General features: G+C 54.3%; 2 protein-coding genes and 1 long non-coding RNA gene across 24 annotated transcripts in view; 2 read left to right on the top strand and 1 right to left on the bottom strand.

Annotated features, from left to right (window-relative positions):
- The window catches only part of LOC101975013 (zinc finger and SCAN domain-containing protein 5A), a 3937-nt gene extending 877 nt beyond the window's left edge, over positions 1 to 3060 (top strand). The window contains exons 2-3 of the mRNA XM_078033286.1: positions 2036 to 2162; positions 2298 to 3060. Coding sequence (XP_077889412.1) covers positions 2036 to 2162; positions 2298 to 2890 — 720 coding nt within the window. The 3' untranslated portion in view covers positions 2891 to 3060. The remainder of the gene's footprint in view (positions 1 to 2035; positions 2163 to 2297) is intronic.
- A 31092-nt stretch (positions 3061 to 34152) lies between these two features.
- LOC120888145 (uncharacterized) lies at positions 34153 to 38568 on the top strand. Its single transcript, XR_005731631.2, has 2 exons — positions 34153 to 37611; positions 38300 to 38568. It is a non-coding gene; the product is annotated as an uncharacterized LOC120888145 (long non-coding RNA).
- A 6815-nt stretch (positions 38569 to 45383) lies between these two features.
- Positions 45384 to 58470, bottom strand: Znf444 (zinc finger protein 444). Of its 22 annotated transcripts, none has more exons than XM_021721348.3 (6): positions 58316 to 58442; positions 57753 to 57820; positions 54457 to 54513; positions 53936 to 54282; positions 48696 to 48804; positions 45384 to 47665 (listed from the first exon to the last, which is right to left on the bottom strand). In XM_021721348.3, exons 4-6 carry the CDS (start codon positions 54251 to 54253, stop codon positions 47082 to 47084), a joined length of 1011 nt encoding a protein of 336 aa, XP_021577023.2. In that variant the 5' UTR covers positions 54254 to 54282; positions 54457 to 54513; positions 57753 to 57820; positions 58316 to 58442; the 3' UTR covers positions 45384 to 47081. The 22 variants fall into 22 exon arrangements, with proteins under 22 accessions (XP_021577023.2, XP_013221589.2, XP_021577019.2 ...); XM_013366135.4 differs by having other exon boundaries at positions 54457 to 54540; positions 58316 to 58441; XM_021721344.3 differs by having other exon boundaries at positions 54457 to 54641; positions 58316 to 58441.
- Between the last annotated feature and the right edge of the window lie 2478 nt (positions 58471 to 60948).

The raw sequence follows: 60948 nt of genomic DNA on the forward strand, positions 1-60948 counted from the left end.
AGGGCACCTTCCATCATGGTGGCTGTGCACCTGGATGCTTTGGAGAGGGAGGAAGGGGGTGTAGGAGCAAGGGTCAGAGGGTCTAATGGGTGTGCACACTCTGCCCCACCTTGGGGTAAAAGGTTCATTCTCAGGGAGTTTTTATAAGTGGACACACTGCAGTTTAACAGGGAGTCAAAGGAAGACTTACAGACCAATTAAACTTACCAGTGTTTATAGGAGCAATTATAAACAAAACTGAGCAGAGTAGGAAGTGCAGTTGTCTGTGGGTATCCTTGGGGACCTATGGTGGGTACCCCATCCTCGTTATGGATGGGAAGGGGGAGCCTGGTGTGGAGGTACTCTGGTGGTCATGGTGCACTTGGCTAATTGGTTAGAGCACCTGACATTGACCTGAACTTAGCTCAACCATCCTCAGCACAAGGCCAGTTCCAAGCCATGGCCTCCTGCCGAGTTTGCTTGACAACTCTGGCACTTCTGCCGTGTGGTGGGGTCCGTGGGACATTCTCAGGGCGACCTGAGAATGGGAATGGTAAGCTTTGATAAAATTACAGAAATTGCTCCCATGAGGTACAGGATGTCAGCCGGGGTTACAGGGGCTCCCCAGCTAGCCAAACAGTGCCGCAGTCTGGCTGGGCACAAAATCACGAGCCACTCACAGCTTTGTAGATTCAAACAGTAATTCTTTATTCTGGCCCTCTACAAACACATTCTGGGGAAAAATATGTTCTGGGTCAAAATCCACATACTCCACCAGGCTCTAATCAGCAGGATACGCCCTATTCCCGGCAGGGTACACCTTAAACCTGGAACCGCCCTAAACCCAAGGAGTGGGATACTCCCTAAAACCTGATCCACCCTACACCGGATCCACCCTGGTCCTTCAGCAAGGTCACCTTTCCCAAGCATACATGCAACGTCACTGCAAATGTCCTAAGACAAGCCCATTTCCATAATGGAGAGTCCTTCCTCTAAGCAACATGAGATAGGCTGACAAGAAAATTTTGATTCCTCCTTCCTACTTGGCAATGGCTCTCAGCAAAACAGGGCCTCCACAAGGCTCCAGTCTCAGGGCACCTCGTCTCCACCTGTAGCCAGGTAGACAGGGACTGGACTGTGCCAGGTTGAGATGGATCAGGTCAGACCAACTTGTACATTTTAAATTAGCATTTTATGTTACTTTTTAAGACAGAGACAAAAAATAGGTAAGAGACCTCAGGAGGGTGATAAAGTCATCTTGCCCCAGGGCAGGGTGGGGACTTTGCCTCTGGATCTGGAGATGCTTGTTATGATGCTCCAACTTCTAGCTTCTACCAGGAAGCACCCCACAGTACTGGGAGGACCCCCAGACCACAGCAAGGGCCGCTGGACCAGGTGGCGATGGAAGCCCTGGCCCAGGGGCGGGGCACTTCTGGAGAGAGCCAGGCTGAGGAGGGGGAGCCATTTTGGGTCCTTACTGGGTGTCTGTCTGGTCATGTCCCCTACAGGCTGGGTCTGCCTCCCGTGGAAAGTGGGCTGGATCCAAAAGACCCTTTTCAGGGTACAACTGGCCACAAGGACCCAGTTTCTGAAACTTATTAATTCCTTATTGAAGGCGTGGTTCTCAGCCGGGGTAGTTTTGCCTTCCTCGGGGCAGCCGGCCATGTCTGGGAACTTCCCTGGATTGTCCTTCTGTGTGTACACGGGGAGACTGTTAGTGGTGTCCAGCAGGTAGAGCTAGGGATGCTGCTCCACACTGCACCAGAGCCCCGCACCAGGAAGAATCACCCAGCAGTAGTGCCACGTGGAGGAAGACAGGGGTCAGGGACAGAGAGGAGCCCTGAGGAGGAGAAAGCCCCCTGGAGTGGGCCTGGTGGGAAGGGTGGCAGGTCCCATCAGCAGAGGACCTAGGAACTCCCCGAGGTCCCTTATTATGGCCATGAGGTGGTTCAGACAGCTCCACCAAATTTGGAAAGGTTGGATCAGAGCAGGAAGAGACAGATTTCCCTGCTCCACCCGATGTGACCTGTTGGCAATTCTGTGTGCCACTTGACAGGGTGAGGAAGTACTGCCAGAGCCGGTTCCTGCCCAAATAGACCTGCAGAACCAGGGAGAGGATGTGAAGGAAGGTGGAGACCTCCCTGTCCAGGGGTCTCCCGAGCCTCAGCTTCCGCAGGGTCCTGGTGAGTAGACTGGGAGCCCCAGGTGCCATCTCGGGGAGCTGGGCACTCCCGCACCATCAGCATTCAGTTCCCAGGACTCGGGCATCCTGGAGAATGCTCTGTAGTAAGTGCTGTGTGTGTTCTTTCTTCCAGCAGATTCTGTGAAGAAGCCCCAAGAAGTTTGTAGTAAAAATGCGCGCGCTTGCACCCCTGGGCCCCTGGCTGGGCAGGGAGAAGATGCTCCCATGGAACGCCATTCTAAACGGCAGAGACGTTCCCACGAAGCTTCCCCAGATCCCGGCCGGTTCTTGGGTCCAGCTGGGGTAAATTCAGTGGTTCCATCCAGCACCGCGCCACATGCGGGCCCTGTGGGGGCGGAAGCCGCGGGCGCAGCTCGGCACCGGTGCGGGGTGTGCCAGAAGGGTTTCGACTATGGATCTCAGCTGGTCGTCCATCAGTGGTCTCACACCGGGGAGAGGCCCTTCAAGTGCAGCGAGTGCAGGAAGGGGTTCATGCAGGCCTCAGACCTCCGCGTGCACAAGCGCATCCATACCGGCGAGAGGCCCTATGAGTGTTCAGATTGCAAGAAGCGGTTCAGCCACCTGGGCAACCTCTACGTGCACCGGCGCCTCCACACGCAGGCCAAGCCCTACACGTGCGACGTGTGCGGCAGTGCCTTCCGCCATCTCTGGAGCTTCAAGCGCCACGGGAAAACGCACCAGGAGATGCCGCCTGATAAAGTACTGTAACAACACACCAGCTTAACCATTTTGTCCTTGTCACCCTGTGCCACAGACCTGGAGAGCTCTGGGTCCTGCCAACGCCGGGGCCCTGCCCCACTGCACACTGCCTTCCCGGGCTGGAGGCCTGGTCAGTGGGTCATGCTGCACGTTCCCAGGTGCCCGCTCACCGTGGTCCTGGGCCCTGTTCTCCTGTGGGCAGTGCTGCCCAGACCTGCTGTCTCCTCCTGCTGCTGCTCCTGGGGGTTTGTGGCAAGGGGCCAGATGGTCCCCCAGCTGGTGGGTGGTGAGCGGTGGCCCAGGGCTGTGGCCGACCCCTGTCGACTTTGGGGGATGTCTGTTTAAACCCGCTGCCTGTTTTGGGTCTGGTTGGCGGATTGGTTGTGGGTTTCAGGGGTCTCTATAGACTGGGTACCCACCCCGGGTCCTGTGCACCATTTACAGGAGCTTCTCCCTCACCACAGCCCCGTTTCACTCTCTCGTTTGTGTGTTGAGAGCCACAACCAAAGGGGCCCCCAGCAAACTTCCCGCTGCCGCCGGCTGATGATTGGCTCACAGCGGCCCCAGCAACATCTAGCTGATTGGCTCCTCTGGGGTGAAGCTCATTGGGCTCTTTCCCTGCCCTTCAGACTGCCAGCTGATAATTGGCTCACAGCGGCCCCAGCAACATCTAGCTGATTGGCTCCTCTGCGGAGCTGCTCATTGGGGGACTTCTTTGGCCCCGCCCATGCAACCCAGCCAATTGGCCTCAAGAGCAGGAGGATGGTGGGAGTGGGAGAGGGTGTGTGGTGAGAGGCTTGTGGGAAGCCGGTGGTGGCAGTTGGGCTCTGAGGGTTTTCCCTGAGGAGCTGTTTTGTTTGGCGGGTGTGGTTCTAAAAATAAAGTTCCTTGTCAAACAAGTGGCACCTGAATTGTGCCCAGCCAGGCTGTGGCAGTTGTGTCCTTTAAGGGGAAAACTGCACCTTCTTGAAGACATTTCTTTCTAGCCAGGCATGCTGGGACGCGGCTGTAATCCTCAGACTCCAGGGCTGAGAATCGCAAGTTCAAGCCCAGCCTCAGCAACCTACAAGGCCTTAAGCAACTTAGTGAGACCCTGACTCCAAAAACAGGGGCTGGGGCTGGGCTCAGTGCTGAAGTCCCTGGTTTCATCACCAAAATGGATACCCTCCCCACAGTTCTGCCAGGGTTCACCACTCAGTGTGTTGACCTGGGCGTGTGCTGCCCACCCACAGCCCTCCTCGCCCTGGCCATCACTCCCTTCCAGCCACTGAGGATCAGCTGCCCTTCCGCGTTTCAGAGAAGTGGACGGGTAGCCAGAGAGCCTCCCTGGGCGCCGTGGCCCCAAGTCCTGTCCCCCTTGTTCCTCCCATCAGGGAGCGGGTGCTGGTGGACATCTGGGCTGGAAACGTGGCCTTGCAGGGCGCACAGGACCCTGCTGGTGTATTTGGACCTCCACCCTGGTCAGCGGCCCTCCTTAATCAAAGTGTTGTTTTTCTGTTTGTATTTGGTTTTATTTTTGATACCAGGGATTGAACTCAGGGGTGTTTGACCACTGAGTCACATCTCCAGCCATTATTATTATTATTATTATTATTATTATTATTATTATTATTGAGGCAGGGCCTCACTAAGTTGCTGAGGCTGGCCTTGAACTAAGGATCCTCCTGCCTCAGCCTCCGAGCTGTTGGGATCACAGGGGTGTGCTCCTTCACCAGGCTTAATGTTGTTTCAGTCTCTGATGTTTTACACACTTCTCTCCTCACTGTTCTTTCTTTTATTTCCAGTTTTTTGTTTAGTTTGGTGCGTGGGCATGTTTTTATTCCTTGTGAAGTTTAGAAGGTGCTTAACAAATTTCATCTGACTATCCCATTAACCCCCCCTTTTTTGTTACAATTGTATCTCTAGTAACAGAGTTATTATTCTTTTTCTTTGCAACTTTTTTTTTAATCACTGTTTTGCACAGTAGCCCTCCTGTGTTACAGGTCCCATAAATATTTGCTGAAAGAATGAATGAACAGCCATAACCGTGGGTGTGGTGGTGTCCTCCTCTGTCATCCCAGCAACTCAGAGTCACAACTTCCTTTCCCTGAAGAGGCTGGTTTTCTCCAGCAGCAGGGGAATTGCCCTTTTGTGTAGCCAAACCTGCTATCCTAAGACTACTGAGAGGTACGGGGCGGGGGTGTTCCCATGGGAGAAGGATTTCTTACATGACGTGGAGTCTTGGGGTAAAATGGAGTCTGGTCATTGCCCATAGCCTGCCCATAACACTGGTTCCAGAACCCCTCAGGGCTTTCCCCCACATTGACAGAGCTCTCTCAGCAATGTTCCCCAAAACTCGACTTTCTGGAATAAAATGGGAATCTTCCTGTCATGCTAGTGGGACTGAAGACTGGTACATGTTGCTGGAAGGCAATTTGGAAACACATGGAGAGTTTCAGAGGTTTATAACTTTTGACTGAGTTGCTTTTCTCCTGGGACGTGAACCTGAAGAATTCCTCCATTTTGTAGGATGTTCACATACTGAGAAGTTCCTGGCTTGTTCTGTGTGATTGCACGTGGCGGCTCAGGTGCCACCCACACACCAGCAGATCTGTAGTGGAACCTCACCCGGTCCCTTCTGAGCTATGTGATCTTGGGCACAGTATCTGGACCCCAGACCCAAGATTCCCCTTTGCAAAACAAGGGTCATAGAAGGTCTATTTTGAGAATAAATGAGATAAACCAGATAAGGCTATTTTCCCAGTGCCTGGAATCTAGGAAGGGCCCTCTGCTGAGCACAGATTTTTGTTGTTTTATTTGTTTGTTGTTGGTACTGGGAACTGAACTCAGGGGCACTTGACCACTGAGCCCCATCCCCACCCATCCAACTCACTGAGTTGCTTAGTGCCTCGCTATTGCTGAGGCTGGCTTTCAACTTGTGATCCTCCTGCCTCAGCCTCTTGAGCCACTGGGATTACAGGCATGTGCCATCGTGCCTGGCTCAGAGCCATGATTTTATCATCCACTAATCATCGCTCTGGAAATACTTATCCCACTCCCCTAGCTCTGAGGAGCAGCATGGATCTGTTTTAGATGCAAATATTCTCTCCAGCCATCTGTGTCTTTTATCCATGCAGATGAGTAGGAACACAGCTGCCTGGCCTCATCTTCTGTTTTGAGCACTTCCTAAGTAGCAGGTATTATTCTCAATACAGTGTGTTAACTCAATTTTCACAAAACAAAGGCAGAGATGATGAAGGTCCTGTATCATTTACCTGTGTAGTTTCTGGTTATCCACCGTCTATGGTCTGTTTAACTTCTATCTCTATCATCTGTGAGTCATCCATCTATTCCTTGATCCATTTAATACTACCTATCAATCATCTGCCATCTGTCTGCCTATCATCCATCTAACTTCCATATAAATCATCTTTCAATCATCTTTCCACCTGCCTATCACCTCCTTTTCCAGGTCTATCCACCTCATATTCTGTATTCTTTCTCAGTATTCCCAGGTGGAAGAGAGCAGATGGAAAACCTAGTGCCTCCTGCCTCTGATCTCATTTCCCTTCTTTTAATTCACATCATAATTTCATCCTCCAGGCACTGACTTAAAACGTGTTGTTATTTGGGGACAGACTGACTCCACCTCCTCCATCTTCTCCAGTACTGGGCGGATAGTGAGTGGAGGGACCCTCAGTCCTTTGGCTGTGGATGGATGGGTGTTCTCAGCCAAGTAGATCGTGGGGCAGGCAAGAGGAGGGAGTGTAGAAAAAAGATTCTTAGCCACGATTTCAGAGGGATGAAGATTTGCACCCACAGAACCAAAGCGCCCAACTGGAGGGCGCAGGAACACTTGACACACGGACCCCCAGGTTCCCGCCCACCCACCCCCACGCCCCACAATCCAAGGAGAGCTCCTGGCAGAGCCTCCTGCCTGCTGGCTAAAGCCAGCTCCCTGTGGCTTGCAGTCTTCAACTGGGCGACAGACAGCTGAGGACGGATTTCCAAGCAGGAGAGAGCAAGCCAAGCCCAAGGTAACTTTACTGCTAAGCACTGAAGGTGCAGAATTGAAAAGAAACCAGAGCGTCCCTGCCCTGTGAGCTTACCCTGGGAGACAGTCAAATCGGAAGCCCTGGAGCTGGTGCGCAGGAGACAGCCCAGCAGCGAGTGCACTGGGGACAGGGGCGCGCCCAGACCCAGGACCCGGTGCGGTGGGGCCCGGGAGGCGGGAGCAGGGCGGCGGCGCCTTGCAACTCACCCTGCTTAACTGAGGGCAGGGAGGAGTGCTGACCGCCGCCACCCTGTCGCCCAGTAGGCACAGGGTCCCTCCAGAGGCCACTTGCTCAGTCTCCACCTGTGTGTGGCTCCTCCTCCTGGTGACAGGGAGACATGGGCAACAAGGCCCAGGGCTGTGGGCTTCTGGAGACAAGCAGAGACCTAGAGAGAGGAGCGAGATGGAGAGAGACAGGGAGAAAGAAGAGATGGGGAGAGAGGGAGAGAGAGAGAGAGAGAAGAGAGAGAGAGAGAGAGAGCGCGAGCCCAGGAAAGGGGGGGGAGAGAGAGAGGGAGGAGAGGTGGAGAGAGAGCGCCCAGGGGAGATAGATGCGGAGACTCAGGAGGCCAGAGAGGAGGAGGCTGGCCAGAATCCCCAGAAGAGCCAGGAGGCACACCTCACCTCCGTCTCCCCTCAGGTCCTGGGGAGTTGTAAAGGGACGAGCTCTGCTGAGGAGACATCTAGGGACAGCAGCTGGACCAAGCGATTGGAATTAAGTCGCCAGCGATGGGTGAATCACCTTCCTATTGACACAGAACGTGGCCCCTGCCCCAGGACCCACCCAAGCAGAATCCGCCAACAAGGACAGGGTTTGAGGGAAAGGAAGGTTGTGCTGATTCAGCAGCCAGGGAAAGGCAGGGGCCTAGGGTCCCAAACACTGTCCGCCTCTGGGGGCAGGAAAGGAAAGTGCAGGGACCGGGCTCCCAGGGTCCTTAGGACCAGCAGCTCAGCTCAGGCCCAGGCTGGCGACTCAGCGACCTGTATCCTTGCGGTCACTGAAGGAAGTGACCCAGGACTGGGCTGTTGACCTGGTTCCCTGCTGCTAGGGAGGGAGCAAGGCAGGAGGGAGGGAAAAGTCACAAAGAGAACAAGAGGCAGACCTTGCGCACAGGTAAGTGTACCCCGAGCCTAAAGGGCCCGCTAGGCCCGGCCCCACGCAGGCACAGAGAGCCCCGGACACACCCGACACGCCGTGACCTCCGTGGACTGTCCACCAACGTGAACAAATGTCGGTGACACGGATTGATGGGCACCCTGAAAAATGCCCTGCCTCTGCCCCTTAGTAGTGCCAAGGTCGAGGGGGCAAAGGAGATGGAGGAGTCTGAGGGGCGGACCCACTGGCAGGCTCCCAGGCTGGACATTAGTGCCACGTCGGTGTCACTTGGGTGTTTTGACAATTGTGCTGGGGCTACACCACAGAGCATCCCTGTTTTGGGGGAAGGCGTTGAAAACTGAGGGGTGAAGGGCAGGGTGTTTGCAGCTTGCTCTAGACAGCTCACACACATGGGGACGGCGCAGATGTGCCAGGCTGCACCCGGAGCAGGGCCCTGGGATTCTTTGGACAAAGTGTCTGTAAGTAGGAGATTATTTTAAAATAAAAACTTGAAAAAGGAACAAGAAAGTTTTTCTCCTTTATCTCCGAAGCCCCCCGAGAAGTATTTTCTCTTCTCTGGAATAAATATGAGTGTGGGTGGGGACCCAGAGCTTACCCACTGGGGGAGCAGGGAGGGGGAAGAGGGGAGGAGAGGCAGGAGGGGTGACAGTGGACAGAGGAGCTTTGGGGGCAGGGGTGGGAGCGGGAAGTGCTGGTGGCGGCAGGGCAGGAGAGGGGGCTCACCCCCAGCCTCGTCAGTCACTGAAGGGTGAGGCTCAAGGCAGACACTGGCCAGGTCAGCCACAGAGGCCTGTGTGAGGCAGGCAGACAGAGGCACCAGGGATGGACAGATGTGACCTGCTCCATCACATCCTCACCAGCCGCGGGGGCAGCGAGGCCCGGGCCTCCCCCTCTGGCTCCTGGTCCAGGCCACCTCCCCGAGGCCACCGCACCCTGGGTCCCCACTTCCTCTTTCCCAGCAGAGCCATTGGGGTCTCCTTGCCACTTTCTTGATCAGAGCCCCTCCCGCTCCAGCCTCCTCTCCCTCCGCCTCCTCCCCCTCTGTCCTCCAGATCCCAGTGGAGGGGCGGGCCTCCCTCTCCCAAGGCCTTCCTCTTCCAGCTGAGTCAGAAGGTAACTCAGGGGCTGTGGTCAGCTTGCTGTCAGCCAGGCCCCTCCGCACAGGCCTGCCGTCCCAGCCACCTGGAGGCCTGGGCAGGAGGGAGCTTCCAGGCCAGCCTCCGCACTTAGCAAGGCCCTGGGGATGCAGCTCAGCAGTGGAGCGCCATGAGGATGACCCTGACCACCACAGGGACGCACATTTCCAAATACCGAGAAGAGAGGTGGCTCCCCGCAAAGCCGGGGTGGTGCTGAGAGGGCTTGACTGACCACCCCCGCTGCGCCTTGCGGTCCTGTCAGGTACCCCGACATGGACACACAGGGTGGGTATGCGTCATGTCAATCAAATATAAAATAAGTGGAGGAAGGGGAGGGCCTCCCTCCAGGACCGAGGGCCCCTGCCCTGGTGAAGTCCTTGCTCCTCTGTCCCCTCCTCCATGCTGTGCGCCTCCTGCTCCTTTCCCCTCCACCCTCCTCCTGCTGCCTGCTCCTTCCTCCTTGAAGCCATAAGAGCCACATGCAGAGGGGCAAGAGCAGCCAGCAACCCAGCAGGGACGGTCCAGGGCCCAGGGAGGAAGCAGGACAGTGGGGTCCTGGGAGAGAGGAGGGAGAGGGTGGGGCAGCAAGAGAGGGCACTGTGACCTGCAGGTGGTGAGGAGCCTGAAGAGGGCAGGGCAGGCCTGGGCAGAGGTAGCAGGACGGGGGTGGGCATCCAGGCCTGGACGGCCACAGGTGGTCAGAGGCCCAGGCAGGAGCAGGGCTGACTCCTCAGGTCATCCACGTCCTTGGGGGTGGCTTCTGTTTGCTGGACATTGCTTTATCTGAGCTGACTCCTGAGGATGATGCGGTGTGTGCTGGGATCCGCGGACACAGTGGGTGATGACCAGATCCGGGAGAGGACGTTGGTGTCCTGAGAGCTTTGTCCGTTGTTGGTGTCTGGAGACAGAACCCCTGTCCCCGGCTCCTTCACCACCGTGCTGTGGGACTCAAACCCTCTGCATGGTCTCATGGGTGACCCGTGGGGGGTCCTGGGGTTCCCTCAAGTGCTGCTCTGTTCCCTGTGGGTGACTGGAGCATCTTCCGATTCGTGTGTCCGTGACATCCTGGAACACGTCCCCTACAGACACTGAGGGGGGTTGGACTTTTTATTGTATTTTTAAATTCTTTTATGGCACTGGGCATTGAACCCAGGGATGATTTACCACCGAGCCACATCCCCAGCCCTTTGATTTCTTATTTTGAGACAGAGTCTCACTGAGTTGCTTAGGGCCTTGCTAAGTTTCTGAGGCTGGCCTCCAACCCGCCATCCTCCTGAGCTGCTGGGAGGAAGTCACCGGCCACCACCCCCGGCGGTACTTCCTGAACCAACATTTTGCCTCAACCAACTCTCTCTCTCTCTCTCTCTCTCTCTCTCTCTCTCTCTCTCTCTTTTTTTTTTTTTTTTAGAGAGAGTGAAAGAGGAGGGAGAGAGAGAATTTTTTTTAATATTTATTTTTAAGTTCTTGGCGGACACAACATCTTTGTTGGTATGTGGTGCTGAGGATCGAATCCGGGCCGCACGCATGCCAGGCGAGCGCGCTACCGCTTGAGCCACATCCCCAGCCCCAATCTCTCTCTCTTTTTTTTTTTTTAAGTAATCTTTTTTATTTAAAAAAAAATTAGGTGTAGTTGGACACAATATCTTTTATTTATTTTTCTGTGGTGGAGAGGATGGAACCCAGTGCCTCACCTGTGCAGGCAAGCGCTCTACCTCTGGGCTACAACCTCAGGCCCCAACCAGCTCCATGAAGAGAGAGGCACAGCTCAGCTCCCATTTATCTTTCTGAGTGTTTAAAAAGCCCTGTGCCTGAGCTGTGAGTTCCCACACAGGCACTTCACGCTGGAGGCTGGTGGCCTAGACGGAGGAGTTCCCCGGGCCCCTGTGGATGGGGAAGCTGGCCGTGTGCGGGAGCCCTGGCAGCAGGGCATGTGCCGGTGGCTAAGCCCATCCAGCTGTGAGCTCTGTGCGGCTCTCGGTGGAGGTGACACTGACTGTGCGTCCCTTGCTTCTGGGGAGCAGCTCCTACACTCTCTGCAGCATTCTGTGGCCATGCATGCCCCCTCTGTCCCTCTGGTCCTTCTTGCCATCCTTCTGAGCCTGGCGGAGACTCGGGCGTCTGCACCTGCCCACAGGTAAACCCGTCCCTTCCCACGTTGGCCACTGCCCTCTGGGGAGAGGCCTGAAATTTCCAGAGGCTGGTGGGAGCTCCAGGCGCTCAGGGCCAGCGCCTCCTGGTGCAGAGCTGCCAATAGCGCCTTCCTCGAGCCCCACCCCAAAGCAAACCCCAGAGAAAAGGTGCCAGGAGGGACCTGGGAGGAGCATTTCTGGCTGGTGCTGCACAGCGGCTGAAGAACTGGCCTCCAGCACACTCCCTGGGGCAGCCACTGCAGAGCAGGATCTGCAGGGAGCACAACCTAGATCACAGCCAGGTTCATCCCTGAGCAGGAGATGGGGGGAGAGCAGGCTAAGCGTTCTCTCCCCCAGATGGTGAGTGTGAGGTGACGCCTGCCTGTCAGCCTGGCGGAGCCAGGTGCTCAGTGTTTCAGCGTCTGCTCACCATAAACATCTGTGATTTTTATTTGCCAATTTAAAACACACCAAAAAGCAAAACAATTCAGTTGCTCTGAATGTGGAAATCAGCTCTGCTCCACGCAGCTGAGCGCCTGGCTGTGTCCTGAGCCTTCCTTGTACCTGACCAGGTAAGGAGCTGGGGTGCTGCAGCCCGGCGCCGTGGCACGCACCTGGGATCCCAGCAGTTGTCAGACTGCGGAGAGGACCACCCAGTGCAAGGGCAGCGCAGCAACTTAGTGAGACCCCACCTCACAATAAAAAAAGGGCTGGAGATGTGGCTCAGAGTTTCAATCTCAAGTACCAGAAAAAAATAGAGAGAGTATGGCATTTTAAGGCTTTCTTGAGGTATGGTTAACACAAGGTGCATTAACAGACACCTCCTGTGCACAGCCGCATGAGCTAGGCATGGCACACCCCTGAGGCCACAACCTGCCCCAAGCTCCCGAGGCACCTCCCCCTATGTCCCTCACTCCCGTGTGCGCTGTTTTGTTGGTTTGTGGTGATAATTCCTAATGTGAGAGCTGTCCTTCAATTTTTTTCCAGTCCTGGGGGTGGAGCCCGGGGACACTACCACTGAGCCATCTCCCCTGCCCCTTTCATTTTGAGACTGGGCCTTGCTGCGCTGCCCAGGCCGGCCTGCCTCAGCCTCCCAGTACCTGGGACGCCCGCGTGGCCACCACCCCCACCTCTCAACATATCTGAAGCACAGATAGGGGTTGTTAGCCGCAGGCTCGGTGCTGCCTGCCTGGCTCTGGGTGCAGGTGGAGAGCCGGCCCGCTGCCCGCCAGCTGGCAGCCCCTCTGCTCCCACAGCAGAGCCTGTGAAGCTGTCCCTGAAGACTTACCGTGTGCCAGGGGTCCTCCTTCCTCGCCACAAAGCGGGGGTGACTGGCCTGCTCCAGGGCGTAGGCAGAGTGGCCTGGTACCTGCACCTCCCTGGGCCCAGCCCCTCTGAAACTCTGAATCTTGATTTCTCCATCTGTCCATCTCTGGCTACACCCTCAACAGTGCTGGCTGCCCTCTGGGTCCTGGTGAGGGAGCCTGCTCTCTCCTGGCTCCAGCTCCAGAGGGTGCAAAGACCCCAACCCACGCCAGGAGCCTGTGGTTCATCCAGATCTGCCTCTGGGCTTGTCCAGGCAGAGGGATGGGCTCGGAGCCCGTCTGAGGTCCACAGTGAGCTCTGCCATTTCTTGGTGCACAGCCTGCTGCCCCGTGCCTCAGTTTCCCCCTTGAGACGGGGGGGGGGGGAAGAGGTGATGCACTGCTTCCTAGGAGGCGAGGATGGGGAGGGCTGTGCTGGCACACCAGGGTGTCGCCCATGGCCGGCTGGGGTTCCTCCTCTTCCTGCCTCCCTCCCTCTGGGTTTCCCTGCTTCCTGGGCACTTGGGCACATGGCCATGTGCTGATTGCTGTCCTTAATTCCAGGACAGCTGAAGTCCCCCTGATGCTTGAGGCAGGTTCAGGCAAGGCTCCGCTTGGTGGTCCCAGGGTTGTAGGGACAAACAAGGCCAGGCAACGAGGCAAGGCACCGAGGACAGCAGGAAACAGTCCTATTGGCCGCAGCCAGGATCAGAGGGCACAGCTGTTGCTGTAATCAATCCCCTGAACCCCGAGTTCCTGTAGTGTCAGAGTTTTACACCCAGTGTGTAAGGGGAGGGGCTCAGAAGTTCACAGTCTGCAGAAGTTCCCATAAAAGCAGCTTTTTCTTTCACTGTTCCGGGCAAGTTAACCCTCCAAGGACCACACCTGAGAAGGGGAGAGCTTCTTCTCCCCTTTCTTTCCTCCCCTGCCAGCTGTTACCATGGAGCCCAGTTGGTAACTCTTCTTATCCTAAAAATGTAGACATCTCTGTGAAGCCCAGCTCCAGGCCAGAGGCCTTATTTGCACATTTTTACAAACTACTATACTGCATGTATTCGTGAAAAACTAGTAAGGGGTGTGCAGCACCTGGAGTGCTGCTATCTGCTCCGCCAGTGGCCAAGTAAACAGGGCGACATGAAAATAGGAAGTTTATGGACATTGGCCTCTTTTGCAGAGACTCCTTTGCTGACAGTCCTAAAGCCAGCCGCCATGGTGAAGATTTCTGGAGAACCCGGTTAAGACTTTTCAGTGGAGCAAGGGGGTGCCACTTGGGAGTAGACCCAGGCTCCCACACAGCCAGGCAGAGCAGGGAGAAGGGAGCCCCGGAGCCAGGCGCAGCGGGGTCCACCCCAGCCCTGCCTCCTGCAGCACGTGGCTCTGAGGGCAGGGCAGGGTGGGGAGGTCCAGGTGCAGCGCCAGGGCCCCAGGGAGGCACCTGGTGCTGCACTTCACCATGTGACCCTCCCTCTCTCCGCCCTGCCCCAGCCTGGACCACCCTGACCCTCCTAGCTGACCAGGACAGGAAGAGGATGTGGGCTTGGGAGCTCCTAGACCTGGGGAGGGCAGGTGAGTGGGTTAGGGTCCCCTCTCCAGAAACCCCCCATTGGCTCACAAGTGCCCCGGCTGCCCCCGCCCAGCCACCTACTAGTTGGGAACCTGAAGAGGGGACCCCACCTCCCCTTGTGTAGAGGCCCTCCAGAGGGGAATGGTGTGAGGAGTGTTCCAAGTCTCGCCTGACGCAGTGGGAGAACGCAGGGGCGGGTCCCAGGGGGGCGTCTGCACGCAGGGGGAGCACCAGCCCCTCTTCCTGTCTTCCTGTGAGACCCCAGCCCTGACATCTTTGCCCTGAGAAACTGATGTGACTCCATTTTTGAGAAACCAGCCTCCACCTCAGAGCAAAACCTGTCCAAGAAGGGGGCGTGACCCTTGTCCTTGGAAAGACCCACAGGCACATTCCCACCCTGCTGAGGTGTTTGTCTACAAATAACAGAAGACACCTGCAGAACCAGGTGTCCCTGACTCCGTCAGGCTAGGTGAGGACCCTAGCAACCCCCTAGCAACCTCCAATCAGCATGAGAGGGAAATACCTGGGACCCCCCAGTAGTTTATGGTGGTTGATAACATGTTGGGAGACCATGCAGTTCAGCATGTACACCCTCGTGGCCTAAACCAATCAGTTCAAAGAATATCCCTTTTGTACTGACCAATCACCCCTCCCCAACTTGTTCCTGCCAGTGAATGTGCTAATCATGTTTTAGAGTTGTTATTTGATTTTCCCGCGGTGTGTGATGATTTGCTAAGAGATGCTATGATGTATGTGGGGGTCCCTGCCTTCCCCAGAGAGTGTATAAAACTGCTGCAAACCCTGGGCTCGGGGCCTCTCAGCGTCATCAGTTGCTGTGTGTGCACGCGGAGGACCGACCTAGCTGGCAATAAACACCTCTTTGCTGCTTATATCGATCTTGGTCTCTGGTGGTCTTTGGGGGTCCCAAACTCGAGCATCTCAGCCCCTGAGATGAATTCAAACAGGAGGCTGAGCTGAGGGGAGTGGGGGGCTGAGTGGAGGGGAGTCGGGGCAGAAGGGGAGGGGAGTGGGGGGAGAAGGGGATGGGAGTGGAGGGCAGAGCAGAGGGGAGTGGGGGGCTGAGCTGAGGGGAGTGGGGGGCTGAGCTGAGGGCCGTGGGGGGCAGAGGGGAGAAGCACGGTGGGCGTGCCTGCGATTGGCCCTGAGAGCTGGCTGAGAGCTTGCTGAGTCCTGGCATCCACCCACCCTTCCTCTCCCAGAAGCTCCTGAGGAGGCAGGTGCCCGAGGTGGAGGGTCCCCAAGGCTGGCTTCTTGTCCTTCTCTGTCCAGCCCCCGCCCCTGGGAAGGCCTCTGTCTTGAGCCCCTTACTGTGCAGCCAGAGCCTGAGCACCAAGACCCTGAAACGGGTCCCAGACCCCGTGAAGAGAAGTGGAGTATTGAAGGAGGACTGCGAGATGCGGCTCCAACCCGCCACCTCGCTACCTGGAGGTAGAGGCAGGAGGAGCGAATGTCGAAGGCCAATATCATCAAATCAGCAAGATCTTGTCAAAATAAACAATGAAACAGCTGCGGCTGTAACTCAGTGGTGACACCCTGGGTTCAGTCTTGAGCCTTAAATAGGTAAAACAGGAATTCAATATCCTCGGAGGGTCTCAGGTTTTATTGGTCAGTTGTTGGCATAGGAATAAGATGTCCTTAAAGGACACAGGGTGATTGGGGACTGAAGGGAGGCTGGGGAGGTCGGGGAAGTGACTGTACTCTGGAACCTTCTGTGTTGTCCAGGCCTCCCTCCATCAGCCGTGAGGGACAGGTCTGAACTCTGTGATGGCTGGACTGGGGGTCCTCCCAGGGGACAGCGCCCTTCCCTGTCCTTGGATACAGCAGGGGTGGGCACCTGGATCAGCCAGAGGGCAGCAGGCGGCCGGTAGCTGGGTCTTGCTTCCCTTACCTGGTGCGGGATCTGGGGGGACAGCCAGGTGGAGGAGGGCGGGGCCAGGGCCAGGGGCAGGACTCAAGGTGCAGACCAAGGCCTCAGGCTTTGGACGGCCCCTGGGAGAGGCTTCGTTCTGGTTTCTGCATGTCCCTGCTGCGTGGCTGGCCAGTGTCACTTGGGGCTCCGTGGTGTCCCCCACCCTCATCTCCCTTCTGCTTGACGTTGGTGGCTCCAGGCCCACAAACCCACTGGCCTGGGCAGCATCTCCTTTCACACAGCGCAGTCTGCATGTCAGGAACGGGGCAGGGCCGCGGGGTCCCCAACCCCGTGTGGCCTGCTTGGACAGAAGTGCTGGCAGTGTTCAGCCTGGGTGGGCCCATTCCCCCAGTCCAAGGTGGCTTTGCCCTGGAGGCTGCTGTGTAGGTGATCCCGCAGGAAGCTGGGCCCCACGCGGACCATGCACAGGAGCACTCAGTGTAGACAGGGAAGACCCACAGGGAAGGCGACTCTCAAGGACAAGGGATCACTGCACTCTAAAGAGAGCTGGGCCACGCCTCATCCCAGTGTAGACAGGGAAAGCCTGCCCTGCACAGGAGCACTCAGTGTAGACAGGGAAGACCTGCCCTGCACAGGAGCACTCAGTGTAGACAGGGAAAGCCTGCCCTGCACAGGAGCACTCAGTGTAGACAGGGAAGACCCACAGGAGCACTCAGTGTAGACAGGGAAGACCTGCCCTGCACAGGAGCACTCAGTGTAGACAGGGAAGACCTGCCCTGCACAGGAGCACTCAGTGTAGACAGGGAAGACCCACCCAGGGCCGGGCGCAGCTCAGAAGCCTTGGTCTGCCCCTGGCCCTGGCCCCGCCCTCCTCCACCTGGCTGTCCCCCCAGATCGCGCACCAGGTAAGGGAAGCAGAGCCTTGGCCCTTCCCGCTGCCACCTCAGGTGAGAGCCCAGGAAGAGGCTGGCAGCAGTGGGGAGGGTCTCCCTCTCCACCAGCACCTCATTGCTGGCCCAGGAGGGGCCACAGGGCCATCGGGTCCCTGAGCGAACAGTCACCGTGGGCTTATCTCCGCAGCTCAGGCAGTCCTGTCCCAGGGAGGCTGGGTACACGTGCTGTTAAAAACAGGAGCAGGGGCACACTCTGATGGTCCCCTGTGCCTTGGAGTCACACCTCAGCACACCACGTGGCCGCCTTCCAAAGGGGGCTCTCACCTCCCGGAGCCCAGCACAAGTCACTCCAGGGTAGACAGGAGGTAGCCTCAGCAGCAGGCAGGAGAGGAGGAGCAGGCAGACCAGGCCCCTCTGTGCTGAGGACGCCCAGAGACCTAGTCCTGCCTCCCCTTGGACACCTCTGGCCCTCCTGGGGTCAGCCTGGGGCTCCTGGCCCCACAGAGAGCCCAGCAAGCCTTCCTGTGCCGGCTCCTCCTGGTCCAGGGTGCAGATCCACAGCTCTGGGGCCAGGCATCTGAGTCTTCGCGACACCATTGCCACCATCTAGTGACAGGACGTTTTCACCATGTCGCTCCCCCCAGAATCCAGCCAGCAGTCCCCCTCACGCCCCAGGTAGCCCAGGTCTTCTGAGAGCAGCTGCAGGGCAGCCTTAGCCTGTGTCCAGGGGGAACCTCCCCAGTCCCAGCAATGTGAGCCTCTGAAAAGGTGACTCTCAAGGACAAGGGATCACTGCACTCTAAAGAGAGCTGGGCCACGCCTCATCCCAGTGACCAGGACGGCTGAGGCAGGAGCGTCCCGAAGGCCAGCCTCAGGTACAGTCTGCCTCAAAGTACAAAATAAAAGGGTGGGGCTGTGGCTCCGTGGTCAAGCACCCTCAGACCCACCCCTAGCACCAAAAAAGATAGAAATTACTTACGCTCTTGAGCATCTTAACACACACACACACACACACACACACACACACACACACACACACACGCATGGAAAAGGGAGGGGGGCAGGGTGTGGTGGCCACTCCTGTGGTCCCAGTGTCTCTGGAGACTCACAAGCTTAAAGCCAATCTCAGCAATTTATGGAGGCCCTAAGCCCTAGGGAGACCCTGTCTCCAAAACAAAAAGGGCTGGGGATGGCGCTCAGTGGTAAGTGTAGCCATGTTTGTTGGTGGACACTAATTACCCTGTCGGGGTGATTGTTCAACCATGTTTAATCTCAAGGTATCAGCTTGGTCACCACAGTTAATAATGTATCGCAGACTTTGAAATTGCAAAAAGAACATTTTTTTTTAAGAGGCAAGGGACAGATCTGTTGAAGGTGAAGGTGGTTCTCTGTTAAGTGCAGCACAGGGGCTGAGAGAGAGGCTCCACGCCCCCACGGTAGATTCTAAATGTTCTCACCCCACAACAAAGACCAGAAGAGGCACTGAATATGTTAATCAGCTTGATTTAATCAGGCCACAACAGACACATATATCAAAGTCTAACACGGAACCCCATGATATAGGCCATTGTTATTAGTCAATTAAAATAAAGGAATTAATTGAAAAAATCAAGTTATACACCTTTTATATAAGGTTTTGGTCAAATAAGTGTATGCCATTAAACACAGAAAGCAAATAGACTTTCAATTGAGCTTTGAATGAAAGCCTTTTGTCTGGGAAAGGACCCAGTGATGTAATCAAGACAATTCAGGGCGGGGCGGGGCTCAGGGGTGAGGGCTTGTCTGGCACCTGTGAGGCCCTGGGTTCAATCCTCAGCACCACAGAAAAATAACTAAATAAATGAAATGGAGGTCCATTGGCAACTAAAAGAGGGGATTATTTCAAAAGAGAGAGAGGGCTGGGGCTGGGGCTCAGTGGTAGCACACTTGCCTGGCCTGTGTGAGGCATTGAGTTTGATTCCCAATACCGCAGGTAAATAAACAAAGGTCTATCAACAACTAAAAATGGTTTTTAAAAAAGAGAGAGGTGCTGGGGATATAGCTCAGTTGGTAGAGTGCTTGCCCTGAATGCACAAGGCCCTGGGTTCAATCCCCAGCAAAATAAGTAAATAAATAAACAGAGAGAGAGAGAGAGAGAGAGAGAGAGAGAGAGAATTCAGAGGTGAGGCTTGAAGTCTGACCACGGAGCCCGTGTGGGCTTCTGTTAGGACAAGGCAGTGCAGTGGGCCCCGGCCTAAGTCAGACATGTTCAGCTCAAGGGAGAACTCAGAGCAGCACACAGCCCCAGCACACAGCCCCAGAGTGGAGGATTTTGCCATCTGGTAGGTAAATGGTGGTTTCAGACTCCACTAACTCAGTTACAGATCCGTTCCTTTTCTCTTAATTTGTAAGATGCTTCTGTGCTGTCAAGGGTTGAAACCCAGACCTCAGGAATGCTAGCCCAGTGCTCTACCACCAAGCCACACCCTAGCCTCTCCTTTCCTACCATTTCCAGTACTGGGTCTCTCAGATTGCCAGTCTGGCCTTGAACTGGGAATCCTCCCGCCTCAGGCTCCCGAGGAGATGGGATTAGAGATTATGCGCAGGCTAAATCCATTCTCAACTGACTTCTTATCAGCACCTCTGGTGTCAACAAGAAAAAGCAATCACAGTTTGGTTTTTGTTCTTTGATTCAATGACCTTGTGTGCCAGGCACATGGGGACGGTCGGGGTCTTGCTCACTGGAGGGAATGCAGGAAGGTGAAGTGCCCCTAAAACCACCGGCAGGAGTCCAGGGTGAGGACCCAGAGGCTTGCTCAGGATCTCCCAGGGCAGTGAAGCCGCATCCCTCGGATTCACCTTGGAGGTTGAACAAGTCCACTGTGAACTCAATGTGTTAAGACTGTGCTTGAATGATTTTTCTCTTCCACGTCCATCCTATGGAGCTTCCAAAATCATACCCTGATTTTGCCCAACCCTTAATTATTCCCCAGCGCTGACTCTACAATGTGGGGTTCACCGCCCACAGGAAGGCTTTTCTGAACCTGTGAGGCACAGCCAGGGGTTGGCAGCCCCGGTCCCAAGCAAGGGCCTCAATCCACCAGAAACCACCCCCGGGAGCCCCGGCGTGGGCCACAGAGTGGGCCTGCTTTTCCCTGGTTTCCCCTGATGCTGTGAAAGAGTAAGTTGCCGGATGTCAGACCAGTGATCGAATCTAGTTTGGGCCAAAGTTCTGACATTAATTCCAAGCTGATGAAAAGAAGTGAAACGTTCACCAATACGGATTATCCAGTACCCACCTTCCATTTTTCCATGATCTGGGAATTAGTACTTTGCACAAATCAGACCCAGTCACCAAAGGGATACTCACCGCCTGTTGTCAGCGCATCCTGGTGGAGACTCTGCCATCTCAGGCACTTTGGGGAAGTCACAGATACACTCTCCACCTCTCTGTCTTTCTCTCCTTTCCTATCTCTTTTGCTGCCTTTTTGAAAAGAAATCACAGTTTTCCTGAGATGTCATGAACACGCCAGGAAACCCACACTTGGCAGCGCACAATTTGGTGACTTCTGGTCCTGAATGGTGAAGGACAAGACCCCACCCAAGCACTTGTCCACGGTCAGGCACCCAGATGGACATAGCATACGTCTGTGATCCCTGGTCACCAAATCTGGGGACTTGTCTTTGGGATCAGTCCTTCAGGGACACACTGGGCGTCCTGGTCCTATTCAGTCCCAAGGTCCCTGGAGGGAGTGCCAGACCCCCAGCCTCTGGGCCGTCCCTCCCTGGGCCTGCCTAATCTGCTGGCGTGGTCCACAGAATCAGGGAAGCGTGTGCTCATGTTGGCTGGAGTGCCCAGGAGGATGTGTGGGACAGGTTGTGCCATGCGGGGCAGGCACCCCACACCCTGCCCACCCATCCCCGACCTCCCGTCCCTGGGTCCTAATGTGCTCTGGTCCTTTCAGTTTACCCATCTATTTGTTTATTTTGCAGAGGGGACAGACGCAGGGCTCCTGCCTGCCAAGCAAGCACTGTCCCACTGAGTCACAGCCATCGCTCAGTCAAGGTGTTCTTGTTTATTTATTTATTTTTTTTTTAATAAAGGGTAAAGTTTTTTTTTTTTTAAGAGAGAGTGGGAGGGAGAGGGAGAGGGAGAGGGGGAGAGAGAGAGAGAGAGAGAGAGAGAGAGAGAGAGAGAGAGAATTTTTAATATTTATTTTTTTAGTTCTCGGCAGACACAACATCTTTGTTGGTATGTGGTGCTGAGGATCGAACCCGGGCCGAATGCATGCCAGGTGAGCGCGCTACCGCTTGAGCCACATCCCCAGTACGTGTTCTTGTTTATTATCTATTTATTTATGTAGCTGTAGATGGACCAAATGCCTTTATTTAATTCATTTATTTTTATGTGGTACTAAGGATTGAACCCAGGGCCTTACAGGTGCTAGGCAAGTGCTCTGCCACGGAGCCACAATCCAGCTCCAGTTATCAATGTATTTTTTTTTTGTTTTTTTTTTTTGAGAATTTTTGATATTTATTTTTTAGTTTTTGGCGGACACAACATCTTTGTTTGTATGTGGTGCTGAGGATCAAACCTGGGCCGCACGCATGCCAGGCGAACATGCTACCGCTTGAGCCACATTCCCAGCCCTGTCAATGTATTTTAAATGGAATCTTTTAATACGTATTTCAAAATATATATATATATAAAATGAAATGTTTTAATACATATTTTAAAATATATATATATGGGCTGGGAATATGGCTCAAGCTGTAGCACACTCACCTGGCATGCATGCGGCACGGGTTCGATCCTCAGCACCACATACCAACAAAGATGTTGTGTCTGCTAAAAACTAAAAAATAAATATTAAATATTCTCTCTCTCTCTTTCTTAAAAAAATAAATAAATCTTCTCTGTTTAAAAAAAATTAAAAAATTATATATATATGTTATATTTGGACACAATACCTTTATTTTATTTGTTTATTTTATGTGTTGCTGAGATTGAACCCAGCACCTCACACGTGCTAGGCAACCTTCTACCACTAAGCTCTAGCCTCAGCCCCTTAATATATATTTATAGTTAAAAAAAAAAAAGATGGACCCAAATTGGCTAAAAATTGTGCCTCTGCGCCCTTTCACACTCATGGAGCACGTGACCCACTTCCATAGAATGGGAAAAGGCACTCCTTCAAAGTGGGTGTGTTGAATAAGTCAATCTCCTCCTAATGAGATTTTGCTCATTTATGTGTTTTGATCCTTGCAGAAAATCTGGAATGATCAACCCATCACTGGGCGGGGCCAGGTAACAGGAAGTGAGGCCTGATTTCTGTATAAATAGAGATGATTCTGGGAGTGGAGCCCAGATGCCAGAGGCTGGAGGCCAGGAGAGGAGGCCTGGAGAGGAGGCCAGGAGAGGAAGCCAGGTGCGTGGTCCTCTGGGGTAGACGGAGGCAGGCTGCAGGGGAACTGGTCTGTGTTCCCCCCACTTGGCCTTGTTGGCCGTGTCCTTTCTCTTGTTCTGAGGGGCTGTCCCATGCACATCTGGAGGCAGCCCTGGCTCCTACGTGCTGACACCAGGGTGGGACCCCAGCTGTGCCTGGAGGGGGCTGTGGCCCAGCAGGAATCAGTGCCCACCCATGCCCACATGCCCAGGCATCACCACACCTGCTGCCTTGTCCCCCATTTAGAGTGTTTCTGTCCCCAGGGTGAGAAGGAGGTCGAGGAGCTTGGAGATGAGCTGAGGACTCTGCCTAAAGCTGTCACACAGCCTTGAGGGTCTGAGGGGGCTCCCCTGGGTGATCTGAAGGACGGGGAGATGGCTAGACTTGTGGTGAACCGTGCTGGCCTGGTTTCCCCGGGGATCAGCTCCCTGAGTGGAGCTCACCACACTGCCCTCTGCTCACAAAGCCCTGGTGGAGTCCTGCCCTCCTCAGGGTCAGATCCAGCCTCTGGCTGCACATCACCAGGAGGCCTCCACCCAGGACCAGGGCTTCCCCTGGGTGCAGGAACCCCAAATGGCTACAGAGCACACTTACAGGTGACCCCAGGAGCATGCAGCCCTTGACTCACATCCAGGCTGACTTTTTCCCTGTTTTTAGAGTGTTTTCCCCAGTGCTGGGGACGGACGCGGGGCCTGCACTGGCTGGGAGAGGAGGCTCCCTTCCCAAGGCTGTGGACGAGGGTACAACTGTGTCTGCAGACACCACCTGTGCTGCCTGTCAGAGCTGCTCTGGGGACCACACAGAGGAACTCTCTCTTTTCTTTATTCATTTTAATTTTAATTTTTTTTTTTTTTTTTTTTTTTAGTACTGGGTTCTGAGCCCAGGGCTCTGTGCACACTCAGGTGCTCTACCACTGAGCTACAACGCTAGTCCTTTTAATTTTATCTGCTTATTTATTGGTACCAAGGAGGGAACTCAGGGGCACTCAACCACCGAGCCACATTCCCCAGCCCTCTTTTGTATTGTATTTAGAGATAGAGTCTCGCTGAGTTGTTTAGGGCCTCACTAAGTTGCTGAGCCTGGTTTTGAACTTGCAATCCTCCTGCCTTAACCTCTTAAGCTTATGGGATTATAGGTGTGTGCCACTCCACCTGGCTTGAGAATCTTTTTATATCCTCCTTTTCCTGGAGCAAAGAAATATTCTGAGACCAGCAAGTAAATGTGGTGGGGGCCAAGCTGAGTCAATGTTTCCAGAATTGCTGCGTCACATGGGATACTCAGGGTGTAAACACTTTTCTTTTTCTGCACAATTCTGACTAAACATGACTTTTGCTCTGCATCTAGTAGATTCTGGGAGCTTCATATAATTATTCTACTCACTCTGCAAGCGAACAGAAGCATCTGGGGGCACTGGTGACCCCAGCTGCTTTGGAGGCTGAGACAGGTTGAGGACGGCTTGTGTAGTTTAGCAAGGCTCCTTCTCAAAGGACAGTTTCAAGAAGGAACTGAGGACATAGCTGGGTGCTGGAGCACTTGCCCAGCATGCACACGGCGCTGGTTCCATCCTCTGCACTTCAAAATAAAAATAAATAACAATGATGTCCCTATTGATAGATAGGAAAACCGGCCCCACTTCTGGACAACCCAATGGCCACTCATACACCTAAGCCAAAGCATGTAGTGGTGTGTGGGTGTTGGGTGAATGATAGAATGGACCAGTTCCCCGTTAGGCACACCACCTGTGGGGGAGCATCTGGCGCTGGGTGTGAGGGATTTGGAAGGAGGATGGAGTGCTTTGATCTGACAAGCCCACTGTCCTGCAGAGTCCTCGCTGGGAACAGGCCACCTCCTGTCGTTCTGACCAGCTCATCAGATCCTGATGGCAAGCCGTCCACAGATGGCAGCAGACCCCACATTAAAACCAGGGGAAAGAAGGCCCCAGGACAGCCCTGGGCAGGACCAGCCCTCGTCTTCACCGTCCCCAGGAAGCCCAAGGCCCAGCTTCAGCCCAGAGAGCTGGCACATGGTTTTTAGAACATTCGTTGCCTCGCGGGACACGGACCCCATCCAGGATCTGAAGAGGATCTCAGAGCTCTGCCATCTGTGGCTGAGGCCCGACCTGCACACGAAGGAGGAGATCATGGACCAGCTGATTCTTGAGCAATTCATGATCTCCATGCCCGAGGACCTGCAGGTCCTGGCCAGGGAGAGTGGTGTGACGAGGTGCCGGGACCTGGAGGACCTGCTCAGGAGCCATAGCAAGCCCCAGAAATGGGTGAGTGCGGCCAGCGCAGGGCGTGGGCAAGAGGGCAGCAACGGTCAGCCGCCAGGCTGACTCCCTCATTGGCTCTTACCTGAGGAGGCAGCACCCCATGAGGATGCCGGGCAAGGTCTGGGGACTCTTTTGGTTGTCACGATGGAGTGGGCAGAGCTACTACCTGCATCTGATGGGTGAGGCAAGCGAAGCTGCTAACCCTCTTGCAACACAGGGGACGGTGTTTATGGGAGCAATTATAAACAAAACTGAGCAGAGTAGGAAGTGCAGTTGTCTGTGGGTATCCTTGGGGACCTATGGTGGGTACCCCATCCTCGGTATCGATGGGAAGGGGGAGCCTGGTGTGGAGGTACTCTGGTGGTCATGGTGCACTTGGCTAATTGGTTAGAGCACCTGACATTGACCTGAACTTAGCTCAACCATCCTCAGCACAAGGCCAGTTCCAAGCCATGGCCTCCTGCCGAGTTTGCTTGACAACTCTGGCACTTCTGCCCTGTGGTGGGGTCCGTGGGACATTCTCAGGGCGACCTGAGAATGGGAATGGTAAGCTTTGATAAAATTGCAGCAATTGCTCCCATGAGGTACAGGATGTCAGCCGGGGTTACAGGGGCTCCCCAGCTAGCCAAACGGGGCCTCCACAAGGCTCCAGTCTCAGGGCACCTCGTCTCCACCTGTAGCCAGGTAGACAGGGACTGGACGGTGCCAGGTTGAGATGGAGTACGTCAGCCCAACTTGTACATTTTAAGTTAGCATTTTATGTTACTTTTTAAGACAGAGACAGAGAATAGGTAAGAGACCTCAGGAGGGTGATAAAGTCATCTTGCCCCAGGGCAGGGAGGGGACTTTGCCTATGGATCTGGAGATGCTTGTTATGATGCTCCAACTTGTGGCTTCTCCTGGGCTGAACCCCACAGTAGTGGGAGGACCCCCAGACCACAGCAAGAGCCGCTGGACCAGGTGGCGATGGAAGCCCTGGCCCAGGGGCGGGGCACTTCTGGAGAGAGCCAGGCTGAGGAGCAGGAGCCATTTTGGGTCCTTACTGGGTGTCTGTCTGGTCATGTCCCCTACAGTCCATCATTGTTTTAGAAGGACAGAAATTCCTTATGCAGAATCCGGATGCTCAGATGCTGGAGGCCGTGGCTGGTGAGTCAAACAGCATGGTGGACTTGACCAGCAAGTGCCCATCCTCAGCCAGCAAGGCACCTCCTCCGAGCAGCAAGGCCAGCCAGGAACTGCATAACCCCCAGGAGGGCCAGAGACCAGGACAAGAGGTGAGTCAATGCCCCCTGGGGAGGTGGGAGAAGGTACCAGAGGACACCCGTGTGCCTGAGAGATGCAGGGTGGGCTGGACCACACTCCATGGCTGACAGAGGTGCTGGCAAACAAGGCTCTTGACCTTCTCCCCGTCCAAGCTGTTGGCATTCAGGGTGTGGGAGAGCAGTCCCTGAGAATAGGGCTGGGTCTGCCTGCTGTGGCAAGTGGGCTGGATCCAAAAGACCCTTTCAGGGTACAACTGGCCACAAGGACCCAGTTTCTGAAACTTATTAATTCCTTATTGAAGGCGTGGTTCTCAGCCGGGGTAGTTTTGCCTTCCTCGGGGCAGCCGGCCATGTCTGGGAACTTCCTTGGATTGTCCTTCTGTGTGTACATGGGGAGACTGTTAGTGGTGTCCAGCAGGTAGAGCTAGGGATGCTGCTCCACACTGCACCAGAGCCCCGCACCAGGAAGAATCACCCAGCAGTAGTGCCACGTGGAGGTCAGGAAGACAGGGGTCAGGGACAGAGAGGAGCCCTGAGGAGGAGAAAGCCCCCTGGAGTGGGCCTGGTGGGAAGGGTGGCAGGTCCCATCAGCAGAGGACCTCGGAACTCGCAGAGGTCCCTTATTTTGGCCATGGGGTGGTCCAGACAGCTCCACCAAATTTGGAAAGGTTGGATCAGAGCAGGAAGAGACAGATTTCCCTGCTCCACCCGATGTGACCTGTTGGCAATTCTGTGTGCCACTTGACAGGGTGAGGAAGTCCTGCCAGAGCCGGTTCCTGCCCAAGTAGACCTGCAGAACCAGGGAGAGGATGTGAAGGAAGGTGGAGACCTCCCTGTCCAGGGGTCTCCCGAGCCTCAGCTTCCGCAGGGTCCTGGTGAGTAGACTGGGAGCCCCAGGTGCCATCTCGGGGAGCTGGGGACTTCCGCACCATCAGCATTCAGTTCCCAGGACTCGGGCATCCTGGAGAATGCTCTCTAGTAAGTGCTGTGTGTGTTCCTTCTTCCAGCAGATTCTGTGAAGAAGCCCCAAGAAGTTTGTAGTAAAAATGCGCGCGCTTGCACCCCTGCGCCCCTGGCTGGGCAGGGAGAAGATGCTCCCATGGAACGCCATTCCAAACGGCAGAGACGTTCCCACGAAGCTTCTCCGGATCCCGGCTGGTTCTTGGGTCCAGCTGGGGTAAATTCAGTGGTTCCACCCAGCACCGCGCCACCTGCGGGCCCTGCTGGGGCGGAAGCCGCGGGCGCAGCTCGGCACCGGTGCGGCGTGTGCCAGAAGGGTTTCGCCTACCGATCCCAGCTGGTCGTCCACCAGAGGTCTCACACCGGGGAGAGGCCCTTCAAGTGCAGCGAGTGCAGGAAGGGGTTCATGCAGGCCTCAGACCTCCGCGTGCACAAGCGCATCCACACCGGCGAGAGGCCCTTCGAGTGCTCCATCTGCCACAAGCAGTTCACGCACGAGTCCACCCTGCAGGGCCACCGGAGGGTCCACACCCAGGAGAAGCCCTATGAGTGTTCAGATTGCAAGAAGCGGTTCAGCCACATGGGCAACCTCAACGTGCACCGGCGCATCCACACGCAGGCCAAGCCCTACATGTGCGACGTGTGCGGCCGCGCCTTCCGCCAGCTCGGGACCTTCAAGCGCCACAGGAAAACGCACCAGGAGAAGCCGCCTGCGCTGGCCCTCAGCCGGGTCTAGGTCCTGGCTCCACAGGGAGGCGTGGTCATGCGCTTGCAAGGGGAGTGCAGAGACTGTGGTCGGCACAGGGTCACCTGGAGGGGCATGACCAGGCTGCAGATGTTGGGGAACTGTGCACCACGAAGGAGGGGTCAGCTGAGCGCTGCCTTCACAGAACCGGGTTTTGCGCGGTGGGAGGCGGTTGCTAGCACAAACCTTGTTATTTGCATAGTCTGAATTGTAACTGGATTTTGTTTGTTTGGTAAAGGAATTGAATTCAGGGGTGCTTAACCACCGAGGCACACCCCCAGCCTACCCCCTGCTATTTGGGGACCGTGGCTTGCTAATTTGTGACCCCCCTGCCTGAGCCTCTCCAGCCTCCCTCCCCACTTCCAGGAATTGGCGATAGACTCCAGCAGGTGGCAGCAAAGGCCTGCTCCAGCTCGAGCTCGTTCCCCTTAAAACCCTGGGAGCTTCCAAACAGCAAGTGTCTTCCTGTTACACCAGGGGGTGAGCACCCTAAAAAGGAAAACTCGCCGGCAGTGCACGCCAACTTGTAGGCTCCACCGTCTGCCTTTTTTCTTGACTTTGAATTATGTAGAAACAAGTTTCTGATTACCGGTAATTACCAGCTGATCACCTTGTAGCCCATTTTGATTTCTTGTGTAATTGGGGGGGGGGGAGGTTGAAATTGTCATTATTCACATATTTTTAATAGTAACCAATAAACTGTCACATCGTTTTTTATTACCTCTCTCAAAGTCAAAGGACTTTTTTAAGGTTCTGAGAGCAGAAAGACAATAAACATAAAAGTGGAAAAAAAAATATCTTTGAAGTGAGTTGCTTGGGAAGGCAAGTAGAGGACCAAAGTCCAAGAGTGAGCTTCTAGCTGAAGCTGAGCACAGCAGGGAACAGGGATGGGCTCCTGCCTGTCCACCTGTGTCTTGGACTGCCTGCCCGTCCAGAACCCCTCCTGCACAGGAAGACAGGGCTCAAGCCCCTGGGCTCTTGAGCTAGCTGCACGGCCTTGTGTTAAACAGGATGCTCTTGCTGAAACTAAACACTCAGTTCCAAAGACCCGACATACAGCAGGGGCAGGCATTTAGAGAGACTTATTATCCACAATCAACGGCAAAAGATTCTGACTCAGATGTTTATTTTCTCTCAATGCATTCACTATTTGTCTGTGTTGGAAAAGGCCGTGGTTGTTACATATTCAAACATTTGGGCTGGGGTTGGGGCTCAGCGGTAGAGCATTCGCCTAGCACATGCGGGGACCTGAGTTTGGTCCTCAGCACCACCTAAAAATAAATAAAAAAGGGCATTGTGTTCAACTACAACTAAAAACCCCACATGAAAAAATCCAACATTTCGTGTATGTTACACAAAGTCAAAGCTTCCTTGAAGGGAGACCTGGTGCCTCAGGATAGGGAGAGGGACCGTTTCAGGAGCTGATGTAAGACAGACGTTGCTTTGGTCAAGGTCATTTTTGGCTCTTGAAGCCTGGTCTGTAACATGAAAATTCACCTAATCCACATGGGGGGCTTGGCAAGGGGATGCTTCCTTTTCTGGCTGAACCTGCCCTTGTCGGCTGTCGCCCTCTTGGCTCCAGAAGCAGTGGGCTGCAGGCGACTTGTTGAGTGAGGGTGATCCTAGCTAGAAGCCCTGCTTGCTTGTCTGGTCAAGTAACGCACCCAAGAAGACAGGGCTACCTCTTCTCCCCTGGCCTGACGGGAGCCTCCCCCACCAGGACTCCCAGGTGGGCTATCCCCTGCCCCTGCGCCCCTGCACTCCACCTCCACTGCCTGCCTCCCTGACCCGTGAGCCACCCAGTTCAGACTGACCTCCTTGGCCTTCCCAGGGCTGCTCAGTCAGCATGCTGCCCCTCGTCCAGTCCCGCTTGGCAGTCCGGGACCCAAGCGGACCTACGGGATGGTCTCAGCCGACCAGCAGCCAGGACGGGCCTTGGCAAGGCCAGAGGTGGCAGGACAGTAATTAGCACAGTGTGGACTAAATGCAGGTGAGACGGTGACAGTGTTGGGCAGCACCAAGGGCCTGGGGCCATGTGGCTGATCCCTAGGTGACCTTTTATTACATGGTATTTTCAGACAAAGGGCCAATTCCCAGTGTTGCATGCAAAGGAAAAATCTCGGGAAATTAAATGGGGAAAAGGTGGAGAACAGAAAGGGGTCCTTGCTGATCATAAGCATAAGCCAAGACTGACCCTGGACCTAGGACAGACGTCCGCATCCAGAGCACGCTGGGCAACCAGAGGAGGCCAGCCACACATCCCCTACTGTCCCTGCTGATAGGGCCAGACAGATGCGAGTGGTGGAACATGAGGTCAAGGCCCACTCTGCTGACCCCCACAGGCTTGATTTCCCAAGAAGCAGTTCACCTGCAGCCTGCCAGCTTACATGGACAGGGTGCGTCACAGTCCTCAGTAAACTACCTGATATCTGCAGGGGAAATGCAGGCCTGAAGTCATGTGCAGGAGAGGAACCCAGTTACCCTGAGGGGAGCCTTTTGTGGCCCTGTTCACAGACCAGATCCTGAAGTTCGGGGAGATAAGGCTTATTCCTCCTAACCCCCAAATCTAGAAGAGTCTCTGGTGAAGCATTCATTAGAACTGGTCAGCACGGGCCCAGGTGACCTAGACTGTCAAGGCAGGGGGCACTGGAAAGTCTGATGTCAGTCAAAAGTCAAGAGGTGGCCCTGGTAGGACTCTCTGGAAACTTCTCTGGGATCCGCAGTGAAACTGGAGCACAGGAGGGGCCCTGGTCCCTCTCCTCTCCCTGGAGCGTGTCCCCTTCCCTCTTCCTACCCCTTCAAGCCTGTTACTCTGAGCCACTTGCCAATCACAAGAATTGGGGTTTGAGGGGTGGGGACGCTCCACAGGGCCTGGTCTCCCAGGAGGCCCCACCATGTCACACCAGCAGGCTCCTCCTGCACCCCCAGTTCTGTCTTCTCCCGCTTAAACCCCACTCTCTTCACTCTTCTTTTTGTTACTGTTTGTGGATTTTATTCTTGAAATTTGTGAGACCAGAACCAGAAGGAAATTGGTGAGGCCTGCCCAGGACCAGGGACTCAGGTTCCGTCACAGGACTCTGTGCACGGCCACATCAGAGGTCACCTGCATGGCTTCCAGGCTGGATGGCCAGAGTGCGGACAGCTGGCTTGATCTCTCACTGGGTGTGACCTGGGCCTTGATGTCCTCACAGCTCCTGAGGGCAGTGCCCACCTGGGGCTGTCCTGGTGGGAGTCCCGAGTCATCTGTGGAGTGTCTGCAGCTGCTGTACTCACAGGCGGTGCTGCTGGGGTCGCTCTCAGTGCTGCTCACACCCTGTGAACCTGGGGCAATGGCAGGATGGACGCTGGCCTGAGGGAACGCAGGGATCAAGGGGCAGAGGGACATGCGTTGCATGAGGCCCGCTGCCCTGGGGGAAGGGGCTGGGGTACTGCACAGGGGGAGTCAGGGAGGAAGCCCCCAGATGTGTCACCCCCCCTTCAGAGGTGGGGTTTGAAGTTTTCTTTTGGAATTTTAGTTGAGATAAAGTCTGTGACAACACACCAGCTTAACCATTTTGTCCTTGTCACCCTGTGCCACAGACCTGGAGAGCTCTGGGTCCTGCCAACGCCGGGGCCCTGCCCCACTGCACACTGCCTTCCCGGGCTGGAGGCCTGGTCAGTGGGTCATGCCGCACGTTCCCAGCTGCCCGCTCTCCGTGGTCCTGGGCCCTGTTCTCCTGTGGGCAGTGCTGCCCTGACCTGCTGTCTCCTCCTGCTGCTGCTCCTGGGGGTTTGTGGCAAGGGGCCAGATGGTCCCCCAGCTGGTGGGTGGTGAGCGGTGGCCCAGGGCTGTGGCCGACCCCTGTCGACTTTGGGGGATGTCTGTTTAAACCCGCTGCCTGTTTTGGGTCGGGTTGGCGGATTGGTTGTGGGTTTCAGGGGTCTCTGTAGACTGGGTACCCACCCCGGGTCCTGTGCACCACTTACAGGAGCTTCTCCCTCACCACGCCCCGTTTCACTCTCCTGGTTGTGTCCTTGAAGGCGAAAACTGCACCTTCTTGAAGACATTTCTTTCTAGCCAGGCATGCTGGGACGCGGCTGTAATCCTCAGACTCCAGGGCTGAGAATCGAAAGTTCAAGCCCAGCCTCAGCAACCTACAAGGCCTTAAGCAACTTAGTGAGACCCTGACTCCAAAAACAGGGGCTGGGGCTGGGCTCAGTGCTGAAGCCCCTGGGTTTCATCTCCAAAATGGATACCCTCCCCACAGTTCTGCCAGGGTTCACCACTCAGTGTGTTGACCTGGGCGTGTGCTGCCCACCCACAGCCCTCCTCGCCCTGGCCATCACTCCCTTCCAGCCACTGAGGATCAGCTGCCCTTCCGCGTTTCAGAGAAGTGGACGGGTAGCCAGAGAGCCTCCCTGGGCACCGTAGCCCCATGTCCTGGCCCAGTCTCCCTTGTTCCTCCCATCAGGGAGCGGGTGCTGGTGGACATCTGGGCTGGAAACACGACCTTGCAGGGCGCACAGGACCCTGCTGGTGTATTTGGACCTCCACCCTGGTCAGCGGCCCTCCTTGATCAAAGTGTTGTTTTACTGTTTGTATTTGGTTTTATTTTTGATACCAGGAATTGAACTCAGGGGTGTTTGACCACTGAGTCACATCTCCAGCCATTATTATTATTATTATTATCATTATTATTATTATTATTATTATTATTATTATTATTATTATTGAGACAGGGCCTCACTAAGTTGCTGAGGCTGGCCTTGAACTAAGGATCCTCCTGCCTCAGCCTCCGAGCTGTTGGGATCACAGGGGTGTGCTCCTTCACCAGGCTCAATGTTGTTTCAGTCTCTGAAGTTTTACACACTTCTCTCCTCACTGTTCTTTCTTTTATTTCCAGTTGTTTGTTTAGTTTGGTGCGTGGGCATGTTTTTATTTCTTGTGAATTTTAGAAGCAGCTTAACAAATTTCATCTGACTATCCCATTAACCCCCCCTTTTTTTGTTGCAATTGTATCTCTAGTAACAGAGTTATTATTCTTTTTGTTTGTAACTTTTTTTAATCACTGTTTGCACAGTAGCCCTCCTGTGTTACAGGTCCCATAAATATTTGCTGAAAGAATGAATGAATAGCCATAACCGTGGGTGTGGTGGTATCCTCCTCTGTCATCCCAGCAACTCAGAGTCACAACTTCCTTTTTCTGAAGAGGCTGGTTTTCTCCAGCAGCAGGGGAATTGCCCTTTTGTGTAGCCAAACCTGCTATCCTAAGACTACTGATAGGTACGGGGTGGGGGGGGGGTGTTCCCATGGGAATAGAATTTCTTTATTTTATTTTATTTTTTTTAAGAGAGAGTGAGAGACAGTGAGAGAGAGAGAGAGAGAGAGAGAGAGAGAGAGAGAGAGAGAGAGAGAGAGAGAGAATTTTTAATATTTATTTTTTAGTATTTGGGGGACACATCTTTGTTGGTATGTAGTGCTGAGGATCAAACCCGGACGGCACGCATGCCAGAGGAGCGCGTTACCGCTTAAGCCACATCCCCAGCTGGTGTTCTTCTTTATTATCTATTTATTTATGTAGCTGTAGATGGACCAAATGCCTTTATTTAATTTATTTATTTTTATGTGGTACTAAGGATTGAACCCAGGGACTTACAGGTGCTAGGCAAGTGCTCTGCCACGGAGCCACAATCCAGCCCCAGTTGTCAATGTATTTTTTTATTTTTTTCTTTGAGAATTTTTAATATTTATTTTTTAGTTTTTGGCGGACACAACATCTTTGTTTGTATGAGGTGGTGAAGATTGAACCTGGGATGCACACATGCTAGGCGATCGTGCTACCGCTTGAGCCACATTCCCAGCCCTGTCAATGTATTTTAAATGGAATCTTTCAATACATATTTTAAAATATATATATAAGTTATATTTGGACACAATACCTTTATTGCCAGGGGCCCTCCTGCCTCTCCTCCCCTCTTCCCCCTCCCTGCTCCCCCAGTGGGTAAGCTCTGGGTCCCCACCCACACTCATATTTATTCCAGAGAAGAGAAAATACTTCTCGGGGGGCTTCGGAGATAAAGGAGAAAAACTTTCTTGTTCTTTTTTGAAGTTTTTATTTTAAAATAATCTCCTACTTACAGACACTTTGTCCAAAGAATCCCAGGGCCCTGCTCCGGGTGCAGCCTGGCACATCTGCGCCGTCCCCATGTGTGTGAGCTGTCTAGAGCAAGCTGCAAACACCCTGCCCTTCACCCCTCAGTTTTCAACGCCTTCCCCCAAAACAGGGATGCTCTGTGGTGTAGCCCCAGCACAATTGTCAAAACACCCAAGTGACACCGACGTGGCACTAATGTCCAGCCTGGGAGCCTGCCAGTGGGTCCGCCCCTCAGACTCCTCCATCTCCTTTGCCCCCTCGACCTTGGCACTACTAAGGGGCAGAGGCAGGGCATTTTTCAGGGTGCCCATCAATCCGTGTCACCGACATTTGTTCACGTTGGTGGACAGTCCACGGAGGTCACGGCGTGTCGGGTGTGTCCGGGGCTCTCTGTGCCTGCGTGGGGCCGGGCCTAGCGGGCCCTTTAGGCTCGGGGTACACTTACCTGTGTGCAAGGTCTGCCTCTTGTTCTCTTTGTGACTTTTCCCTCCCTCCTGCCTTGCTCCCTCCCTAGCAGCAGGGAACCAGGTCAACAGCCCAGTCCTGGGTCACTTCCTTCAGTGACCGCAAGGATACAGGTCGCTGAGTCCCCAGCCTGGGCCTGAGCTGAGCTGCTGGTCCTAAGGACCCTGGGAGCCCGGTCCCTGCACTTTCCTTTCCTGCCCCCAGAGGCGGACAGTGTTTGGGACCCTAGGCCCCTGCCTTTCCCTGGCTGCTGAATCAGCACAACCTTCCTTTCCCTCAAACCCTGTCCTTGTTGGCGGATTCTGCTTGGGTGGGTCCTGGGGCAGGGGCCACGCGTTCTGTGTCAATAGGAAGGTGATTCACCCATCGCTGACGACTTAATTCCAATCGCTTGGTCCAGCTGCTGTCCCTAGATGTCTCCTCAGCAGAGCTCGTCCCTTTACAACTCCCCAGGACCTGAGGGGAGACGGAGGTGAGGTGTGCCTCCTGGCTCTTCTGGGGATTCTGGCCAGCCTCCTCCTCTCTGGCCTCCAGAGTCTCCACATCTCTCTCCCCTGGGCGCTCTCTCTCCACCTCTCCTCTCTCTCTCTCCCCCCCCCCCTTTCCTGCGCTCGCTTGCTCTCTCTCTCTCTCTCTCTCTCTCTCTCTCTCTCTCCATTTCTTCTTTCTCCCTGTTTCCCTCCACCTCTCTCTTCTCTCTCTCTCTCTCTCCCTCTCTCCCCATCTCTTCTTTCTCCCTGTCTCTCTCCATCTCGCTCCTCTCTCTAGGTCTCTGCTTGTCTCCAGAAGCCCACAGCCCTGGGCCTTGTTGCCCTGTCTCCCTGAAACCAGGAGGAGGAGCCACACACAGGTGGAGACTGAGCAAGTGGCCTCTGGAGGGACCCTGTGCCGACTGGGCGACTGGGTGGCGGCGGTCAGCGCTCCTCCGTGCCCTCGGTTAAGCAGGGTGAGTTGCAAGGCGCCGCCGCCCTGCTCCCGCCTCCCGCGCCCCACCGCACCGGGTCCTGGGTCCGGGCGCGCCCCTGTCCCCAGCGCACTCGCTGCTGGGCTGTCTCCTGCGCACCAGCTTCAGGGCTTCCGATTTGACTGTCTCCCAGGGTAAGCTCACAGGGCAGGGACGCTCTGGTTTCTTTTCAATTCTGCACCTTCAGTGCTTAGCAGTAAAGTTACCTTGGGCTTGGCTTGCGCTCTCCTGCTTGGAAATCCGTCCTCAGCTGTCTGTCGCCCAGTTGAAGACTGCAAGCCACAGGGAGCTGGCTTTAGCCAGCAGGCAGGAGGCTCTGCCAGGAGCTCTCCTTGGATTGTGGGGCGTGGGGGTGGGTGGGCGGGGACCTGGGGGTCCGTGTGTCAAGTGTTCCTGCGCCCTCCAGTTGGGCGCTTTGGTTCTGTGGGTGCAAATCTTCATCCCTCTGAAATCGTGGCTAAGAATCTTTTTTCTACACTCCCTCCTCTTGCCTGCCCCACGATCTACTTGGCTGAGAACACCCATCCATCCACAGCCAAAGGACTGAGGGTCCCTCCACTCACTATCCGCCCAGTACTGGAGAAGATGGAGGAGGTGGAGTCAGTCTGTCCCCAAATAACAACACGTTTTAAGTCAGTGCCTGGAGGATGAAATTATGATGTGAATTAAAAGAAGGGAAATGAGATCAGAGGCAGGAGGCACTAGGTTTTCCATCTGCTCTCTTCCACCTGGGAATACTGAGAAAGAATACAGAATATGAGGTGGATAGACCTGGAAAAGGAGGTGATTGGCAGGTGGAAAGATGATTGAAAGATGATTTATATGGAAGTTAGATGGATGATAGGCAGACAGATGGCAGATGATTGATAGGTAGTATTAGATGGATCAAGAAATAGATGGATGACATGTACCAGTCTTCAGTCCCACTAGCATGACAGGAAGATTCCCATTTTATTCCAGAAAGTCGAGTTTTGGGGAACATTGCTGAGAGAGCTCTGTCAATGTGGGGGAAAGCCCTGAGGGGTTCTTGAACCAGTGTTATGGGCAGGCTATGGGCAATGACCAGACAGACTCCATTTTACCCCGAGACTCCACGTCACATAAGAAATCCTTCTCGGGCTGGGGATGTGGCTCAAGTGGTATCGCGCTCGCCTGGCATGCGTGCGGCCCGGGTTCGATCCTCAGCACCACATACCAACAAAGATGTTGTGTCTGCCAAGAACTAAAAAATAAATATTAAAAATTCTCTCTCTGTCTCTCTCTCTCTCTCTCTCTCTCTCTCTCTCTCTCTCTCTCTCTCTCTCTCTCTCTCACTCTCTCTTTAAAAAAAAAAAAAAAGAAAGAAAGAAATCCTTCTCCCATGGGAACACCCCTGCCCGGTACCTATTAGTAGTCTTAGGATAGCAGGTTTGGCTACACAAAAGGGCAATTCTTATACAATGTAAAATTGTTCTCTTTGGTTCCCATTTTTCTTGGACAATGTACCTTTTTAGAGGATGATTGTCTAGATGTTAGTAATCATTCTTTAACTTGTATTCAACTGGGGTCATTTTGATCCAGTTCCCTTCTGCTTATGAACATGGAAATTCCCAGAATGAAAATATGGTTATGGGCATTGTGTTGTCTCGCTAACTGTTCAGTCCAGCTTCGTTACCTGCTTGCATGCAGCTACATCAACCCAGAGGTGGTTTTTGCCTTTAACTACCTTGGAAGGCTCAGGCTCAGGGCTGCAGAGACAATTTTGGGTTCTATGGGGAGCAGTTGCTGGCTGGCTAATAAAGACTCTCCAATTCAGAGTGTTCGGAGTGGTCTGCCCCAGTGTTAGCACAGCTGCAGCCATCTTCCTTCCCCACCCACTTTATGACAAAGTGGCTCCAGATAAGACTGCAGCCTGGACACATGCTGGTCTCTCCCGGTCTCACTGAGAGATAGGAGACAAAGTACTGCCCCTGAGATGGGGACACACTGGTTCCCTGTTCTCTCCTTGAGAAGATAAAGGGACCTTCTGGTTTTCCTGCTGCCCTCTGAGAGACAGGAAGGCTGCCTGTCTGTCCCCAGGAAACAAGACCAGGAATGCTCACTAGGCCAGTCAGGACAGCCCTCCCCTGGGCAGGGCCAGCACTGCAGCCTGTAAAAGGCCACATTCCAGGGGAGTGGCTGCGCTCTCCTGCTGCTCTGCTGTCCCTCTCTTGGTGCAGAGCAGCTTGTCAGGCTCCGACAATAACGGGCTTCCTGTCCCAGGTGTGTGGGATCAGCCTGCGCCACTTTCCTTTCATGGGTGCGGTGACTCAGATCGCGGTCTCCCATCAGCTTTGCTCTCCCCTCCGGGGACTGGAGCTGCTTTGGGACCCTGGCCTGAGGGCCCAGGACCATCACCAAAGCCTTCCTCCATTCACCCAGGCTCTTCCTCCTCAACCCCACACGGGCCTCATTGGGTAAGTGAGTCCCCCCTCCCCTCCCCACAAGTCTACTCCCGGAGCACTGAGCCCTGAGCCTGGCCCAGCACCAAGATGCTCCCCCTTCCCATCCCCCGCCCCTTGGAAGCTCACTTGGTTCTCAGCTCCTCAGCAGAGCTCCCGAAAGGAGAGTCTCTACAGGCAGAGTTGGGACCAGGGAAGTAGCAGTCCCAGAAAGGCTTAAGCCCTAGGGCCAGTGAATTGTGTGGCGAGACCCCTTTTCACTGCTGTCCCCTCTCCCACTCTGGTTTGGCCTAGAGCCGGACGCCTGCCTCTAGCCACTGGAGCACTCCAACTTGCCCCGGAACTCCCCGTCCAGAATCCCATCTGACTCACCTCTCCCGCTCGATACGTGTGGCTCCAGATTTAAATGCCCGCCCGTCGACTAATTCAACTTTCCACCCAGTCATGGCCCTCCCATGACTTGGACAGTGCATCTCAGTGGCCACCAATGGCACCTTGATCCCAGTATCTTATGTGATCTTTATAACTTCTGCGACTGCTCAGGAAAATGGGAGGAAGTCCCTGGCCTGCAGGCTTTCTCCTTCCCTTGCTCCTCTCGCCCCCCACCCAGCCTCCACTTGCCATTAAAGCTCTGGATTCTTCCGGGGACCCTGCTTGTAGACAATCAAGGGACCCAGAACCTCCTCCCTTCTTCTATTGGCAGCATCTCCCTGGCCAAGGACACACTGAAGCTAACATTGAAATACAAAGGACAGACCCAGCAGGCTTGATGAGAGGCTGAGATTAAAAAGAAAAGAAAAAGAAAAAGTGTCATTTAACTTCCTTTGGCTACAACACAGAAGAATGACTTCAAAACTTCCTCCCTCCCTCCCTCTCTCTCTCTCTCTCTCTCCCTCCCTCCCTCCCTCTCACAATCTCTCTCTCCTTTCTCATTTTCTCATATTGCTTAATTAAATAATTATGGCCATATCATTTTTCCTAGGACTCTTACTTTTTTATTTCTGTATTTTTGAGCTCGTAATCTTGATCCTGCACGCATAAATCATAATCATTGATGCTCTGCTTTGCTCAGAGGCCAATTTAGAAAAGTTGGCTCTTAATCTAATAAGTTTAAAAGTTATAAGGCCTTTACTCATTTGTTCCGTCTACTCTCTTGTCTTTTCTGTATGTGTGTGTATCAAAACTAACATATAAAATGCTCTTAAACTAAAATTCAAAACTGAATCCAAATATTTTTGATTCATGTAATTTAAAGTTCAGTTTAAATTGGATAAACAAAGGGGCTGGGGATGTGGCTCAAGCGGTAGCGTGCTTGCCTGGCATGCGTGCGGCCCGGGTTCAATCCTCAGCACCACATACCAACAAAGATGTTGTGTCTGCCGAGAACTAAAAAAAAAATAAATATTAAAAATTCTCTCACTCTCTCCTCTCTCACTCTCTCTTTAAAAAAAAATAAAAAAATAAAAAAAATAAATTGGATAAACAAAGGTAATGATATCTTCAAAATCACTAACTCATATTTTCTTTCCAGATGATCAAACAATGGAAAATCTCATTTTATGTTAAATATTTTAAATATAATGTCCATTACTTTTTTTTAATGAGAGAAAGAGAGAGAGTGAGAGAGAGAGAGAGAGAGAATTTTAATATTTATTTTTTAGTTTTAGGCGGATACAACATCTTTGTTTGTATGTGGTGCTGAGGATCGAACCTGGGCCGCACGCATGCCAGGGGAGCGCGCTACCGCTTGAGCCACATCCCCAGCCCTGTCCATTACTTTTAATGTCCATCACTTCTTCAAAGATTTTCCTTCAACAAAAAAGGATGACTTAAAAATGTTAACTAAATTTGCTTTTCATGGGTAGCCTAAACTAAAAATGGGTAATTCAAATTTAATATAAATATTATTATTATATTATATTATAATTATATTTTAATTATAATATAATATAATTATATTTATAATTATATTATAATTATATTTTAATTATAATATAATATAATTATATTTATAATTATATTATATTATAATTAATATAAATGTGATAAACATTATAAATGTGATTTCCATAGATTATTGCTCAATGGAGAGTTTAACATTGCTTTATTTCTGGTCTCCACTAAAAGCAAGATAATGAAAAGTTTCCACCAGGTTTGAGGCCCCTCAGTGTCTACAGCCTGAACTTCTGATCACTGGGATCGTGCCAGTGCGAGGAGGAAGCCTCTGAGCCAGCTGTGGTGGCCTCCATCCACCCCAGCCCTACAGCCTTCACTACCCAAGCTAAGAAATTTGTATGTACAAATTTTCCATTCAACTTGCTCTGCCTGTCAGCCCTCCCACCTGTCAGCCCTCCCACCTGTCAGCCCTCCCACCTGTCAGCCTTCCTGGCATCTGATCTCACACAGCCCCTCGAGGGCCCGCCCCTTAACTCCCTCTGAGAAGTCACTGGGTCTGCGGGGGTGGTCAGAATTCATGTGCCCTTCTCTCTTGGTGATCTCTCCTAAATTGAGGATCGCCTAGGGTCCTTTACCTGCAACCCTGCCCCCTATACCCAGGAGTTACCATACACAATACCAGCCTCCCCTTTCATGAGATGCACTTGGTCCTCCCAGAGGAGCGGGATGAGTCTGGGAACCAGCCTGCAGCTATGCTGACAGAGTCACACACCACCCCATCACCCTATTGGCACAGAGTCAGTCCTGACAGAGATCCCATTGGGATCACAGTGCCCCTGGGGCCAGACAAGAAGGGACCAATTCATCACCTGCCTACTGACAGGTTTAAAAGGGGCAGCTCATAAAGCCATCAATCATAATAAACTCCAAGAAGTCACTCAGAATAAACCCCTCTTCCTGTCTAAACCGCCTGGCTCAGGTCCTTCTCCCACACATCTTCTTCTCCCAAAGTTTCCAAGACATTAAATTTAAAAGGTTGGAGCGAGGTCCCCTCACCCCACAGGCTCAAGTGCTTGAGGTGGCCTTCAACGTGTACAAGGGCAGAGATGGAGAGGCCCTCAAGACTAAATATCAAACGCTAGCCAAAGAACCTCGACAATCTGCTGCTACAGGACTACCCCCGGAACATGCTACAGGTGTGGTCAGTCATGTCATTGAGTCAGACTCTGCCCTAATCCTCACCAACCTCCTGGTCCCTGTCCTAAATGCCATCAGGCAGGCCACGGGGCTGTTGATTGCCCTCTTGCCCAGAGAGGCCAGAGGTCACACAGCCCCACCACCCCACAGGCAGGCTTTCTGGGACTAGCTCCGGGGACTGACAGGCCTAGGATCCCAGCACTGGACAGCCACCATCACAGCTCGGGAACCAGGGTGACACTGTAGGAGCAGGTACGCCCATCTCTTTCCTTTTGGACACCAGGGCTACATTCTCAGTACTTGTCCACTTTGGGGGACCCAACTCTACCTCCATGACCTCCATTGTCAGGGTGGAAGGCAAACACACCACCACTAAGAACCCCCCTCTTACATGCTCCATTCATGAGACCCTTCCTCCCATTCTCTCCCCTTGCTAGGTAGAGATCTCTTTAGCAAATCTGGCTCATCCATTTCCTTTAATCTTCCCATGTGGGGCTCTCTCCCAGACTCATCCCCACTCCCACTCCTCCTCCTTCTAGCACCCGCAACCACCCTCTCATCAATACCCTTGTCCCCGTCCTTGGTCAATCCCGAGGCGTGGAGCCAGACATCAAGATCCCATTCACATCACACTCAAAAACTCATCTCTTTCCATCCCAATCCCCATACTCACTGCCCCTAAACAGCCGTAGGGGACTCAGACCCATCATTTCTCACCTCCTAGCCGAAGACCTATTGCCTTCTGCAGACTTCCTTATAACTCACACACTCTCACCACCAAAACAAACAAGCAAAAACGAGCCCTCAGGCCTTCCGTCTGGTCCATACTCTGCCTGATGGACACAGCAGTCGTCTCGTGCACCCCTTGTTCAAGTTCTCACTCTGGCTGGTCCTCCGTCCTGCTGCCACAAGCACACGTTTCTGTCCTAGACCTTGAGGGTCTCCTTCTCCATTCCCTTACACCAAGATGCTCAAGACTGTTCTGTTTTAACCTGGACTGACCCAGACACCCAGGAGTCCACTCAACTTGCATGGACAGTCCTTCCTCGGGGCTTTGGAGATGGCTCCCACCTTTTCAGACAAGCTTTGGCCCAAGACCTCCCACCTATCCTTGTCACCGTCACTCCTCTTGCAATACCTGCATGGCCTTCTTCTCTGCAGTCCCTCCCTAGACCACAGTAAAGCCCACACGGCCAAGTTACTAAACGTCTTGGCCTCACGTGGACGTCGTGTCTCCCCCTCTGAGGTCAGCTCTCTCTTCCCATAGCCACTTACTTGGGTTTCAGCCAACCCCGTCCCACAAGGCCATTACAATGGATCAGAACCCCTCATTTCCTACCCTCTTGTTCCCACTATCAAGACTGGAATACTCTCATTTCTGGATCAACAGGATACTTTAGAGCAGCACTCTTTCCCTTCAGATCTCACTGATGAGACCCCCACTCTAACCTTCAAAACCTCCTCCCCCTCTCTTCACTGCACCCCCAGCAGGACCCCTCACCTACAGCTCAGACGGACACAAGCCTCCGACTTCGCCCAGTACCAGAACCACCCAAAGACCACATCGTCCAGAGGACTGACTCCCTCTCCCCTTCTCGTGACATCAATTTCCTCTCATGGACAGAGCTGGCCGCTGACCCAGGTCTTCCAAGGCCTGTCAATCCCGCTCTCCTCTTCCAGTTTTTTCAGGACTTAGTTTTTCAGGAAAGATAAAACAAAACATACCAACTTCACAGAATCCAACAGCTAAGCCTAAACTCAGGTTCTCTGGCAATTCCCTCCCGACCCCTCCCACCAGCCTGTGGAACCCTGCCCTTGCTTGGGTCTCACCCCTCTGGGACCCCTCATGCCATTCTCCGCCTGGCCTTGGTGTTACCGTGTGTTTTCAGATTCTTACAGGAAACCATCATGGAAAGAACCAGCACCTTCACCAACCAAGCGGTCCTAAGATGCTTTGGAAGAATTACTCACCTGACAGCAAAACCTTCCTTTAGGTCCTGCCTCCATCCCTGTCACCTCTCCTATGCTGGCAGGAAGTAGCCCCCAGAAGAAGAGAGCTCCCCCCATAAGCCAGCCTAGACCCCAATATCAAAACAAGAAGGGAGGAGTGCTAGCACAGCTGCAGCCATCTTCCTTCCCCACCCACTTTATGACAAAGTGGCTCCAGATAAGACCTACCCGCCTGCAACCTGGACACACGCTGGTCTCTCCCGGTCTCACTGAGAGATAGGAGACAAAGTACTGCCCCTGAGATGGGGACACACTGGTTCCCTGTTCTCTCCTTGAGAAGATAAAGGGACCTGCTGGTTTCCCTGCTGCCCTCTGGGAGACAGGAAGGCTGCCTGTCTCTGTCCCCAGGAAACAAGACCAGGGATGCTCACTAGGCCAGTCAGGACAGCCCTCCCCTGGGCAGGGCCAGCACTGCAGCCTGTAAAAGGCCACATTCCAGGGGAGTGGCTGCGCTCTCCTGCTGCTCTGCTGTCCCTCTCTTGGTGCAGAGCAGCTTGTCAGGCTCCTGACAATAACTGGCTTCCTGTCCCAGGTGTGTGGGATCAGCCTGCGCCACTTTCCTTTCACTCATAACACCAGAGGAAACAAATTCTTAGATTTTCCGAGGGCAAATTGCTGATGAAGTTGAAAATAATGGTTTCAGGAAGACTAAGGTGTTTAAGAGGCCAGGCCCAATGATGCACACTGTAACCTCTGCAGCTTGGGAGACTGAAGCAGGAGGATTGCAAGGTGGAGGCCAGCCTGGGCAATTTAGTGAGACCCTATCTCAAGATTTAAAATTAAAAAAAAAAAGGGCTGCGGAGCTGGGCACAGTGGTGCATGCTTATAATCCCAGTGGCTCAGGAGACTGAGACAGGAGGATCACAGGTTCAAAGCCAGCCTCAGCAATGGTGTAGCACTAAGCAACTTGGTGAGAACCTGTCTCTAAATAAAATACAAAATAGGACTGGGGATGTGGCTCAGTGTTCAAGTGCCTGAGTTCAATCCCTGGTATCCCCCCAAAAAAATAGGGGTAGGGATATAGTTCAGTAGTATAGTACCTCTTGGTTCTACCCCCAGTGCCAAAAAAGAGGTGAATAAATGAAGGATAGGAATCTGCAGCCAGGGAGAGAATTTAGAGCTGACTCTCCTGAGAACCTGTCATTGGGAAGTCGAGGTGAGTCAGAATGGAGTGGCCTTTGAGGGCCCATTTGGGGCCAGAGTTAGAATGTCACTGTGGACGTTGCCATCACAGGCTGAGTCAGGTGGAGAGACGTGAGAGCAGGGCGCTGACTCCGTCATGGTGGCGGAGAGGCCCAGTAGCCTGGCTGGTGATGCCAAGCAGCACAATAGTGAATATCTCCATCTGCCAGGGGCGAGTAGATGCCAAGTGACAGGAAATGAAAGAGCTGAAGATGTTGCCCCCCTCTTTTGAGTAAGAAGCAGCACAGGAAGTGGTGACCAGAGTCGGCCCTGTGTCACCAATCTCTGGTGACAATAGGAAGTCCTTCCAGTTGTCCAGGGGGCCAAGCAAAGACTTAGTGCTGAACAGATCAGTTGAGGACCCTCCCTAGTGGCACTATGAGCTCTGATGAGGGAGATGCTTAGAGACCCCAGCCCGGGCTCAGCTCTAAACTCCTCTTGCAGCAGGAGGGGACAGATGGACTGGGGTCAGAACCAAAGGGCAAGGGTACACTTGCTCAGAAGGGACCAACTGCTCAGACATCCAGCCAAGACCTGCACAAGCCCACGAGCCACACAGACCAGACCGTGGCCCAGTAGGCACAATGCCACCAGAAAGCAGAGTTGTCACAAGACAACTGGGGAAGCAGGACATTAAGACCTGCACCCACCCCATAAGCTTGGTAAGACCAGTTCCGGTTAGGACCTGTGGTGGGCCAGGATGACAGGATGCTCATCAGCACAGCACTATGACGTCAGAGGAACTGTAGCTCTTCTCCCAGCGGTTGTGCCTAGACACCTGTGGACAGAAGCATGCGCAGCAGAAGTCTGCCAACCTGATGGACTGTCCGTCCAGAGCCGGAAGATCTTTGCCATACTTTTACTACATTTGGGGCCTTGCTTGTCTTTTGTGAGAACACCAGCTGGGAAGACAACTCCAATCTCTGGTGACAATAGGAAGTCCTTCCAGTTGTCCAAGGAGACAGGGGACGTTGCTTGGCCCATGTGGGTGATGAAAGCGGATAGAGAGGCTGGTTTGGGGAGTATTTCAGAAGAGGAATTGGAATGGGTTCAGGACCAGCTAGCAGGCCGCTGAGAGAGGAAGGGTTGACTCAGGGTGGAGGAGGGCTTGGATTTGGTGTGTGACCCTGCCTGTGGCTCTCAGCAGTCCTCAATCCAGGTCTCATTTCCCAAGGGTCCCAGCACCTTCAGCTGACCTGTCCCCGAGTTAGTGACAGGTGTTCCTGGCACTCCAATCCTCTGCCCTGCCAAGCAGCCTTGGACAAACAGCTCTCCACAAGTCTGCTGGATGTGTGTGAGGGTCTTTCTGGTTGTGGAGGGGAGTGGCCCATGAGATATGCTCCTGTAGTGGCACCTCCTCCTCCACAGAAAATCTTCACCATAATTGATTTTAGGACTATCAACAGCAGTCTCTATAGAAGAGTTCAATGTAGGTAAACTTTCTATTTTCCTGTTGCTGTATTTTACTTGGCCACTGGCCTGGAAGAAATCAGCACTCCAGGTGATTAACACCCCTTTACTAGTTTTTCACAAACATTTATCCAGAATAGTAGTTTGTAGAAGTGTGCTTGCAAATGCAAAGATTTAAAAAAAAAAAAAAAAACAGACAGACCCTTTAACAAGGCCTCTGGCCTTGAGCTGGGCTTCACAGAGATGTTGACATTTCTAAGAGAAGTTACCATCTGGGCTCTGTGGTAACAGCTGGCAGGGGGAAGAATGAAAGGGGAGAAGCACCTCCCCCCTTTCTCAGGTGCTGCTCTTGAAGGGTCAACCTGCCCAGAACAGTGAAAGAAAAAGCCGTTTTTATGTGAACTTCTGAGCCCCTCCCTGTACGTGCTGGGTTTTAAGTTCTGAAACTACCTGAACTCGGGGTTCAGGGGATTAATTGATTACAACAAAAGCTGTGCCCTCTGGGCCTGGCTGCAGCCAAATAAAACTGTTTCCTGCTGTCTTCAGGCCCTACCTTGTCTGTCCCTTCCACAGTCCTATATTCCAGATTGTTCTGTCTGCTTCAACCTATGCCCCACATGTAGTGCCCCTTAAAGCTTCCTGTGTCTTACCTCGGAGAAAACCATCTAGTTTTGGCCATTTGGGTCTGCACTCACCACCTCGTATGCTTTCCTGCTAACCTGCCAGGACTGAACTGTGGGGCCAGGGTTGCCCACTCCCTCCACTGAGGTTTCCCTGCTAAGCTACAGGACAGTGCTCTGAGAGTATAGGCACCCAGCAGGGTCTTGCCAGAGCCTGTGCACTGGACAGCAGACAGCGCCCCTTCCCAGAGCCAGGCTGCAGGCTCATGGCCTGCCTCCAGGACTGGAGACTCCCTCTTGGCCAAACATGCCGCACAAGACACCTACTAATACTGATACCTGGGGGTCCCTGAATGTCCCAGGATGGCATGGCTAAAGCAGCAGCCTCAGCAAGGCACCACTGTGGATATTATATCAGATTGGGAAGGGACACGTCTTGCCTGAAGCTGCACAGCCAGGAAGTGTGGGGTCCAGAACTGAGCTGGAGATGGGCAGGGCTCCTTCTCTGAACCTCCTCCCTGTCTTTGTAGGATAAGCATGGGGCAGCCCCACCCCTGCTCCCAGAGCTGAGCCCAGACTTCAGGAGGGTCTGAGGTGGGCCCAAGGGTTCAGTCCTGGAGGGCTGTAGGCATAGTGACAGCCTGGGACAGCAGGCCACACGCTGAGTCAGTGACTTTATTAATAGTCTCCGATGCTGGTGAACTGTGGTCTCTGACCACCTTCCAGGAGCAGGCACCCATTCACCTGTGTTCCTGGGTCGCAGAGAGGTGCACCAGACCAAGGTGCCCCACCTGGCTGCTGGGTCTAGCTGGTCAGAACCTTCGCCCCTCCCTTTCCTGCCTCCATCTGGCCTGGGGACAAGACCCAGCCCTTTCCTCAGGGTCTCCTTAACCCCAGGAGCCCCGCCACTACTCCTTGCCCAGGCTCTTCTCTAGCGACTGGGGTCCTGACTCTGCTTGCCGCAGGGAAAGGGTGGCAGGGGGGAGGAAGGAGGAAACAGAGGAGGGCTACGAGAGAAGAAGCGAGGCCCCTTACTCGGGGTAGGAGAGGCTGAGGGCTCGCCAAGGGAGGAAAGGAGGCAACAGTGAGGCTCAACTGGAAAGTGGCATCTGGAAAGGAAGAGTGGGAAAGGAAAGGCGGGCCGTGGGCAGTGTGAGGGCGGTGAGCTAGCTACCCAAGGGGCCAGGGTGGGAATGAGCCACCGCCCTCAGGGACCGGCGTGGCGGTCCCCTGTGCGCTAGCTGCTGCTCGGCCGTGGATGCGCTGGTGGCGCAATACGTGCTCCCGGCGCCCGAAGCCCTTGCCGCACTCCCAGCAGGCAAAGGGACGCGCGCCCGAGTGCGTCTTGCGGTGGCGCACGAGGTGCTCACGCCAGTAGAAGGTCTTGCCGCACTCGCAGCATGCGTGTGGCTTCTCTCGCGCGGGCAGTGGGCGCAGGGCCGGGCCCGGGCCGCCAGGGTGCGTGCCGCGATGTCGCCGCAGGTGCTCCTTGCGCCGGAAGGCCTTGCCGCACTCGGGACAGGCGTGCGGCTTCTCACTGGAGTGGCTCTGCCGGTGGCGCTGCAGATGGGCCGGCTTCAGGGGCGTCTTGCCGCACTCCGGGCAGGACGCGGCGCCTGGCGCTGCCAAGAAGACAGGTAGGCCGGGTGCTGGAGGTGCTGGCGGTGGGCTGCCCGGCTCCTGCTTGTAGGGGCGCACGACCCGGGTGTCCCCTGCTGCTGGCGGCACCTCAGTCCCAGGCACTGCATCTCCTGCTGGAAAGGCACAGGGTCAGGGGCCCGCTGTGGGCTGCGATCGGGGCGGGCGGGGCAGGCAGACTTAGTACCAGTGTCTGCGGGTCTGGAAAAAGGCTGGTGCGCAGCCAGGCCTAGGTAAATACTCAGTGGACAGGTGGACTGCGTGAGGGACACGGGCGTGTGGGTGGGAAGGGGAGACAGGACGAACACCGGTGGAATGACAGGTGGGGGAGGGAGGAACAAGCATACAGAGGGATATGCCGCGCGGGGGTGGCCACACGATGAAGCTGCAGCAGCGGCAGGAAGGTACCAGGAAGACACGCCAATGGCTGGGTGGAGATAGGATGGGAGGTGTTGGGGTGACTAAGAACTAAGCTAGACGTCAGATGAGCGCCTATGCCTTCCTCCAGGTTCCCCATCTGCTTTTCCTGTTTTACGTTGTGAGCTCAGCTTGACCCTCCTGCCTGGTCTCCAGCACTGGTTCCGCCCAGACCACCAGTCTCTTTTCCTCAGGTGGACGTCTTTCTCGGTCCCTTCTCCAAAAGGGCTGCACAGTGGTGAGCTCTCCTTGCCCTAAAGACTGCACTCCCATCCAAGGCAGTAGGCCCAGAGCGCCACACCCTGACACAATGACTGTGGGAGATGGGGCGGGCTCCACTGGAGGGGACCTGCTGAGGGCTGGGTGCACAGGCTTTGGAATGGGCTGCCAGCACTGCTCTCCAGACAGCCCTTTCTAGCACCTGGTGCCCCACTATCAGTAGCCACAAAACACAGAGAGCAAGACCTTCTCTCCAGGGGCTGCTGAGGGCTTTGGACAGAGGCAGCACTCACTACAGCCGGTGCTTCTCACCGACTGCTCCTGTGGCCTGCCCTCCTAAGTCTGACGCCATCTACCGCCAGCTCCCCAAGGGCAGAGACATGCCAGAGTCATCTCTGGTTCTGGTGCCATGGCCCTTCACTGAACAAGGGGATGACAGTAGGGGCCAAGGGAGAGAAGGGACCCCTAGTGCTGGGGGCCAGGAGAATGCAGGGAAGAGCCACTGCTCACCTAAAGGCACCATCCCTCTATCTTCCTTTCCGACACTGACCCTGGAGCCTTCTGCCGTGTCCTGAGATACCCTCACTGCTGTTGAATGATTTGGGGAGATGGCTGGTCCCTGAAACGAGAGATACCACATTCCAGATTGAGAGACCGGGTCGCAGCCTGCACCTCCCTTCCCTCATCCACTTCAACCAGTCATCGGACTGGTTTGCTCCAGGCAAACCCAAAGCTGTGCTGGAGAAGCTCCCCTGGCCTTTGGAAACCAGTGTCAGGGAGCTGTGTGGGAGGTGTGTCCTCCGCCCAGTCAACCCTTAGCCAGGCCACCTGCCTAGCCACTCTCACATTGATGACCCACACAAACTGGGCTTCAGTGTTTCTTTAAGCCCCTAAACTTGGGGTGATTTTTTCCATAGCATCAGATAACTAATTCACACACCTGTTGTAAATCTCACTGTGGCTTCTTGCTGTCCTTTGGATAAACTGCAGAACCTATAAGCTACTTTTAACTCAGGAAAAAAAATGAAGTGAGTTCAGAACCAGGGCTTCTCTCAGCACAAATGGTGGATAGCTCCTGAGTAGATGGTACCAGCCAAGAGCCCAAAGGCCAAAGAAGAGCTTTGGATTGTCTGTTTTAGGTTCTCTGCGCCATGGTTGCCATTCCTCAAACCCTGCCCCAGATGACTGCAGTTCTTCTGGGCTGAAGGAGTTGGCCCAGGTCCACACCCACCACACCCCTTCACTTGAACTCTGCTTGGAACATGAGCCTTTCCCACCTCAATCACCAGTCCCTGGGGACACTGGCCAAGCTGATGGCCCCACTCTGGGAGGACTCCAGCCTTTCTGGAAATGTCTGGTGTTGGGAGATGGGGAACTGACTCCTGACCACTCAAGCAGCTCCAGCGGTTATGGGCCGCAGACCATCCCTTGGAGATGGCTCTGGCCTTTGCCACACGCTCTAGCTCCATCCTGCTCAGGCCCATCCTTGAACCCTAGATTCAGGTCACAAAGTCTGAGCTTTATGGAGATTTCCTCAGGATGAATATCTGTGCATCTGATTAAACCCGGCTTGGCTTCAACATGCCAGTTTACCAGGTGCTGGCTCACATCCTATTTGGGATGCTTGTGTCTTTTCCCTGAGATGGGCCTACACCTGGCTTTTCTTGGGCGGTCCTTGTATGGCTAGGCCAGTTGGGGGGAGGTTTGGCAGCCCTGCACAGTGGGCTGGGTGCGGTCCCACCTTCTCTGTGTTCTCAAGTAGTTTATGAGCCATTCCTTGAAGGGCTGGCAGCACAGAACTGCTGGGGCCTGATGCTTTTTTTTTTTTTTTTTTGTACTGGGGATTAAACCACTGAGTTACATCTCTGGCACATTTTATGTTTTGAGATAGGGTCTCACTAAGTTCTCAAGGCTGGCCTTGAACTTGAGATCCTCCTGACTTAGCCTCTCAAGACACTGGGATTACAGGAGCGCACCACCACAGGGGAAGCTGGCTTGACACCTTTCGTGGAGGTCTTTGATAAATATCTGATTCACCTCCTCTGGCTTTTGGACTGCAGACGTGTGCTTCCTCATGAGCACATCTTGGTGATTTGGATTTCCCAGAAATTGTGTGTACTTCTTCTGGGTGCATAGAGCTGTTCTCACCAATTTGCTGATGGTCTGTTACAACTTTATTCTTCCCAAGTACAAGTCTGGGGCTTTCTGGTCACACATTTCTGTTTCTCTCTACCTCCTGCCTGACCTGTGGATCCAGGATCCCCTCCTTTCCTTTCCTTTCCTGGGTTTCTGTAGTGCTCCAGGGCTCTGCCTGAGGCCCTTCCCCCAACCCCCTGCTTCCGGCCACCCACCAGTCTTCCTCTGGGTTGGGTAGGCTGGCTAGTGCCCTGCCCCCATGTCTCAAAATAATCCTCTTTAGCTATTGTGTGCTGAGACCAGCTGCTGGGTGACTACATCTGAGCTCTCTGGGCAGATCAGATTCACTCTCAACAGAAGTGGGGAAAGCAGATTATGCTGGGGCTTCCCCATGTCAAACTGTGTACTTCCAGGAAGCGCAAAGATTATTCATTCCCCCAAAGCAAGCATTTTCTTAGTAACTTCTATGTGCCAGGGACACATCAGTGAACAAGATGAGGCTCCTATCTGAGAAAGGCTGAATCTACAATCTGGCTAGGGCTGAACACGCCATCAAAAAAATAAAATTAAAGGATCTGGGGATGTGGCTCAGTGGTAAAGTGCCTGAGTTCCATCCTCAGTACCATTAAAAGAAGAAAAAAGTAACGCACTAGGGTACAGCTCAGTGATAGAACAACTTGCAGTAACATGGGTGAGGTCCTGGGTTCGAGCCCCAGCAACACACACACAAATTAGCAAATTCACCAAGGCCAGTCTCTTAGTGAGGGGCTCCCTCCATCCTCTAGAACCTGCAAGGCTAAGCAAAGCCCCTGGGGCCAGGGAAGGCTATCCCACACTTAAGATTTCCCCCAACATACTCCTTCCTTTCCCCAAATGGGAGGGATTTTTCTGCTAGATACACAAATGCAAATTAAAAGCAACAGTAACTACTATGACTTCACCATCTTACCTAAAAGGACATTTTAATGCCCAAGGAGGCAATTGAATGAGCCAAAAGCAGTAACAGCAACTGGCCACCAAGGGGTGTTTCTGTGCAGGGTTGTTCTGAGTTTGTTCACTCCCCGCAAAGGTGGGCATGCACTCCCACTTTGACTAAGTCAGGGCTCAGAGAGCTAATCACCTGCAGTCTTGAGGCTACTATCAGGTGGGAACATCTCCAGGGCCCTTGGAGATGTTCTCTTGCCAGTGGTTGCCAACCCCAGTGGTAAACAAATCGTGAGGAGCTTTTTTAAAAATGCGAAATTCTAACACCAACAAAGGACTAATATCCATAATATACCAACAATGTTCAACACTCACCAGCAAGAAAACAAACGGCCAGTTCAGAAGCCAGCAAAGGACTCTGCTGTGGGCTGAGACCCTTGCCCCAACTCCCCAGCTGGGAGCCTCACCCCCAGGAGGTAGTGCCAGCAAGGTACGAGGTTGTGAGGGTAGCTCTCTGGAGTGAACAGAAGAGGCCAGAGTCTCCTGGCCCCTCCTGCCTTTGGAGGATACAGAGGAAAGGTGCCATCAGGAACCAGGAAAGGGGTCTTCACCAAACCCACCACTGTCTTTGACCTCAGCCTTCTGCATCCAGAACTGTGATGGCTTTCTGCGGTTTATGAGCTGCCTGACCTTGACACTTACAGGGCCCAAATGGATACAGGAAAACCAGAAAGCACCTCCAACAGAAACCTACACTGGAGGTCACAGCAGCCGATTCCCAAAGACAATGGGAAACTGGAAACCCACCTGCTTGAGTGGAGAAGTGGAGACACATCTAAGCATGGTCCAGGTGACAGCATGCCAGGGTGGCCTTCAAGACACTCTGCAGAGTGAGAAGCCCCTGGAAGGCTGTGCACCCCAGGATTCCCTTAACTCCGAGCAGATGCTTCTCTGCTGGGCTGACGCAGGGGTGAGGGAGTGCGGAGACGGCAGAGCTGGCCAAAGGGAGTTCTTTGGGGTGCTGGGATAGTCTGATTGTGGTGGTTATGAAATGTCACGTGTCAAATGCATAAGTGCATCAACTCAGATCTACCATTTTGCAGTTTTGGAGCCAGAAGTTCAGAAGGGTCTCTGGGCTAAAATCAAGGTGCTGGCAGGGACGCCTTCCTTCTGGAGTCTCCAGGGCCAAATATATTCTGGTGGCTTTTCCAGCTCCCAGAGGCTGCAAAGGGAGGAAGCCAGGCCCAGGAGCTGTGTGTAAGCCACGTGCCACTGGTGGTTGGTTACAGCACCCAATCCAGAACACAGTGACCCAGAAAGGGTAAGGAGAAGGCCTGAGCAGCCAGTGGGTGAGCACGGGGTGGCCACAGGGTGGAAGAGGTAAGTGTGGCCCAGAGGAAGAGAAGAGAGCCTGAAAGGCCAGGCTAGAGAAGGGAGCCAGCAGCGGTGGCTGGAGTGGGAGGTGGAGGTCACTTGGAAGAGCAAGAGGACATCCAACTCCCCTGCACCCAAATTTTGCTCAGAGACCTGGAGATGCTGCCCTTCCCTCTGCTATGCTCCAGTCCCCTGAGGATGAACCGTCACTATTCTTCCCATCGCCTCACCCCCTGCTGGTCCCCTTGACTGCACCACACCTACAAGCAGACCTATCTGCTCCAGCTTCTCCTCTCACCAGCCCCACATGGTGGCTGAGGCCACATGTTGAAAGGAAAATGCCTTAGACCCTGGCTATTAAAACCAAACTTGCCTGTCTCCTTTTTCCTCTTTTAATGTGGCTGCTAGAACACTTGGGAAGACGTGTAGCTCACATTCTATCTCCCCAGGACAGCATGGCTCTAAACCAGGTAGACAAGCTTCCTCTGCAAAGGCCCAGATGGTCAAGGTTTTTGGCCTGGCGGGCCACCAGGCTTGGCCCAGTGCTGTGAAAGGCTAGAAGGCCAGTTCTGTCGCTGTGGCTCCAGACTACACAGAAGTAAGCAGCCATGGCTGTGCACCAACAAGACTTCTAGAAAAAGGGGTTATGTCTGCAAATCCCTGTAAGGAATTTAGGCTTGCCCTAAGAGCAGGCTGGTCCTTGGCCTTGGCCTCTGGGATTGGGAAGTCATCCCTGAGCCCTCAAGGCCTGGGCCAGCCAGAACACAACAAGGGATTTAGAGTGGGACCTGGAGCCGCACAGAGGGAACTGACTTCCAGGCAGGGCGGAGACGGGCCCCAGCAAACACCAGCTTGGCCAGGCCCCTGGCTGATGGTGCTGTGTGCGCTGCCACACACTGCCACGGGGCAGGCAGACCTGTTCAGGACCCCATGGGTGGACAGAGGGGATGTGTAAGACCCTTCCAGAACAGCATGTCTCCCTACCCACAGCAGCTCTCAGGAGCCCTGAGAGTCCTTCCAGCAAGCACCACAGTAACTGAGGGCTTGGGTCCTACTGGACGGCAGGTGTTGAAAGGAGAGTGGCTCCTGTGCCTTCTTCCTGCCAGATGTTCTCTGAACTTCACCCCGTGTCTGCTTTGCAGCATCTGCACTTGGGATGCACCCTGGTTGTGTGTTCTGAGTGTGTGTAGTGTCCCCCATGCACTGAGGGCTGGCATCTCTGCAGTGCAGAGCGGGCTATTAAGGAAGTTTTCCCAGGCCCTGAGGAGCTGGTGGCCCGGGAACCTCTTGTGCAGCCCCGCCCCCTGCCAGCTCACCCAGAGCTCCTCCAGCAGGGCCACGGCCTCCTCCCCGCTCTGGGGCCTTCGACTGCACACCCAGGCCTGGGTGTCCGCGGGGAGGGCACTCAGGAACTGCTCTAGCACCAGCAGCTCCAGCATCTGCTCCTTAGTGTGCACCTCCGGCTGCAGCCAGTCCCGGCACAGGGCACGGAGCAGCCCCAGTGCCTCTCGTGGCCCTGGCGCATCGCCCAGGTGGAAGTGGCGGAAGCGATGCCACGGGGAGTCCAGGGTCAGGGCCTCGGCCACCCCGCCCTCCTGCTTCACTGGCAGGTGCTGGGGCACAGGGACCTCCATGGGGCCTTCTGGGTTGGGGGTGGCAGCACCTGTGGGGAGGGAAATTTTGAAAGTGAGGTCCCAATTCCATCCCCCTAGAGACCACTGGCTTCCTCTGTGCCCAAGGGGACCGCAGGGCCCAGACAGGTCTGAAGCCAGGCAGCATCCTGGCTCCAGTGCCCTCTCTGACCTCAGTTTCCTCCCTTGTCAGATGCAGTACTTGCCTGTCTCTTCTGGCCACGGGTAGGACAGGTCAATCGAGGTCCCTGTGAGGTGCTGTGCTGAAGAAAGGGCGATTGTGACTCCTCCTGGAAACAGATGGACTCAAATCCTGGCCCTGGCCCTGCCCCTCCCTGGGGGCAGCCCTGGGTACTGCTGTACCTCAGTCTCCTCCAAGCTTCTCCAACAGCTTCAAGGTGAGGATTAAAAACATATACAGGGCTTGTAAGGAGGCCTCAAGAGCAAGCCCCACCCACCCTCTTCCTCCTAAACAGCCAGGGGCTGGTCTTCGGCCCTAGGACTCACTAGGACTCACTGAAATATACCCTCCGTGTTGTGTCTGCGACTCCTCCAGCTTTTGGGAGGGAGCAGGTTAAGTGAGATAAGGGGAGCAGTGGGATAGGACTATGACCTTGTAAGAGACTCATTCCTCTCTGCCACGCAAGGACAGTGAGGTGGCCTCTGCAACAAGAGGCCTCACCTGCCCCCCACCCCCAGTTGCATTCTGACCTCAGCTTCCAGCCTCCAGCCTCATAAACAGATTCAGTTCAGGAAGCTGTAAAAAAGCCTCACAGGGGGCTGGAGTTGTGGCTGATATGCACATAAACAGCACTGCATATAAACAAATAAACAAAGTCTATGGACAACTAAAAATATATATTAAAAAGAAAAGGACCAGACTGGGTGGCCTGGACAACACACAGACGCTTACTTCTAAGGCTGGAGTCTAAGGGGAGTACAGCACTGGGGCTGCTCAGGCCATGTCCGGCTGCAGAGGCTGCCCTGCATCTTGTGGTGGGCAGGGGAAGGGAACTTGTGTCTTTCCTTGAGGAGCACTGATCCCTCTCATTCCTGAAGGCAGAGGTGTACAAGGCTATGGCTGCGGAATGGGTGATGCTACCAGAAGGGACGCTTAGCAAGGTCTGCAAACAAGTCTGTCAGGCACAGAGAGAGCCCCGCACTGCTGGCCTCAGTGGGCCCTGGCCAGAGACACTGGTCAGCATCCTACAGTGCACAGGACAAGCCTCCAGTCAGAACCATCTGCCCTCACATGTCAGCAGTGCCAAGGATGAGAAACTATGGACAGGAGTCATGGTCCTGGGTTGTCTGGAGACCTCTGAGAGCCTTCCAGGGGTACTATGGTTCAGTACTGTTTTCATGACACTAGGAAAGTGATCTGCTTCCGGCTTCTTGTTACACTGAAGCCAGGACACCCTGATAGGCCAGGCCCTCTGTGGCTCACAGCTGAGAGTTGCTAACTGATCCGTGATCATGAGATGAAGAGTTCATCTGCTGTGTGCTGGCTCCACGTTGGGCATGAACCATCTGGCAGAGGCCTCCCTCCTCTGGTGCAGCACTCCTTCCCTGTTCTCTATACTCCAGCCACACAGGCTCCCTCCTATGCCCACTCAAGGTAGCTCCCACTCCACGGCCTATGCCTGGCTCCTCCTCTCTGCCATGCACCTGCTGTCTCTCCCCTGGATGGCTCTTCTGCCCTTGGTCACGTTCAGCTGAAACCTTCTCCTCACTGGGGCCTCGATGCCCCTCTGGAGATGCTCCCAGAGCATGCACCCTGCTGTGGCATCCATGTGCATTTCTCCATGCCTCCCTATTACTAGTTTTCTTTTAGCATTTAATAAGATGTGGCATTGGGCTGGGGATGTGGCTCAAGTGGTAGAGCGCTCGCCTTGCATGCGTGCGGCCCGGGTTCGATCCTCAGCACCACATGCCAACAAAGATGTTGTGTCTGCCGAGAACTAAAAAATAAATATTAAAAATTCTCTCTAAAAAAAAAAAAATAAATAAGATGTGGCATTAACCATATTGCTGTTCCATCTTCCTTCACTAGAGTTTAAGCTCCAAGAAGGCAAGACACCATATATTCCAGGCCCAGCATTCTGGTGGGCACTCAGAAATTTTATAGGATGACCAATCCGACGGGGCTGGTGTCATCACCCCTTCCTGCAGATGAGAAAGTACAGGGAGCTTGCTGAAACACCAGCTAGTAAGTGGAAGAACCTGAATTCACCCCACTTCTGCAGGGCTCAAATCTAGGCTGCAGCATCCCCTCCACCCACCCGTCAATTCAAGGTCTGATGGGCTTGGAAGCCAACAAGGAAGGCCAGTGCCAAGCCTCAAAAGTCCCACAGAAACCTGTTCTGCCATGGAAAGACCCTTGTACACTGGAGAGGGACTCTGAGCCAATGAGAGTGAGGTCCAAGCATCTGGCTGACCTGATTTATAAGCCTGGGTTGCAGAGAGTAAGCTGCTTGGGGCAGGGAGGACTTTTTGCTAGGACCCGAGGTCACCCAGTTCAGGAATACGTACTAAATAATGAGTATGATTATTCACCCTGTAGGTCAACCTGTCCCTCAAGGAGTACTCTCTGCCATCTGCATGAAGGCAGCTGTGACCCTGTTGTCTGGCAGGCTGGTTGAGCCACAGGGTTCATCCCAGAGCCACATACCCTGGATGTCTAAGGAATGACATCTGCCTTACACTGTAACACCTCCCAACAGCCCTGAGCTAGGAGCCCACTGTACAGAGAAATGTACACCAAAGGAGTGATGGAACTAAACCCAGATCTGACTCCAAGGCTCACGCCAGTCATACCCAGCATCATGGTGCAGCATCCACACAGGCAGGACTCATGTCACGGTTAAGAGCCAGGCTCTGGAGCATGGCTGGCTCACCGGACTTCTAGCTCTGCCACTCATCATCATGAACTTGGCCATGTGACTTGCCTTCTCTAAGTTTATCAGCTCCACCTTTAATTAATTCAGGACCAATAGTAGCCCCTGCTCCTCAAGTAGAAGCATGGATTAGACACGGTACAGCATAGATCAAATGTCCCATAAAGGCCTGCTGGCCCCTGAGACTCACAACCTCAGCATTAATGGCATCTGGGACTGGACAATTCTGGGTCACAGGAGACTGTCCTGTGCAGTGCAGATGTTTAGCAGTATCCTTGGCTCGTTCCATTACATGCTAGTAACACTTTCTAGGTGTGACAACCTCAAACATCTCCAGTTATCGTTGGCTGTTCCTGGGGCGACAAAACCATGCCTGGCTAAAAAGCCACTCACCCACAGGCCAAATATTTACTCAGAGCAAAAGAACTCTGAAGCAAATTCCGGCTCTGCCACCTACCGTCCAGCGTCCTTGGACAAAGTACAAGGACACGTTTTACACACAGAATCTCCATTTCCTTGGCTGTAAAATAGGGACAAAAATAATAAAACTAGCCCAAGAGCCGCAGTGAGAAATAATATAAGGAAAATAAAAATGAGGAGAAGAGCACCTTGCAAGATGTCTAGGTGCTCAAGTTAGCATTTAGTCTTATGATTGTCCAAAGTCCCTTGCGAGATGCTAGGGAAACAAGCACACAGATTGAAACACATTTATAAACTGCAATAGGCATCAAAACAGGACTTAGGAGTGCCCCACCCTAACCGGGCGGCCCCTCCAGGCGGCCGGCCACCTCCAAGCCCACAGGATGAATTCTGTCCCCTTGCAGCACGCTACTGAGGCAGGCGCCCTTGACCCAGAAATAAAGGAACAGGGCCGCGATCCTCACCCGCGGGAATCCCAGCGCCGTGGGGCGCAGGTACGCGGCAACAGCGCGCACGCCAGGCCGCCGCTCGCCACCCGCCTCGGGTCCCTCCCCGAACCCCGCGCGCACCTTCCCGAAGGGGCGGCTCCCTCGTGGGGTCGCGCTCGGCCGCCTTCCTCCCCACGGCCCGCCCCGGACAGCCCTCCGCCCCCGACTCCCCCGCCGCCGCCCGCTCCCGCCCCGGGCCGCGCCCCAGAAGCGCCTAGTCCCCGGTCCACCGCCCCCAGCCCTCCTCCTCTCCCCTCGCTCACCTCACTCCCGGCGAGGCCCCCCAAGCCCCTCACCTTCCCGCACATGCGCACAGAGCTCACCGGACTCCATGCCCCGGCAGGCTTTGCGCCAACTCACCCGGCTCCCCCTTCCCCTCAACACCCACACCCGGAGTTGCCCGTTCCGCCCAACAACTCCCCTCCTCTAGGGCCGCTCTGGGACTACGCTTCCCAGGGGGCATCGCGCCAAAGGCGGCTGCCCATTGGTCCTCGCTGCGCCCCGCGTCTTCACCAGCGCTAGAACTACATTTCCCAAGATGCATCGGAGCTCGGCCTGCGCCCAATAGATTACCGCGAACGCAAACTGAGCGAAGCGGTCTTCGGACTACGTTTCCCCGAATTCATGCGGGGGCTTCCTATTGGCCAGCGCGCCAGCCTCGAGAGAAGAGGCGGAGCCATGGCGGCGGCATCGCGGAGACCGGGGAGGCTGGAACTTCCCCTCACTCCGGAGAAGCGCCTCCGGGACCCTGGAGCCTCGGCGAGGAGGAGGCGAGTCCAGCCCGGGCTCTCCGCCGGCCGGCAGTGCGGCGCGCATCTTCCCGGCGGCCGGTCGCAGTTGCGCGCTCCCGGTCCGGCGGGGCCGAGCTGAGCTGGGCGGAGGCCGGTGCGGGGTCCGCACGCGAGCGAGTCCCGCGAGCACCCGCCAGCCCTGCTCTGGCTCCGTCTCCACTCTCTCCGTGACCTGGGGACAGTACTGCCTCGTGGCCGCCATGGGCCCCGGTCGAAGAGGCCGCTGTCCCTTCCCAGGCCTCAGTTTCCCCCGTCTCAAAATGGGAGGGAGGCGTAGGAGCGGTTAACGCGGAATCCGGACGGCGGTTCCAGGCTGACTGAGCAAGTGGACCAGCCAGTCCTGCCGCAGCCGCCGCCTCGGGCGCAGGTTGCGAGAAGCCGCGCACCTCCAGACCTCTGAAGACCCCTGCAGGGACAGGGAGGCAGGTACCTAGCAAGCATCCGTCAGAAGGCAGCTGGTTACGTGCTCACCGAATTCGTGGATGCACAGGTGTCACGGCGGTTAACTGGCGGGCAGAGGACCTTACCCCCGGCCTACCCACCGTGGCCTACTGCCCTGCCCCACCTGTAGGCCCCCCTCTGCCTGCCTAACGTGTTGTTGTCACCCAAGCCTCTTCTGCTCCTAGAACCCCGTTATCTAATGGCCTATTTCACATCTCCACTTGGATTCCTAGGCCCCGCCCATCCCAGACTCTCCCTCGTTGCCAGCCAGGATTTCCTTCCTTTTGAAGACTAAATAGCATTCCATCATATAGACATAACATTTTGTTTATCCACTCATCAGGGGCTCTGTTTTAGTTTTTTGTTTCCACTCCTATGGGAGGTGGGGCTCTGCCTTGTTTGCAGCCCTTCAGGGTGCACCTTTGACCCTGGTATACACAGTTCCCCACGTGATCTGAGCCCTCAGATCCAGCATCCTCTGTCCACACAGGGTCAGGCACTCCTCAGAAGCTGCAGGCCTGAGCCAGGGCACAGGGCACAGGCTTGGCAAGTGGATTGGGAGGGACGGTTCAGCCACCACCTCCAGCCTGGCCGGGTGTGTGTGGGTTGGGTCCTTGGTTCACAGAGGCCTTCAGCCCAGGACCCCTTCCCACCTCCTCACTGTGCACTGTGCGTCAGCACACTGGCCACTTTGTGTTCCTCTAACACTTTGTGTTCTCCAAGTCCAGTCCCCAAGCCAGCTGCACAGCAACACCTGGGATGCAAATTTTGGGCCCCTACCTCTGGTTTACTGAATCAGAAGCTGCTGGTGGGCCTGATGGCTTGTTTCCAGGAGCCTGAGGGTTGGGGTTCTGGTGCATGCTGGTGGGCCCCATATGTCCTACCTGCAGGCTAGAGGAACTACCACTTCGTCGTGTTCTTGTGCAGAGTACCTAGGACTTTCAGGTGGAGCAAAGATCCTAAAAACACCTTCGATTCTTGCTTTATCTACACTAAAGTTCTGTACCCAAGCCAGAGCAATTGAACGCCCACTCCCCGCCCCCTGAATGTGGCAAAACCAGCCAATTCCACCCCAGAATGTTGTCTCCCCTTCATTCAGTTCACATGGATTGGTCACCTTCTGTGAGACACTGTGCAGTCTTGGAGGACAAGGGGTGGAAGAGGCAAACGGAATCTGTGCTCCCCCCAAGTTGAGGGCATACATGGGAGGAACATGTGAGAGCTGGACTTGAAACTCCACCTAACACCCCCCAAATGTGAGACCTGGGCCACTCACCAGTGCTCCATTGAGATGGAGATACAGGACTGCTCAGAGTTGGGGTGGGGGTTAGTAAGGGCCGGGTCTTTACTGGCCTAAGCCAATCAAGACCTTCCCCTCCTTGCCAGTTATTGGTGGAGGCCCAGGTGTCTGACTGGAGAGATATGGGGGCTGTTTTGCCCCCACCCAGCGGTGGGAGAACTTGCAGAATGGTTTTCCCAGCTCTCAAGAGGCGAGAGGAGGAAACAGTTGTCCTGCAGCCTCATCCTGTCTGTGGGTGATGCTTTAAACTCTGGCAACTGTCTGGGTGTCATGAGGATGATGGTTGGAGCTCCCAACTAGGACAGGCAGGAGGGGAGAAGGAAGAGCTGGGTCCTTCATGACGCAGTCAACAGCTAAATTAACC

This window comes from Ictidomys tridecemlineatus, chromosome 15 (genome assembly GCF_052094955.1).
Source record: "Ictidomys tridecemlineatus isolate mIctTri1 chromosome 15, mIctTri1.hap1, whole genome shotgun sequence".
NCBI lineage: Eukaryota > Metazoa > Chordata > Mammalia > Rodentia > Sciuridae > Ictidomys > Ictidomys tridecemlineatus.

What these genes read in the sequence shown, in the direction of transcription:
- Znf444 (XM_040280101.2), bottom strand. Translation starts at nt 58,385, where the DNA reads ATGGAGTCCGGTGAGCTCTGTGCGCATGTGCGGGAAG. An exon ending in CCCTGCTGGAGGAGCTCTGG is followed by an intron (nt 48,805 to 53,935) that starts GTGAGCTGGCAG and finishes CTCTCGTTTCAG; the next exon opens with GGACCAGCCATCTCCCCAAA. An exon ending in TAGAGGGATGGTGCCTTTAG is followed by an intron (nt 47,666 to 48,695) that starts GTGAGCAGTGGC and finishes GTGCCTTTCCAG; the next exon opens with CAGGAGATGCAGTGCCTGGG.